We start from the raw sequence: 72,089 nt of genomic DNA, 5'->3' as shown, positions 1-72,089 counted from the left end.
GACGTGGCGGGCTGACGTGGCAAGATGACGTTGCAGCTGACGTGGCAGGATGACGTGGCAGCTGACGTGGCTAGGGTTGACGTGGCAGGATGACGTGGCTAGGGCTGACGTGGCAGGAGCAGTATGGCGCATGAGGTGCGTGGAAGCGCGTGGAGGCACTGTTCGGCGCGTGGCGGCGCGTGGGAGCGTGACCTTCAGTGCAGAAACTTTGGGCGGTGCGTGAGGGCGCGTGGAAGCTCCGATGACTGTGAGGTTTTCACGAAAAGGTAGATCGAAGCAAGACGATCTTCGTGGTACCTTCGGAAAATCTTTCGAAGCAATATTCACGGCGGTGCCGAAAAAGGCAGTGGTCTTTGCAGTGTTTGAACTCCCCAATGGCGGTTGCTACAGGTCCGAAACCTAAGGATGATGTCTGGAAGACTCGAAGGTTCAACGGCGAAAAGCTGTGGCAGTTGTTGTGACAGCGGAAGCAATATTGAGAATGGAGTTACACCAATAAAGACAAGACTGCTAAGAAAAAGTCAGAGCAGTGGCTCTGATACCATGTTAGAAATACTGAATTCAATAGTATTATATTTCTCACAGAAAGAATATACATGAGTGTCTTTATATAGGAAGCATATGAGTGCAGTACAAGTAAATATGAGTATAGTACAAGTAAGAGTGCTATACAAGTAAGAGTGCTAAACAAGTAAACTAGTTTGGGCCTAAAGCCCACAATACTATACATGTTAACAGTCCTTAAGGAAATTTTGATTGGGCATGAAACCTTTGACAGTGATCAAATGTATTGTTTTTATGGTCAGATATGGCACTCGAAATTCTGAAAAAAGATCGAACATTAGCAACTTCGAAAGATGGAAAGACTATTGCAGCTTTGCGTGAGTTAGCAAAAAACTCTTCGTAATTGGCAGCAAAAGTCGGCTATCACTCTGGGAAAGATGCTTCAACTTCTGTTAGTTTGGCTTGAACCCAAATTTCCTTCTTTTTATAGATATACCATTTCCCAAGTACGTGTTTATATTACATTAACACAACCTGATAACTTTAATCAAATCAACTAATTGGAATGAGAAGTAGCTTAATCTCAATTAGTTTTATATGACATGACTTCCTAACGATTGGAAATTTTAATGTGGTAAACCGTTTCAAAATTTTTTTTTTGATAGGAAAACTTTTTCTATTTGAATTGTCTTCTCTCTTGTACTTTTCCTTTATGGATACCTAAGAGCAATGTAGGTAAGGTTCTTTTTCCTTTTTATTTTTTAACGGGGGTGTGGAAGGTTGGATTTCTTCACGTGCATAGATCTTGGAGTCTTAGCCAAATAACCACATTATCTGTAATTATTATCTTTGTCCTTTTCTATATATATATATATATATATATATATATATATATATATATATATATATATATATAACCGAAAAATAAGATTTTACTTATTTTTATTATTTAAATTTTTTTATTGAGACGCTAATGTGAAATTTTTAGTGTCTATTTAAATTTATTATTATTATTTTATTATAAATACTATATCCACAACATCTTCACAATATTTTTACAACAAATCATAAGTGACAGAATGTTACTGGTTGTTATTGTTCGGACAAAAAAGTAATCTTAGTAGTAAGTTTAAATTTAAACCAATAACACTAACTACTTATGATTTGATGTGAAAATGTTGTAAATATATTACTTCTCTTATCTTATTGGCCAAGTAGGATTTACGTGTGCCAACAATGCACATCGTTTGCCCTATAAGCATTTTCCATTAGGGAGTTAATGATAAGGATCAAATTGATTGCAAGTCGAAAATAATTAAGACCAAATTTATTACTACTAAAATGTAAGGAAGAAGTTGACTGTAACCCATAATGTAAGGACCAAAATAGTATTCTAGCCTTCAATTTTTTCCAACTAAGATCCCTCTGTCGTGTTTTTAGCTGAGACATGGACAGATGAAGCAAGGCTAAAAGATGTGAAAAGAAAAATTCAATTCGAAAACATGTTTGTATCGTCAAGAACAAGCAGGGGAGGAGGGTTAGTTCTTTTTTGGAGATCAACAATTGATATTTTGGTGGAGGGGTTTGATAAGAAATATATTGATACAATCATAAATAAGAACAAAGACACCAAGTGGCGTTTCATAGGATTCTATGGTGAACCAGACACTTAAAAGAGGATTGAGTCTTGGAATTTGCTACGAACTCTAAAAAGGAAATTTCAATGTCCATGATTGTGTGCGGGGGATTTTAATGAGTTGGTGAGAGGTGAAGAAAAAATGAGGGGCGGTAGACGAAGTCATAATCAAATGCAATTGTTCCGTGAGGCAATTGATGCATGTGGTTTTGTGGATCTAGGGTACTCGGGTTCAAGGTTCACTTGGAGTAAACATTACACCTCGGGTCAATCAATCTGGGAAAGACTAGATATAGCCTTATGCATAACAGATTGGTTCAACCACTTTGCTGGCCCCAAGGTTGTTCACCTCACATGTACCACCTTGGATCATTCCCCTCTATGGATTGCTCCAAGTGGTATAGACCCCCCACCAAGTTCAAGGCCACTTCGCTTTGAAGAAATGTGGATGTCAAATAAGGGGTGTGGAAGGCTGATAGAAGCTATACATTTTTAGACCCCTTAAAAATACAACTAGATTAACCTAATTAAATAGGCAAGTGATTACTTAGTCAAATTAAAAAGATCTAGGCTAACACAAATATATCATATCATTGTAAAGTGCAGAAAATAAAGAACACAACGATATGATAATCCAGGAAAACCAAACCGGTAAAAAACTTGGGGAGGATTTAACCTAGCTATCTTCAAGGTAAAACGCATCCATTATGAAACAATTAAAGTTTACACAATAGCGACATAGACAACTAACATCCTATTGCTACCTCAAGTAGAAAACTTACTACCACAACCACGTGACAGTTCTGAGTCCACGGACTACTTCTTTCTTGGATTCCTAGCAAGTACAAGCAATCCTGCTTGTGTATCTTTAAGCTTTTGAATATGCAACTGAATTGGTCACCAAGCTCTTAACATCAATCTAAATCTTGATAACCCTAAGTGTATGTGAAAGCAAACACCTCTAGATCTCACAAAAGATTCACACACACAGCATAAAGAGTCTTTGTAAAACGTGGTTAGGGTTTTCCCTTTTATACTTAGGGCAAAACATAAAACCCTACATGTAAAACGGGCTTGGGCTGAGTTGAAAAATTCTTCAGAAAAACAATCTGCACGAGCTTCGATCGATCGAGTCCAATTTTCGATCGATCGAGCCAGGCAAATTTACACAGTAAATCTTGCAGTACACTCGATTCCAACTTTACAACTTAAACATACTTTGAGCAATTCTAAAACAAGACTAAACGTTTTGATCATGGTTTGCAAACATATATAAATTAAATTTCTAATACATTAGTTCCTAAAGTCTTAGAACTTAACAGAAGCAATGTGGAGAGGTTCATTCCCTTGTGAGGCCGAAAGACAAGCGAACAAAAAGATTGAAAAATGTGGGAGTGAGTTATCACAGTGGAGTCGCAAAAACTTTGGCCATGTTAGGATACAATTAGCCAAAAAAAGGAAGTGGCTAGTTCAGGCCAAACAAGAAGCAATGCAAAATGGGAGTAATATCTGAGTGAAGGGCTTGAAAAAGGAGATTAATGAATTGTTGGTGAAAGAAAATTTGATGTGGAGGCAGCGAGCAAAGGCGTTTTGGCTGGTTGAGGGTGACAAAAACTCAAGGTATTTCCATAGTAGGGCTACTCAAAGGCATCGAAGGAACAAAATTTTGGGTGTCCAGATTATTTGAGTGCATGGGTCAACCAACCCGAGGGCATTGCTAAAGCTTTCACAACATTCTATCAACAACTCTTTGAGTCTTCCAATCCGAGTTTGGGCCTGGATTCAATGGAGAAGGTGGTTACCAATGATATGAATGCACAATTATCACAAGATGGGAGGTAGAAGTTGCACTAAAACAGATGGCTCCATTAAAAGCTCTTGGCCCTGACGGTATGCCCCCTCTCTTCTACCAAAATTATTGGAATCTTGTAGGTAATGATGTCACCAAAACCTTGTTGTCATACTTAAATTCTGCCACACTACCCCATCCCCTAAACCATACTTTCATAACCTTAATCCCAAAAATAAAAAATCACATTGCTGTCACTGATTACCGCCCCATTAGCCTTTATAATGTCTTTTATAAAAAATTTCAAAGGTCCTTGCAAATAGGTTAAAAAAACCCTACCCTCAATCATAACCTAACACCAAAGTGCATTCACCAAAAACTGATTGATCTCAGATAATATTCTTATGGCTTTTGAAACATTGCATAGCATGGATAGTCACAATTCTAAAAAATCTGGCTATAGGGGAATAAAAATAGACATGAGTAAAGCGTATGATAGAGTGGAGTGGTGTTTCTTGGAGGAAGTGATGAGAAATTTGGGATTTAATGCAAGATGGACAGCCCTTATGATTGTTTGTGTTAAAACAGTTTCATACTCGGTGTTGGTGAATGGTGAGCCAAAGGGGTTGATTAGACCTACAAGGAGGATTCGCCAAGGCGATCCTTTATCTCCCTTTCTTTTTTTTTTTTTGTGTACAGAAGGCCTTAATAATTTAATCTTGAAGGTAGCAAGTGAGGGCTCCATACATGGATTTGCATTGAGTAGAAGAAGTCTGAAACTAACCCATTTGCTTTTTGCAGATGATAGCTTATTGTTTTGCAGGTCCAATAGGTATGAATGTCAAAAGGTGCTTGATCTTCTTGCCTCGTATGAAAGCATGTCAGGGCAGCAAATAAATAGGGGCAAAACATCAATCTTCTTTAGCAAATCTCCCACTCCAACAATGAGGATTGAGATCAAAGAAGCTTTGGGGGTTCCTGAAATTTTATAGTATGATAAGTATTTGGGGTTGCAATCACTTGTGGGAAAGGATAAAAATGCAAGTTTTGATTACATGAAAGACAGGTTTGGAGGAAGTTTCAAGGATGGGAAGAAAGCCTATTATCACAAGCGGGGCGAGAAGTTTTGATTAAGGCAATGGTCCAAGCTATTCTAACATATACCATGTGTTGTTTCAAGCTACCAATTGGCCTTTGTCATGAAATAGAAAAACTCATTCGTGGCTTTTGGTGGGGACAAAGAGGACACCATAGAAAAATTCATTGGGTTAAGTGGGAGGATATGTGTGAACCAAAATCCGAAGGTTGCATGGGTTTCAAGGAACTATCATTGTTCAATGATGCCCTCTTAGCCAAACAAATGTGGAGGTTGCTGCATAATACAAATTCTTTGTTTGACAAAGTGTTTGAGTCCAAGTTCTTTCCAAATTGTTCTATTATGGAAGCTAAGGAGGGTCATGGAGGGTTGTATGCTTGGAGGATTATTTTAAAGGGTAGGGAGGTCATAAGGCGTGGAACAAAATGGAGAGTGAGCAATGGAGAATCAATTAAGCTTTGGGGTAATAAATGGCTACCTTTATTGCAAAGCCCAAGCCTCCAAAGTCCCCTCATGGCTGAACTACAAAATGCCACGGTGAGTTATCTAATTAATCCCACAACTCGTCAATGGGATATACATTTGTTGCCTAACCTTTTTAATCAGACGGAAGCTAACCTGATTGCACAAATTCCACTGAGCCAAACCACATCAGAAGACTCTTTTTTGGCCATATGTTCCGTCCGATCAATACACTACCAAGTCAGGTTACTATTTTCTCAAAACTGAAGCTAAAATGGTAACCTCATAGACCTCTACCCAAGCCGAGCTAATGAAACCCCTATGGAAGAGAATTTGGAGCCTATCAATGCCGTGTAAGATCAGAAACTTTCTTTGTAGAGCTTGCAAAAATGCCATCCCAACTCTGAATAATCTGAAATGTCGCTGTGTGGTGGATGAGCCTAGCTGTTCTCTTTGTGCTCAACATGATGAAGATGTTCTCCATGCTTTATGGTCTTGCCCGACCCTTGCACAGGTGTGGAACGAAGACCGTCAATGGGGTTTCAGAGACCAAAAATCATTCCAAGATTTTCCCCAACTACTCCTCCATATCTTTGAGTCAGGGTGTAGTGCTGAGTTGTTCGCTATGCAGATTTGGACGATTTGATACCGAAGAAACAAAGTTAAAACAGCCCCCTTGGTTTCTCTCTAAGTCTCATAGTGTAGCGAGCGTTTGAGGCTTTGATGGAGTATCAGTCTGCACAGCCAAAGAAAACAGTGACAGCACCTACGATCAGACCACGTGCAAGGTGGTCACCACCATCTTTGGACTGGTATAAAGCTAATTTCGATGCGGTAATTTTCCAGGATGATGCTAGAGCAGGTCTAGGGGTGATAATCCGTGGCAGCCAAGGTCTAGCAATGGTTTCTTTAACTCAGAATGTTCAGCTTGCTAGCTCCATGGTGGAGATGGAAGCTTTGGCAGCCACATAGGCAATTGAACTTGCTGCAGAACTTGGTTTTGACAGGATTATTTTTGAAGGCGACTCCACCATAGTCATTAGAGGCCTTACAAATTCGGTGTCAAATTTTGCTTCCTTTGGCTTGCTAATAAAAGAGGCACATGATTTGGTAGAACAACTTAATCATGTAAAATTTCAGCATGTTGGTAGAGAAGGAAATAGTGTAACTCATAACCTCGCTAGGCATGCACGTCATGTCATGGGTTTTTCTATTTGGATGAAGGATGTTCCATCCCATTGTTTTGAAATTTATCAGGCAAATTTGTCTTCTTCTTAATAAAAATCACCAACTTCTTTCTCAAAAAAAAAAAAAAAAGATTTATTCATGGAGTGAAAATCCATATGGTAAAAACACTCAAGGGCAAAGCCTAACTCAATAAGTCTACTGTTGAAAATTGTTGTAGAACATATACTGTATTCACACAACTTCCCATACATGTAATAAAACTAAGTACTTGAGTTCCTCGCTCTTGGTAGCAACTACAAACTCCTGTCTTTTACCTTCTAAGTTAATCATTGTTGCATCTCACAAGTCAATCCACCAACCACAAAACCAATCTCTCGATCACTCCAAGACTTCTTGAAGATTTGTCTTGATCTTTGTAGTATCAAACATCAAGTCCAACACAAGTATGGTGACCTACATATTTCGAATACTTAAACACTCAAAGTTGTTCAATGGGAGAGGTGGAACACAGAAGAGAGATCCCTTTAGGTTTTTCTCTATCTTCTATAACATTCTTCCTTCTTAGGAGTTTAAGGATAGATTAGGGTTTAAAGGCTACCATGGTTTGGGCTAGAGGTGGCTACAAACATAGCCTTAGAATAAAATATCAAAATTCTCACAATAAGTTCTTGATTGGTCGAGAGACTACCGAGAATTTCTGCCCAGATCACCAATCTCGCACTACTGAGTTTTGAATCTCGCTCGACTGAAGTCTTTAGTCTAGCACAATGAAAAAAGCTTTTAGTCTTTGGCCCTTATTACAACAATTTCTATCAAAAAGTACAAAACCCAAAATTACAAAGAAATTTGTCATAGAATTAACCAACACAAAAAATTCTAACAAACTCCCTATTTACCAATTTCATGAAAAACACTTTAATATAGACTTAAGTAGTAAATGTAAGTTTACAAAACAATGTAAAATTTGATTACGCCAATAGTAGAGAACTGTTAGGTAGATAAACATCTTAGGGAACTTCCTTGAATAATTAATATAACATATAGAGACACACTTCAACCCAGAAGGCCTAAGCCCAATGGGTATATGGCCAATCATGTTATATTAACTACTTATTTTTCTAATCTTTATTCAATGTGAGACTTTACTCACACGTGTACACCCAACAATCTCTCCTTCACGTGTGATTCCTTTCTATGAGCCATGAACAAGTCCTACTTGCTCCCCCTTACCTAATGGGCTTTTTCCTTCACTAGTGCATCATCAATGGGCCTTCACGTGTCAACCCCCGCACGTCTTCTATCCTCCATGGGAACCTCGCAGCTCATCATTGTCTAGCACCATTGGAAATAATACTCCTTTGTTTGACATTTTCCAAGATCGTTTGTGTGGGTTTTAAAAGCATGCTTGATGTAATATACGGTCCCCGCTCCAATTACGACAGGGACTTGCCCTACTCCATTTGCGAAAGGGCTTCAAGTATACACACCCCATTCTTACTCCAATTGCGAAAGGAACCTCGATAACCTTGCCACCTTTACCCCACACCACCATGGGCTCTGATACCACTTGTACTGGAGATAAACACCTTGGGTAACTTCCTTGAATAACTAATATAACATATAGAGACACACTTTAACCTAAAAGGCCTAAGCCCACTGAGCATGTGCTCAATTATGTTATATTAACTACTCATTTTTCAAATCTTTACTCACACGTGTACACCTAAAATAGAACAAGTCAAAACTCAATACTTTACCTGTCTTTCTTGAAATCACAGACAAACTTTATTTAGTGCATCTAATATAGATGGTAAATAAAAAGATCAAGTATATAGAATTGATAATCATTCAACCTTAGATAACTTGACCATAAATTTAACAGTCAAATTTTATCTACAATGATCAATCAACTAGCGAAGTGATCATCCAAACATGCTAGCTCAATTAAGCACACCAAGCAATAAATGTGCATGCTTAACATGAAAGATGGTTACACAACTTGATAAGAGTAACTAAAATACAAAAGCAATGTGTACCACAAGAATATGATGTTGGAAACCATGGTTTTGCATCATATACATAATCAAACAGTAGAAGAATCACATGACCTACTTTATTAATGCAAGATAAACACTCAAACGTTTAAGTTCAAGAATAAAGATTAGAAGACCATACCATAATGTTGTAAAATTCTAAGAAGAAGATTGATCTTGGCAAGATCATCATTCTTCACCCCAATTCCATATATGCACAAGAGTGTGGTCTCTAAATCAGTTTATTCATACTCTCTTTTCCTTTTATTGTTATGAATATGTGCAGTATGTCCCTCATCTAAATAATTGAGAGTTTGAGGCAATTAATTAAAAATTTCATTACATGGTTTGATGTCCTTATAGAAATCTTGATTGGACATGAAGGCTTTGACAATGAAAAACTGTATTGTTTTTATGGACAAATATAACATTCAAAATTTCTGAAAAGGTGGCAACATTAGCAATTGCAAGCAATCGATCATTAGTATTGCGGGAATTGGCCAGAAAAACTTCTGGAATTGGCAGGGAAAGTCAGCCATCAGTCTGGAAAAGATGCTTAAACTCTTGTTAGTTTGACTTCAACCTAAATTCCCTTATTTGCATTAGACATATAATATTTAAGAGTCTTGTACCTCTCAACTAGCACTTTCTAATCTATATATATCTAAAAGTTGAAGCATGGTATTTATTGTTGCTACACTTCTATTAAGCTATGCCAGCAGCCACATCATGCACATAGTTTCAACACTTTCTCTCTTATTATTAATTTATCACCTTAAAATTACATTTACCTATCACTTTTACCTTTTTATCTCCTCACTACTCTATACATTAGTGTCATAATTCCTTCATCCATTCATCTTCCTTTTATTTTGACTCTTCTTCTTCCCCATTTTATTTTACTAAAAAATTTGCTATTCTCCCTTTCATTCAATTCATATTTTTCCCACACAAAAAGGTGAATACTCTCTCTCTCTCTCTCTCTCTCTCTCTCTCCCTCTTATTTAGGTTGATGAATTTTGTGTTGAACTCTACTTTTGGTTAATTTGATTTGATTGTGTATGATTGATGCAGCGTAGGGATGTAAAAATAGAATCTATAACACACAATTATAACAACTCTTCTATGAAACCTAAGTTCTACAAGAACACTAGGCTAGTAGGCAAAATAATAGAGAAAACCTCTCTAGCAAACTTTTATTAATAAACGCATAACATTAATCAACCTCACTATAAAGAGTATTTATAGCAAAATAATTTCTCCTACTCCTTTTAGGAAAAGAAATGATAAACCTACTTCTACTTGAGAAAGAAAAAACAATTTAACTAGAAAAAGAAAAACAATTAAAATCCCAATTCAACTAGGAAAATGATTTTATGTAAAAGCAAATAAATCCTAATTTCACTAGGAAAGATAAAACAACATAATATATTAAAATATTTTCTTATCCCTTATCCAATCTTCATCATTCTCATGGGCAAGGTTGTCAAAATTGGGATTCTACATAGGATCTTTGAAAGTAGGTGGGATTGTTAATCATAGGATCGAATCGCGAATTGTAAGATTCTACATATTTTCTGATTTAAAAAAAAAAACACATTGATAATAACTTTGTATATTGAATAATCACGTTAATTATAAATTCATCCATATAAAAAAAAATTAAAATTTTCATCATATAATGTAATTTGCATGTCATACATCGCTAAATCTATACTAACGAAACAAATATATTTAAGTTTTGATCTAATGTATCTAAAAAATTCAATAAATGTTTAATTAGCAATCAAATGCCAAAATATTTATCAAAACATATGGAAAATATTTTCCAAGTTCTAAGTTCCAATTTTGAAATCTAAAATAAGTTAGCAAATGGAAACTAGCCAACTACAATATGAAATCCAAAAGAAAAATGAATATTAAGGTAAAATGAACATTTAATCATTCTCATTCTAAGGTTATAATAACCACCGCCCTAAATTCCTAATTATTATTATCTATTTCATTATCTATGTAGACATTATATATTTGTATACTAAAACTGCAAAAGACATCAAGATACAATTTCACACTTAACTATTCAAGTTATACCACTCAACAACAATTAAAGAGCATACTTAAAAAAGATCAATCAATCAATATCCAAATACAAGCATAATTGATAAAATTATATATAAAAAAATATTTTGGTAATATTAAAACACAAATTAGTATATTGATCAAACAAATTTAACAACATTATAGCTTAAACGGAAGCAAAGCCAACATCAGATTCTTCATTTAGAAATGATGAAGCATTCATTTATTTTGATTACAAGTGAACTAGAAACTAGAAAAAATTTTCTTAGGTTAATATAATTTTATAAAAATAAAATAAAAAGTCATACCATCATAACATGAAAAGATAAAAACTCTTAAAGTTTCATCAAAACAAAAAATATATCCCATAAAAAAAAACCCAAAATTTTTGTTTTTGGTAGGATCAGTAGGATCCCATACGATCCTACGTACAATCCTACCATTTGTACGATCTTAGTGTGATTCTAAACGTTTTGGTGAAATGGGATCATAAAATCGTGCGATCCTACAATCTAGATCGCGATTTTGACATGATCATGGGGTTGGGGAAAACTCATCCTCGAGATTTTGTGGCAATCTTCCACAATCAACTGGAACCCCAAATAATCCTCTCCATCCTATTCTTTTATGCAAGACAAGACGAATCAATATGCTATTTATCAATATTTTCTCACTCATAATAAATCTTGATGTACGAATTGTTATTCTTGACCTCTTTTACGACAGTGGGATACATGAAGCAACTTGATAAGAGTAATGAAAATACAAAAGCATTTCTTACCACAAGAACAAGATGTTCAAAAACATGATTTTGCATTATATACAGACTCAAACAGTGGAAGAATCACAAGATCTATTCCATTAATTCAAGATGAACACTCAAACTTAAGTACAAGAATAGAGATTAGAAGAGCATACTATAATGTAATGAAATTCAAAACTAAAAAGAGGATTGATCTTGGGAAGACCATCAATCTTCACCCCAATTCCATAAATGCACAAGAGTGTGGTCTCTCTATCAATTTATATGTCCGCTCTTTTGACAAACCCAAAATTGCCACTAAGGCTGCGTTTGTTTGGACTGAAAACAGTTTCAGGAAATCATTTTCCGCATTTTCGTATGTTTGGCAGCCACAGAAAATTCGGTCAACGGAAAACCATTTACAGTTTGACCGGAAAATCAGCCCTGTCCAACGGAAAATCATTTCCACTTTGATTTTACCTTCAAACCATTTTTGAAAATCACACTGAAGAGAGAGCTCCTCACACAGTCCAAAACTCATCTCCAAGCTCACCTCAGCCAAACTCCGGCCAGCCAGCCAAGCTCCGGCCAGCCCAAACGCCGCACAATCTTGCCGTCCGAGCCGTGCCTCGCACCGCGCGATCAAGCAAAGACCGAAGCCTCCACCGCGCGATCTCGCCTTCGCCGTCCATCGCGCGATCGAACCTCCGCCACGTGTCTCGCCTTCGCCGTCGATCACGCGATCGAAGCCTCCACCGCCGTCGATCGCGCGATCGAACCTCCGCCACGTGTCTCGCCTTCGCCGTCGATCGCGCGATCGAACCTCCGCCATGTGTCTCGCCTTCGATCGCGCGATCGAAGCCTCCGCCGTCGTCGATCGGACGATCGAAGCCTCCGCCGCCGTCGATCGCGCGATCTCTCCTCTCTCTCTCTCTTCCTTCTTCTCTCCCAAAGTTGATGATTTTTTTTTTTTTGGTTCTGTTTGTTCTGTGTTTATCTCAGAAAAGATTTTTATATATTGATTGGAAGCTAAGAAAATGTGAGAAAATGTGAGCAACAAATACAAAATGCATTTTCTATAATATTTTCAAGATGACAACCAAACACCTGAAAAAAAATTTCAAAGTATTTTTTCAAATGTTACCAAACACCTAAAAATATTTTCTTTTCCCGAAAATGTTTTCAGCTGAAATCATTTTACACCCAGAAACTATTTACTGCCGAAACAAACGCAGCCTAATTTTATTTTATGCCATTGTAAAAATATAATTGTACTCTACATGCTTTATTAATAAATTATATCTCAAAATTTTATTATCTAACCAATTAATCCCTTCATAAAAACATTCATAGTAACACAAAGTCATATATATACTGTCACTTTGTAAATTACTATCTCTTTATCCTTAAGTTCTCAATTTAATCCCTTAAGTTTTTTTTTTTTTTTTTTTTTTGATTGGGCCTTAAGTTATTCATATATTTATGTAATCTAATTTCATAAGTACAATCTTTAGTAACTTTTTACTAAAGTGGTCAAGCCTAACAATCAGAATAACTAATCCCATTAAACTTATCTAAAGTTAATGTTTTTATATCTCTTGAAAGACATTATAGATTTCATCCTGAAATATGTGTTCTCTCATCACTATGTGTGATTTCCCAATGTACTAAGATTTCTATCATTGATTAGATCTTACTCCTAAAACATTAAAGAAAACAACATTTTATGTTTAAGTTCGCAATTCCCTTAGGCTTTAGAGTTAATGTCAATGAAAGCCATAAGATTTATTATCTAGTTGACAATAGTTACAGAATAACTTATCTCACAACAATCCAGTTCTATGTGTCTTACACACTTAAGACATCACAACATATCAACTAAAGGTTTCAACTTCCATGGGCAAGACAAACTATCTTAGTTGACATACTATAGTCTTCGCAGATAAAAAACCTAATTTCTCTACAGTCTACAAACTAAAATTTTGAATTTACAAAGAACTTGTAATTTATATTTTTTGTAATTAAATCACATACAATCATGGTTTTAAAAATCGAATAAGACTGGCCGATTCAATCAAAACCAAACCCTAAATTGGCTTTGTAAAAACTAAAAAAAATCGGTCAAAACCAAGAACTAGACCCAATTCCAGTTCTTTAGCTGTTTTGGTTTTTAAAACCATTCATACAATGCATCTCATGGGCCTTGTGATAATTTCAAAATTTTCATTTTACCATTATTTTAGATAGTAAAACAACTTTTATTATTTAATGTGTCTCACATAATGTCACAGATAATATCATAAAATAAGGTTTAAGGCACTAATCCTAACATATAAAATATCAACTTAATGTATTAACAGAGTACCAAAATGTTTGGAGATTAGATTTGATATATGATAATATGAAAGTAAACAATGTATTTCCAACATAACAAAAATATGTGTCTCCCGTAGGTACTCCCCCTCACAAACATAGTAAAAATAAAATAAAAGTCTATCAAACTTCCCCAAATTTTTTCTCTTTAAAAGAATTGCCATAACTACAAAATTCTTTTCCTCCTAATGTAAAAGAGTTTTCACTAGTCCCAAATCACATAAATTAATATTAGAGCTCAAGGTTGATATTAGTATGAAATTGATGTTTGTCACAAATTGGATCAAGATGCACGCACAAATTTGGCTTTGGTCTTGGAAGTGATAGTTGTCTTGGATTAAGCTGGAGTTACAAAGAATGAAGCTTTCTTTATGGAATTTGAGTCAATATGGAGTTTTTTTTTTTTTCATAGATATTGCCTCAAATTGCTGTTCTAGTTTGGCTTGATTTCCATAGAGTGGAATAACATTTTCTTGGTGTACTAGAAATTATTTTTCCTTGGTATGGAAGGAAAATTCCTTATCGAATAGGTAAGTGTGTAATCATTGTCCATTAAGGAAAAAGATTGTGGCCTAAACTTAATTTTGTTATAAGTAAGCATTGTTGCAAAGGGATTGTGGATCTAAACTTAATTTTGTTTATCTCATTGTGCTTTGAAATTTTATTTTGAAATTGGACTTGTAATATAGTTAACTCCTAGCTTTTCAAATTATAGTGTACCCCGTGTTTCCATCTTGGTAGATTAAACGCCACTATATTATTTTTTGTAATGAATTATAATTAAGGAGTTCTATGCCCGAAGTCTTTAGCTATAAACAAACATAGTTACTGTTACAAACAAAGAAACTCAGCTACATAGTTACAAATCAATCAGTCTTGAAGGACAGAGGAATATTCTAGGAACAACATAAATCTTTCGAGTACAGAATTAGTGAGCCTCCCTTTGGCTACTACTCGAGTTTTAACCTTCTATCTTATGGACTTGACAACAGTTTCTTTACACTTGATCTGTTCACCGTGTTAGACTGTAGTTACCCATGACAACTTACTGGTAATTAACAGGTTGTACCTTTTCCATTTGTTCATACCCCAATCTATCACCATTTATCTCGCCAACTGCGTGTGAAATGAGCAATTGTTTGTAGTTGTTAAGGTAACTCTAAGAGTATCCTCTTCTAATGTTTCAAGAGTACCATAGTTGGGTACATGACAATAAATTCGTGTCTTTGGGATTGTATTCTAATAATCTTAATCAAACTCCATCAATCAATCTTTTTATTTATTTATTTATTATTGTTATTGTTATTCATATTGATCAAATTTCATTTTTATTCTAAGTTTTTTTCCCTAAGCTTTCCAGTTGCAGTAAGTAAAATTAAAGGGTTTTAGGATTGTGTGAACGTGTTTCAGCAACAAATGCATCACCCAAACAGAATTTATCTGAAATCTGTCTTCGAAGACCCCTTTTTGTGTTGGTCGTTCATATACTTAATAATGTTGGTTTTCCATAGTTTTCTCAAAGTTGCATTCAGTCTTTTGTGTTATAGCAGGTGTGAAGGATAATAATGTGGTTCTAGCATAATTGAATTTTTTAAGGTTTGAACTTTGAAGATGATGAAAGCTTCTTCTTATCTGCCATGAGAGAAGGGAATTCAGCATGAGAGTAGAAGGAAAAAAACTTGTGAGTTTTGCTTTTGACAGTTGAAAAATAAGAATAAGATAGCATAGAGTAACTTAAATAACCCAAAATGTAACAGATATATGATGGATCCCGTTTTTTTGCGGCCACAAAAGGGACTCGACTCCACATGCGCCCCCTCCTCTCTTTCCCTCCCATACCCTCAATCCCTATCTCATGAAAACCAATATCAAGTAATTGAGAAATAGCAGAGGATGGCTGAATGTTTTTGGGCGTACTTTATATGTTAGAGACAGATGGCTTTGGATGAATGGGTATGTGTCAAGGTGCAAATAGGCCAAATCCAGCTTTGCCGATGGGAAAACGTGATGAACTGACCAAGTCGAACACCATTTTGGCTTTTGGCAGCAGTAGGGATCAGGGATGAAAAGCCAGCTAGAGGTTAAAGGTGGCTTAAGGCTTTGGTTTGGTGACCAGCGAATTGAATTGTGGAGTGCCAATATAATGTGGGGGTCTGGTGGTTTGTGTGAGGAGGGACCGAGGAGGAAGAGGCTGTTGGGTTTGATTAAAATAAAATGAACGATTATTTGCTTTTTACCATTATTTAAACTTCATTTTGTTTACAAATTTATCATTCATAAGGCACTATTCTGTGTTTTAGACTGATTTCAAGAACAAAAGAGTAGAGAACAATTGAATACACCTTTCAGGATTTCTCATATAACCTGTTTTTGAGTTGCATGTTTCAGAACATTGAGAATAGAAAACACCCAACCAAACATTTCTGGAGACATATCTCTGTTTTTTTTTTTTAATAACATAAAATAGCTTTTTGGAAAGAAGGACTAGCTCCAAAGTCCAATGCATCAGTGTGCAAATATTGTATTTTTGCTTAATTTGGGTTTCTGAAATTTTCAAATTGACCTTAAAATCTTCAAAATTTCCGCATACAAATCAGACTCTTCCCTCACCCACCAATTCAAAATTTCCTCTTTGACTTCAATCTAAATATTCTTGTCAATTTCACATCACGTTACTCTGAAAATAATTTTCTGTCATTACTGGTAAAGTAGGTGTTCGGACTCACTGCACTCTTCAACTCTATATTGGGCATGATGGTAGCCTTTAGTGCAACCTGCTTTTGGGTTTTCAAAAGCAAAATGACGCGGCTTCGGATTGTTATAAGTGCTTCGGCTTGTGCCGTCGTTACGTTGTTTGTTGTGCTACAACGTCAACTTTGGGCTGATACAGTCCGCTCAACAAACTAATTTAGGTTTCTATTTCAATCGAGTAAACGTACACTCTTTTAGTTGAACCAACTTGGGCAATCGTTTGTGGTTGTCAAAACAACTTAGATGCTGTTCCGCTATTAACTGTTTAAGGAGTACCGCAGTTGGGTACAAAACAATAAATTCAGGTATTGGGTTTGTGTTATGAACATATGATACTCTTGTCAAAAACCTTATACCTTAATTTACTAGCATTTCCTGATATTTTTAAATCATCCAATGTTAAAATTCCTTGTTTTGCTGTTATAACTATTGAATTTATGATAATCTTAATCAAATTTCATTAGTGTTAAAAAATATTTTGTACTAACTGTGTCGGTTACAACTTTTTTTTTTTTTTTTTTTTTTTTTTTTTTCGGATTCTTTGACTAATTCTAAAATTTCAGGTCTAATTCTAGCATTTTAATTTTTGGTTTCAAACTCTAAAATTTGGCGGGAGGCCATGAATAAATTTTTATTTAATTTATAAAATTCGTTCTATACTTAATTATTGAGAATTTAAAAAAGGTCATTGCCCTTTTCTAAAAAAAAAAAAAAAAAAGGTTATTGCCCCGTTTCAAAATAGAGAAATACTAATGGATGTCTCTAGGGCAATGGTTAACAATTCATTTAAAGAAAGATTTTTTGGGGAAAAAAAATCAATGTTTTAACAGTTTTTTTCATTTATTATAAAAGTGGTGTCAAAATTTTCTTAAAATGAATTGTTAACCATTACCCTAAAGACACCCGTTAGCATGATCTTTCAAAATAAAACATACAAAAAATAAAAAGAAGTCATGAATCACGACCCATCCTAGGCCCCCTAACTTCCCCATGCGTGTGGTCCAATCAAATGTGTCCAAGACACCAAATATCTTTCTTTTTCTTTTGAGGAAAAAGAAACCTAATAATCTAATATAATATAATTTTTTTTAAGCCAATCTAATATAATATAATTAGGCGTTCATTTGCTACTCGTTTTCTAGTCAAAAAGGAGATAATTACACCGGTACCAAGCTAAAATGGAGATCTGATGTGTGTGTGCCGTATATTTTATACATAAATGGCTTAGAGCATGCATCATATGTGCATTCCTTACATGCATCATATAGATTGTTATTTGTTTTTATTGCTCTAACCTTGTTTAATGCAGTCTGCCCTTGTGTTTCTTTCTTGTTTTGTTTTTCCTTTTTGTTTACTCTCTTAGCACAATGGTTAGGAAAACTAGGGCAAACAAGAAAACCTCCACCCCCTCCACCCCTACTTTTGATAGTGATAGGTTTCAAACTGAGAAAAATCAAGAGACCTATGAGAAAGTTAACATTTTTAGGTAAAACTGGGCTGAACGTAAGGCTATACTTGATGAATTAGATCTGGAGATACGTAGGAAATTTGAGCATAAGGGCTGGTTACCACTCTTAGAGGTAGAGCATCCTCCTCCGGCTGCTTTGATTAGAGAGTTCTATTCGAACCTCTCTGTCCACTCCGATGCTTCCAACACTCAGTATGTGAAGAGTTGGATAAGGAGTGAGGAATATGACATTACACCCCCATGTAGTGGCCTCTGCTCTTGGTGTACCTTTGGTACAGCAGCCCGTGTACCCATACACTGAGTCCCCTTCTCTTAATGACATCATGTCTTTCATTACAGGTACCTCCATTAGTTGGGGTACTGATCCTCATATCACTTCTCATGAGCTTACTAAGCTCAATTATTTGTTTTTTTTTTTTTTTTTTTTTCGGATTTCTTGTCATTCTATTTGGCTTATCTCTCATTTTGAGAGATGTGCATTTTTGTATGCCTTAGTTACTGATGCTCTTATGAGTTTTCCTACTCTTTTTATTTGACCTGTTGTTGAGGTTCATAGGAGTAGTGCAAAATCTCATGGTCTTTTCTTCCCTGTCTTTATTCATAGGATTCTCTTAGACTTAGGTTTAGAGGATTTTCTCACGTCTAAGTCTATACACATCATAGCTCCTATATGTGCCACCTTTTTTCGGCAAAGAGCAGCTCAGATGAAAGTTAACTCTAAACGCCTTAGAGTTGAGTCTTCTACAAGTGCATCTCGGCCTCCTACATTTGGCGACCCCATTGCTGAGGAGTATGTTGATCCTATCGCCGCTGTTGATCCTCCACCTTCTTCTAGTGATGATTCTATATGAAGTTTGTTGGATACTGTGATGACTGTTCTGGCAGCTCATGGACAAACTTTGGTGGATGTACTTATTGAGCTTCATGCTTTACGAGTGGATTTTGTGAGTGCTAGACATTCTTCTCCATCTCCACCTTTTGATGATGATTCTTGATTGGCCTTTGGCAATTCGTCACAAAAAGGGGGAGTACATATGCATGCATATTGATATGGGGAGCTTTGAGTTTTTGTTGATAGGGGGAGTTGTTTTTGTTTTGGAGCTAGATTTATCTAGGTGCTTCCTTGATGTATTTCTTTTTATTTGGCTCATCATGTATTTATTTTTATGCGTTGTATACGTTAAGGGGAGATAATTTGTTCTATGTTTCTATTATTGTTTCTTGTTTCACATATGATACATTGGTTATTGATTTATATTATGAGGTTATTCATGGTATATGTCTTTTATTTTATGTGTTGTGAAAACAAGAATTTTTTTTTTTTTGTTTTACTTGTATTTTCTACACGTGTTTATGTGCTTGTTGAAGTGTTTCAGGAATATACAGATTAATTCAATCGTGGCTGCTGTCTACACTAGCAACTGATAGATAGTAGTTAGGTTGAATTATGTTTAGGGCATTTTAATTTTAAATGGGCTATTTTGTAACTTTGAGAATTTCATGTTTGTGATGTGTTTTGTCACGGATTTCCAAAGGGGGAGATTGTTAGGTTCTAAGACCTTAGGGACTAATGTATTAGAACTTCAATGTGTATTGTGTTAGTAAACTATGATCAAAACATAGAGTCTAGGTTTAGGCTTGCTCAAAGTATGTTTTGTTGTAAAGTTGGAATCGAGTGATTGCATAAATTATTGGTCACATTTCGCAAAGCTCGATCGATCGAAAATTAGATTCAATCAATCGAGATTCATGCAGTTTGCTTTTTCTGCGGAATTTCCAACTCAGCCAAGCCCGTTTGACGTGTAGGGTTTTATGTTTTATGTCTCATATAAAAAGAAAAACCTTAGCTACGTTTTAGATGTTTTTGATATACAGTGTGTTTGAATCTCTTGTGAGATCTAAAGGCGTTTACCTTTATACACACTTAGGGTTATCAAGATCGTGATTGATGTCAAGAGCTTGATGATCATTTTAGTTGCTGCACAAAGAACATTCAAGAAGATCAAGATTCACAAGTAGGAGAACTTGTGGTTGCAGTGGATCAAAGAAAGAAGTAGTCCATGAACTTGAAGCTGTTACGTGGTTGTGGGAGTAAGTTTTCTACTCGAGGTAGCAATAAGATGTTAATGGTCTAAGTCTTATTGTACAAATTTCAATTCTTTCATAGTGGATCTATTTTACCTTGATGATAGCTAAGTTAAATCCTCCCCAGGTTTTTTACCGGTTTGGTTTTCTTGGGTCATCAGATCTTTGTGTGTTCTTTATATTTCCGCATTATATTTGTTTTACATATTGTGATTCAACCTAGTGTTAATTAACAAACTTGTTAATCAATTGGAGATAATATTAGGTTAATCATACTGTGTTAAGGGGTTTAAAACTGTACAACTTGGTTTGTCTATTGATTCTTGCTTGTCCTCCCTACTCCCTAGCTTGTGACATTACGACTCTGCAATGTCACAAACCAGCCACAGTGCCGCTATCTTTCATCTTCCAATCAATTTGAACCTCCAAATCGATGACAAGGACCTTGTTTTAAATCCATCAAGCCAATCATTTATCTTTGCTTATAATTTGTAATGGAGAGAGAGAGAGAAAGAGAGAAAGAGAGAGAGAGAGAGTGAGATATGAGCTTAGAAATGAGTCTTTGTTTTTTGAATCTTGAATGTAATTAATACATTAGCATGCACCAACCAATTAAGTTACAAAGCCTTTGGTAGAAATGAGTGTAAAGTAGGTTGGCTCTATGGCATAGGCGAATGAGGTTGCCGCCTAAAGCTCCCAAGTGGAAAAAGGCCTCCAAAGTTTAACCAATAGTGTTATTTCTTTCATTTTAATAGTATTAATTAAACCCAAATATTTACCAATAAAAAAATAATATTTTTTTTATCATATGAAAAATGAGAGAGAGAGAGAGAGAGAGAGAGAGAGAGAGAGAGAGAAATGCTGTGTCCATAACATTTTTCACAACAAATCCTAAATGCAAGGTGAGTTCATACTAGAACTAGTAAGTTATAACAACTTGACACCTAAGATTTATTGTGAAAAAATTGTAAATGTAACACTTCTAAGAAAAAAAGCATTACACAAAAAAATTCACAACATATTTCACAATAGTTGAGTTGGCAAACTTTTACTAGTTATACAACATCACATTTTTATTTGTCACTGTCAATTTTTCACATCAACATGCGTGAAATGTTTTGTTAATTTTTTTTGTATCGAAAGACTTTCTAAAACAAAATTACGTGGTTAATTAGTAATTTAATATCTATAACAAGAGAATATAATTAAAGTTATATTTTAATTTTTTTAAAATCAGATTTAAATATATAAAATGTTTCAATTCAGTTTTCGTCTAATACTCCCAAATGCATCAAGCAGCTCTTAACCACCTGTATACACAATTTTCATAGAGATAAATCACACGGTGACGAAATAGTGTAACAAATAATCAATTTGTATTGATTTGTATATATGTAATTACAATCCTCTGTATGAATCTTTACAATGAAAGAGTACAAGAAACTCCTCTAATTCAATCTCCAAGAAACTTTAAGATCTAAAGAGGCTATGAAACTTGATATTGAATCGTGCTTTGATGTCTCCAAGTTGAATGAATAGTTGAACGTACTTCATTTGATGTGAGAGCCGTTGGCTTGATCTCAAACTGGATTAAAGGAAAATCCCCACTTTGATTTAAAGAAGTAGGAATAAGCCTTGATGAGTAATAGAATTCTTGTGGATTTAGAGATGACACTCTATTTTGGCAGAGTGTTAGTAGGGTTTTCTTTCTAAGTGTCTGTCCCTTTTCTCATATGAGAAGCCTCTATTTATAGGCAATTCAATAGTATTTGTTAAGAATATAAAGTGAGAGAGAAAGACTGAATAGTCTGTATATTCTGTGTAAACAATAATGTACAATAGAGAGCCTTATATAGGCTAGGTATGTGTGTAGTACAAGTAATATGAGTGAACTACAAGTACAGTATACTGGGCCAAGCCCAATGGGCTAATCTAGTCTAAGCTATACACTAACATCCCCCCTCAAACTCGAGGTGGCAAGGAGGAAGCCAAATGGAGTTTGGATATAAGATCTCGAAGACGACCAGGCGGGTGAGTCTTTGTGAAGATATCAGTAGACTAGTCAACAGAGGAGATGGAGAACAACTTCAGATTGCCTTTCTTGAGATGCTAGCGAGTGATGTGATAGTCAATCTCAATGTGCTTGGTATGCTCATGGAAGACATCATTATGAGCAATGTAGATGGCACTACGATTGTCACAATAAAGAGGAGTGGTAGTGGGCTGCGGAGCATCCATGTCAGCCAAGAGCCAGTGAAGCTAGACAAGCTCGCAGGTGGTGTCGGCAAGGGCACAATACTCAGCCTCAGGACTAGAACGAGAAACCACATCCTGCTTCTTGCTACGCCATGAGACAAGGGAAGTACCCAACAGGAAACAGAAACTTGTAATAGAGCATCGATCAGTCGGATCACCTGCCCAGTTTGCATCTGAATAAGCATGAAGCTCAAGAGAAGACCGAGAGGAGTAGTAGAGACCATGATAAAGGGTGCCCTTGACATATCGGAGAATCTGAAGAACTATAGCATAGTGGACAGAACGAGAGACATCCATGAACTTACTAACCATACCCACGGCATATGAGATATCCGGACAAGTAACAGTGAGATAGATCAGACTACCAACCAACTGACGATAACGAGTAACATCAGATATAGGTTCACCATCCAAGGGTGTAAGCTTTGCATTGTATTCCAAGGGAATGGAAACAGTATTGTTGTCAGTGATACCGGCTTTGGAGAGAAGATTAGAAGCATATTTAGCTTGGGAAAGATAGTATCCATCAGAGGATGAGGTAACCTCAAGCCCAAGAAAATAACTGAGATTGCCCAGATCTTTCATCTCAAAATGCTGACTAAGGAAGTGCTGAAGAGAGCGGATACCTGCAGAATCATCTCTAGTAATAATCATATCATCAACATAAAGAAGAATAAGAGTGATATCAGCAGAGGATCTTCGGACAAAAAGAGCAGTGTCATGAGGACTCGAAGTGAAACCCTGCTGAGCAAAAACTGAGCTAAACTTCTCAAACCAAGCTCGAGAGCCTGCTAGAGGCCATAAAGAGCACAACGAAGGCGACAAACTTGACTGCCTAAGTGTGGATAGCCAGGGGGTGGTTGCATGTACACTTCTTCTTGGAGGTCTCCATTGAGGAAAGCATTCTTCAGATCCATTTGATAAAAAGGCCAATGGCGAACAACAGCCACAGCAATGAGACATCTGACAGATGTAAGGCGAGCAACAGGAGCAAATGTTTCCTTATAGTCAATCCCATACTCCTAAGTAAAGCCCTTGGCAACGAGGTGAGCCTTGTATTGTTCAACAGATCCATCAGCCTTGGTCTTGATCTTGTAAACCCACCTACAACCTACTACAGACTGACTAGAAGGCAAATTAACCATATCCCAAGTGTGATTCTTATGAAGGGCATCTAGTTCTTCGTTCATAGCTTGCTGCCAAAGAGGGTTAGTATGGGCCTCACGATAGGTGTGAGGTTCATAGAGGGTGGTAAGAGCAAAAGAGCAGTGATAATCAGTGAGATAAGGGGGAGGAATGCTTACCCAGGTGGAACGACGAAGTTCAAGACCAACAGGTAACTCAGGAGAGGATGGTGCAACAGGATCCAAGACAGGCGGGTCATATGCCGGGGACAAAACCAGAGATGAGTCGTATGAGAGGCAGCCGATGTTGAAGAATCCTCTACAAGTTCAGGATAGAGAGTGAGGAAAAGATCGATAAAAATGGGAGACTTTGAGGAAGAGGATGCAGGAAACTGCTGAAGACTCGTGAAAGAATGATGTTCCCAAAACTCAACATGACGGGAGACACGAAGCTGATGAGAAATGGTATCATAGCAATGAAACCCCTTTTGAGAGAAACCATAACCAAGGAATCAACAGAGACGAGCATGAGGCTGGAGCTTTGTTTGTTCATGAGGAGGAAGAGAGACAAAGCAAGCACAACCAAAAACCCGAAGAGAGGAGTAGTCAGGGGTTTGATTGTAGAGAAGCTCAAATGGTGATTTGTTATGTGTAGTTGGTGAAGGAATACGATTAATGGTGTACACAGTAGTGAGTGCTGCCTCACCCCAAAAGCGCTCAGGAATAGAGGCAGAAATGAGAAGGGTGTGGACAACATCAAGAATGTGACGATATTTTCGTTCTGCACGACCATTTTGTTGAGAGGTGTAAGGACAAGACCACAGAGGAAGTGTGCCATGACTTTCTAAAAAGAATAGGAAAGATTTATCATTATATTCTTGGGCATTATCTAATCGAAAGACTTTGACGGTGCGATTAAACTGTGTTTCAATCATTTTATGAAATGTTTGGTAAATAGACACAAGTTCAGACCTATGGTGAAGCAGATAAATCCAAGATTAAGAAAAAAAATCATCCACAAATATGACAAAATATCTAGGTCCCGCCTTAGTGGGAATCAATGCAGGACCCCAAATATCAAAATGTATAAGATTAAAAGGTGCAAAAGAAAAAGAGTCACTATTCTTAAAGGGCAATTTTGCTTGTTTGCCAAAATGACAAGAAGCACAATCAAATTTTTGAAACTAAACTGAACCTAAATGACCTTGAGAAGCTAACAACTGAAGACGAGATAAGGATGGATGACCAAGATGAGCATGCCATAAATCAGGTGAGGGGGTGGTAGTGGTAGCAGCTGCAGAAACAATCTGTGAAGGAATCTTCAAATCATGAACCTCAAACATGAGACCAACTTTATGCCCTGTCCCAAGCACTTGACCCGTCCGGGGATCCTGCACATCCACACCATGATTAGTAAATAAAAGATTTACGCCTAATTCATAATGTTGACCAGCAGAAAGAAAATTGAGGGATAACTTTGGAATATGAAAGGTGTCACTAAGGGATAAACTAGGAGAAGAGATTGTTCCTTTATGACTAATAGGCATAGGAGTTCCATCAGCAGTGTAAATAGTGATAGGGTGTTCTAAGGGTGCCTTATTTGAAAATTGGGATTCATCAGGAGTCATATGGTTACAACATGCAGTATCAAAAAACCAAGGTTGTTTACCTGAGTTGATAGAAAGGGTAGTGGAAGTTTGGGATAAAACCTGTTGAACTACTGCCTCAATATCAGCCGTAGTAAGTAAGGAAGGCAAAGATGGACCTGTAGGAACTGATGGATCTGAAGGACATACAGCAGCTACCCAAGGAAGAGAAGCTTTATTCTGCTCTTGCACAAATTTTTGCAGTTTGCGACAAACTGAGATGTCATGGCCTTTGGCACGACAAAACTTGCAGTGAGTACCTTTGGAAGACTAAGAGGTGGGACGCCCAGAGTTTATTCGTGGAGAAGCAGTGAAAGCAGCAATAGGAGGCTGTGGAGATGGTGTAGCCAAAACATGATCAGATGATGATGACATGTGATAAGTAGGCCGACGATTCTTTTCAGAAATGAGCTCCTTGACTACAGCATCAAGAGAAGGAGTAGGAGACCAGCTCAGCAGAGAAGCCTTAGTAGGCTCAAAATCCTCACGTAAACCCATCATGAAGTGCATAAATTTACAGCGATCCCGATCTCTTGGCGCATTTGATAAAGTTTTGATTCAATGTGGAACTCCAGGCTTGAATCATTAGTGCAATTATAATGATCGGCCAGAAATTTCCAAGCTGCCTCAGCAGTCTCAAGACGAGGAAGAAGGTTATGAATGGAGGGAATAGAGGTATTGATAAACCAAGACAAAATTTTACTCTGAATACTCTCCCATTCCTCTAGGCGTTCTTCTTAATCATCCACTGTAGCAGCGGTCTTTGAGGCATCTTCAGCAGCTGTGGCTTTGGATGTAGGTTTTGGTACTGGCTTAGGAATTGAACCAGTCACATATCTCCATAGTTTACGACTCTTGAGAAAGATAGCCATATTCTATGACCATGCATGATAACAAGTAGGACCATCCAACATAATGGTGACAGGATGTATGATATCTTGTTCGTTTTGTGGAGCCATAATGAAGAAAATGACAAAAAACTGAAATTTAGATACCTCAAAAGCAGAAACGGATCTCAAAATCAGAGTCTACACGAAAAACTGAGCAATACAGGTCCTGTTGAAAAATGTTGACTTTGGTAAAAAAAGTCAATGCAAAGTCAACGATCAATAGTGATGGTCAACGGTCAAAGTCAACGACTGGCGTGTGCTAACGTAGGTAGATGGCTCAGACGCTAACGTGTGCAAGATGACGTCAGCCTAGGGCTGACATGGACAGACGCGAATGGTCTCAGGCGCGTGGAGCGTGTGGCACAAGTGGAGGCGTGTGGAGGATCTTCTTTCGGCTCGTGCAGCACGTGAAGAACCTCTGGTGGCACGTGGCAGTGCATGTAGCGTGTGTTCGACAATCAGAATCTTCAGGCGACGTGTGTGGGCGCATGTGTGGTCGTTTCTAGCTGTTCTTAGTTGGGTTTTTCTCGGGATTGGCTGTTTTGTCACTCTATGTTTTTTCTTTGACAGTTGGATGAACAGAACGGTGAGATTCGAGAGTTGCAGGGACTGTGGGCGTGACGACGGTGACTTGCTTCTGACAGTAGCTACTGGATGAAGGCGAGGGCAGCAGAAGAACGCTAGAGATGTCCACAGAAACCAAAAAGTCAGAGGAATGACTCTGATACCATGTTAAGAATATAAAGTGAGAGAGAAAGACTGAATAATCTGTATATTCTGTGTAAACAATAATGTACAATAGAGAGCCTTATATAGGCTAGGTATGTGTGTAGTACAAGTAATATGAGTAAATTACAAGTACAGTATACTAAGCCAAGCCCAATGAGTTAATCTAGTCTAAACTATACACTAAGAGTATTTAATTTGGAATTTTCGTTCAACATTTATTGAGAGTTAATTATGAATTTAATTTGATCTTTCATTTAATAAAACATTTCATATAGGTCTTTTCTTTTGACGTTACCATATGTCTTTCTTCATTTGATGTTGTTACGTAGCTTGATTTCATTTGCTAATTGTTCACATTATCAATTAGAGATTAATTTGATCACAAATATTTTGTCATGAACTATCGGACAATTGTAAATACATCATAAAATTTTGATTTCCACACCACCTGAACTAAAGAGTAAGAGATGCGATTAAAAAAAAAAAAAAAAAATGTTGTATAACTTGTATTGGACTGGTAAGAGGTAATGATTCGCTGACAGATCTGAAAGATTCTGACGTGTTACTACAGGAACCAAAGGAAATCGATAACATTGGTTCAAAATGGATCAGAAAAGAAGGGTAGATGAGTACTTTAACTAATTAACCCTTCTTTCCTGTTTAATGTTCCCCTCATTTCGATGAAATCAACTTTTAAGTGGGCTCACCCTGACTTCCATTTACTGTAAAATTTTCATTTAAAAAAAAAAAAAAAATTCGGCCTTGTTTTTTTTCTTCATCCCGCTTTAAGTGATTCATATGTGAAAATTAGATCGTGTCATGAAATTGGCTTATTTTTTTTTTTTTTCGAAGTTATGGAAAATTAGAATGTTTAAGTATGATGCACTTGGAAAATAATTGGGTTTTTTCTCATCTTCTACTGAATTATTTACACTGCATTGGAGAGAGCATGAATTTTCTTTATATTAATGGTCAAGCTATGAGGCCAGAAAAATGGATAGCTGGGCCCTTGTGTTCGGTTAAAGAATGCACTTTCTGGTCCAGACGCAGTTGGAGATTGTCTCTAGCTCTATTATTTCTTTTTCTTTATTTGCTTTGCTTTCAAGGGGGCCATATAAATGGTATTTCATGATTACAGTGATTTTCATATAGCTGGACTCAATTTTTATGCTTTACTTTACTGTTTCCTTCATTTGATTAAAGTAGGGAAACAGTGACATTCTAGTGTGATCTAAAAAAGAAAAATGTTGCCCTCATTTCGGTGAAATTTACTTTTAGTGGGTCACCCATTTGCTCTTCTTTCTTGCCTTCTTCTTCTTCTATTTTAATTTTTTTTAATCTGGGTAATAAGTTGTTAGGGTTCTAATTTGAACCTATACCATTAAAATTATTTTTTTATCCATCAGTAATAGCTAATAACAATTTATCTACTTAGAATTTATTGTGAAAGTGTAGTAAAAATATTGTTGATATGTTATTATTTCTTAATAAAGAAAAAAATGCTAAAGAGCACTTCAAGTTTTTACTATATAAAACTTACAAATTAATGTGATGATGAATGTGATTAATAGATTTCAACCACCTTATAAATGTATATTTGAATTAGCTCGTCGCAATTCATGATACATCATTTTGTAAGTTCAATATAATAAAATTTGTAGTTCTAGTAGTACTTTTTTCTTTTTCCTTCGCCCGAAACTTTAATTTACCTCCTTTTCTTTTGATATATGCACTTACTTTTTCGGTCTAAAAAATATAAGAAATGATATGTCCACAACATTTTCACAATATTTTTATAACAAATCTTAAATAGCAGGTTGTTATTGATTGTTATTATTGGGGCAAAGAAGTAATCTTAGTGTTAGGTTAAAATTTCAACAAAAAACAACTAACCACGTATGATTTGTTGTGAAAATGTTGTAAAAATGTTATGAACGTAACACTTCTCAAAAAAATATTTAACAATCGTTAAAGTAGCAAGTTATTATTGGTAAGAGAAAAAGTAAAATCAGTGATAAATTTAATTGAGAACCATTAAAAGTTTTTCAAAATTTCATTGTTGTGAAAAATATTGTAATAATTATTGTGTCGGTAGCATTGTTCAAGATCTAGAGGCAAAGAATTTCACAAAAAAGGCTTGGGAAATCGAACGGTTCTTAAAAAATAATATCCGTCCAATTTATAAGCTCATACAGGTATATTCTTTGAAGTCCAAGCTCAGTGAGCTACTCAAAACAAATCCAACAACAACAGCAACGTCTACATTAACAGCAGCAAAGCCAGGTATCTCCAAAATCCTTCCACCTAAATTTCTATTTCCATTTCTTTCATCACTCACACACATCAACACTTATGACCAATGCCACAATCCCCCAAACACAATATATTAGCTCAGCTCATTGTCAATAATAATTAAGGTTATGGTAATATATGTTACAATAGTACTATTGATGCAAAATGAGATAAGACTACAGATCTGACCACCAAAGCACTTACCATACCAATCATATTTGACGATTAGCAAATATTCCTTCCTCCCAAAGCACCCTTAATTGCTTCTCAATCACTTATGAAACTTAATTGCCTATATACTCTTCTTTCCATTTCCAATTCCAATTCTATTCAGTTACTAGGCATGCATGTTACATGTAATGATAGGTTCTTTTTAACAACATTTAAAAAAAATTGGTTTATTCAACATCATGCATGAACAAACTGCAATGAAATATATAATACCCATAATCCCCTTCCAAGGAAAAACTATATTAATGCAATGAGATAATGATGCATGTTACAAATGAACCCATGATACCCTGGAAAAAAATATTTTGGTCCCCTCTTTCCCGTGTGCCCCAAGAATAATAAAAAAACCTTTTGAACAAAACAAAAAATACCAACAAATTCAATCTAAGCAAAACTAATAGCCCCAAGAATAACAATAAGAACCTTAGACAAACCAAAATTAACAACAAAATAAACCATAAAATCGGTCTAAAGACTTAACAAAAAATACACACAATACAATCATAAATCTCAAATCCCAATTTTTACCCATTTAACTCTGTCTTGCTCTCTTTCCCATCTTTGTTGTTCACTATAGTTTAAAGCTTGCTTCCATTTTCTCTACTCTGTCAAACCAGCAATGCTTCACTAGAAGTACTTTTTCCATTACATTCGATCCTCCCCTACAAATCTTCATAAATTTGCTTCAATGCTCCATTGCAACTCCTAAGGAGTTCAGAATTTCTTTCTGATTGCAAACTAATATGCAGCTTTGATCTAATCCGTTCGGTTGGCGTCCGCTTCTTTTCCTCTCTGGTCTAGTCTTATCAACTCTCCGCACTCAAATTGACTGAGGTATGGTTTTAGGTCTCTCTTCTCTGATATCTCTCTCTCTCTCTCTCTCTCTGTGACTCTCTCTATGATATTCAGATTCTCTCTCTCTTCTCTGATAAATCTACTTCTCTCTCTACGACTCCACCTTTGATTGTTTGAGTGAAATGATAAATATCTACTACTCTTACCTTTCTCTTTTCATTTTATTAATTTTTGGTACAATAGAACTATAAAATATGAAAGTAATAAAATATCTTATTATCTTTGGCACAATAAAATTTTAAGAATTTTTTGTTGTTGTTGTTATTTATGCTTTGGCCTCCCTAATTTAGGATCCTAGTTCTGTCTATGCTCTTATGATCTCTGCAAGACTGCATCTTAGACGTTATAAACGATCTCAAATGGTGCAGCTTGTACCAAACGTTGGTTGTCACGTTAAATTGTTGAGCTCCTTTATTTATTTATTTTATTCAAGATAAAAATTTTACTTCAACTTAATCTAAGTGTATATGTTTATTAAGTTCTCTCTCTCAGATACTTGAATTCCGATCCTTACCCTCTACACACCACAAGCATTTAATATTTGTGGAGTGACCATCGTGCAAATGGTATGCGATGGTGTTGAGCTCCTTATTATGTTTATCTTACACAAAAGTATTCAATAATAATGTTACTGTGGGGGGTGAAAACTCCTAAATAAACATTTGGGTTTTGGGCCTGATTGGGTGGTACCAGTTTGTTTTTGATCAGGAGCTCCAGGCCCACAAATCAATCTGCATTGTAAAGGTCCGATGAGTTGTCCGAGGAGGAATGTCTCCTCGGACAAGCCCGGGAACGACCCCGGGACTTGCTAAACGGGTTAAAGGCAGAATTCTGAAAAAACTGATGGGTAAGAGGGTGATCCAAGCACCCTCTAGAAGCGAGGATGTGAGAGAAATATCTAAGGAAAAGGCTACTACCACCACATTAAAGACCCTACATCTACCTCCTTGGCCGTATTAATGGGAAAATGACCTCTGAATAGTAGGATTCAGCCTCCCTGTTATTATTTGAAGACTTCAAGAAGGTGGTGGATGTGACAAGTATCCAGGGGGGGAGATTTGTATGACACGTGTATGAACCAATGAAGAAGAAATATATAAGGAAACGAAAGAAGAAAGAAAGGGAGATCTCTCTGCACTTTCCGCTAAGAGAAAACAGGAACTAGGAATTGTAAACTTTGACATAGAAAGAGAACATATAAACACATATCGTCCTCGGCTTACGTCCGAGGAGGTCTCTTTGTCATATTTGTCTACCATTTGTTTAGATTGTGGCACTTTAGTCTGTTAATCGAACTTCCAACATCCTGAACCTAGATTTTAAACCCATTCTCTATAAATTTTACTGTATAAGACTCATTGGGCCTGAGCCCAACATTTGTTCTTGGGTTCGGGTTCAATTGTGCACTTACAATTGGCGCCGTCTGTGGAAATCTAGCGTGGAAGGAATTGGAACATTATGGCAGGTTTAGGTTCACACTATGCAGAATCTCAAGGATCACAGCCCGAAGATCTTTTTGAGCGTCTTGAGCACCGGAGGGATCGAGAGGGAAGTGTTCATACAATATATCCTAGCACGAGTCATACGCGCAGCGGAGGCAATGCCACCCATGAGGATGATGCCAAGGCCATGCAGAGGGAGATTAACCACCTAAAGAAGAAGCTACGCCGTGTCAGACGAAGGGCGGGCTTCACCCCCATCCAATCCTTCTTCGGGGGAATCATGGGGAAGCAGTTACAGTTCAAGGTCCTGGACGCCCCCCAGCAAAACCTCCTCTTGCGAAGAGGATGACCTACTGGGTCGCAAGCATAGGAAGCTCCCCTCTAGGGGCTTGGGGAACGACGCTATGAGCCGAGCGTTACACCAACTCTCCAAATTGCCATTCTCACGCAGGATTGAGAATGGAAGGCTCCCTAGGTGGTTCACCCAGCCCACCTTCACCATTTATAACGGTCGGACAGACCCAGTGGAACATGTGAGCCACTTTAATCAGAGGATGGCGGTGCATTCTCACAATGAAACCTTGATGTGCAAAGTCTTTCCTTCTAGCTTGGGACCTGTTGCTATGAGGTGGTTCAATGGACTCAAGTCGGGGTTAGTCGGTTCCTTCAGGGAACTTACTAGGGCATTCACGTCTCGGTTCATTACATGCAGCAGAGTTCCTCGACCGTTGGACTCGTTATTATCTATGGCCATGAGGGAGGGTGAGACGTTGAAAGCATACTCCAACAGGTATTGGGAGATGTTCAACGAGATAGATGGAGATTTTGATGAGGTGGCGATTAATACTTTTAAAGTGGGCCTTCCCATTAATCATGACTTGAGGAAATCCTTGACCAAAGAGCCCGTATAGAGTGCACGTCGCCTCATGGATCGTATTGACGAGTACAAAAGGGTTGAAGAAGATCAACAGCAGGGTAAGGGTAAGGCGAAGGTTATTCCGCAGGAGAAAAGGGATTTCAGGTCGGACAGGTATCGCAACAATAAGCTGAGGAGAGATTACTCTGGGCAGTCTGGCTCAGCCACTCCTCAAGCAGTTAATACTGTGTTCTGGGAACCAGTGCACCAACTACTAGAGAAAGTTCGTAAGGAACCCTATTTCAGATGGCCCAGTAAGATGGCGGGGGACCCTACGAAGCAGAATCAGAATCTTTTTTGTCAGTACCATTAGGATGTGGGTCATACTACCGAGAATTGTCGGACCCTCTAGAACCATCTGGAACAGCTTGTTAGCGAAGGGAAATTGAAGCAGCACCTGTACCAACCTAACGGGCAAGGCAGTCAGTCAAGCTCGAATAATCAAAAGAACAACTCATCTCGACCGCCCTTGGGAACGATTAACGTCATCTTTGCTGCACTTGGCAGGACCGGTTTCTGTCCTACCAAGGTGATGGCAGTGTCACACTCCCAGGCCAAGGAGTCAGGCTCGAAGCTGAAGAGGATTAAAGGGAATGTGCCCGCCTTGGGATTCTCGGAGGAGGATAAGGTTGGGACTATCCAACCCCATGATGACGCCCTGGTGGTCATTTTGAGAATAGGAAATTACGACGTCAAAAGGGTGATGATCGATCAAGGCAGCGATGCAGATATTATGTATCCCGACTTATTCAAGGGGCTAAGGTTAAAACTAGAGGATTTCACTCCTTATGACTCCCCACTGATAAGCTTCGAAGGGAAGGCTGTCATACCAAAGGGACAGATTCAATTGCCTGTACAGTCGGGCTCGGAAACGGTCGATGTGGATTTTATTGTGGTTGACGCATATTCCCCATACACGGCTATCCTTGCTAGGCCTTGGTTGCACGCTTTGGGTGCTGTCTCCTCAACTTTGCATGTTAAAGTAAAATTCCTCTCGGGGGAATTCATCGAAGAAATTCTTAGCAACCAAGCAGTGGCAAGGCAATGCATATCGGTTGCAGTACTACATCAAGCCAAATCAGAGTCCTCGGCCTCGATTATGAAGGACTTATAGCAATTAACGACTCTGGATGCGCCCGATGTGGTGACAGCAGAGGAAGCCATGTGTGAAGATTTGGAAAGGTTTCTAATAGCTGATGATCCCGAGAAGTTCTTTCAAGTGGGGATACGATTACCACGCTAGGAGAAAACGGAATTAGTCACGTTTTTGAAAGACAATATCGATGTCTTTGCTTGGGATCCCTACGAGGCTCCGGGGGTTGATCCAAGCTTCATTTGCTATCATTTGAATGTCAACCCCGCCGTCGTTCCTAGGAGGCAGCCACCTCGGCATTCCTCCAAAGGGTATTTCGAGGCTGTTAAAGAAGAGGTGCTTAAGCTCAAATGGGCTAGGGCTATTAAAGAAGTTTTCTACCAGGAGTGGTTGGCGCACACAGTTGTGGTAAAAAAGAAGAATGGGAGTTGGAGAGTATGCATGGACTTTACAGACTTAAACAAAGCTTGCCCAAAGGACTCGTTCCCGATGCCACACATCGATCAGCTTGTGGATGCTACGGTTGGGCATCCTCGGATGAGCTTTTTAGATGCCTTCCAGGGTTATCACCAAATTTGGTGGCGGATGATCAGGAGAAGATGGCTTTCATTACTCCAATAGGGAACTATCACTATAAAGTGATGCCGTTCGGATTGAAGAATGTCAGGGCTACTTACCAAAGGATGATGACCAGAGTGTTTGAGTCGCAACTTGGAAAGACCATTGAAGTATATGTGGATGATATGGTAGTGAAGAGTAAGACAATACTTACGCACATGAAAGATTTGGACGACACCTTTCAAATACTTAGAAAGTACAAGCTGCGCCTTAACGCCTCAAAGTGTTCTTTTGAGGTGGGTTCCGGAAAGTTCCTAGGCTATATGGTGACTCATAGAGGAATAGATGTGAATCTGGCACAGGTCAGAGCCATTCAGAGCTTGCAACCGCCTCGGAATCCAAAGGAAGTTCAGAAGTTGACCGAGATGATCGCTGCTCTCAGTAGATTTATCTCTCGGTCAGCTGACAGGTGCAGGCCTTTTTTCCAACTGTTAAATAAATGGAAAGGATTCCAATGGTTCGAGGAGTGTGCTTTAGCTTTCCAGCGACTTAAGGAATATCTTTCCCGGCCACTCATTATGTCTTGGCCGGAGGTTGATGAAATCCTGTTCGCGTACCTAGCTGTAGCCGTCCACGCAGTCAGCCTGGTCCTTATAAGGGACGACAACGGGGTGCAAAGACCGGTCTATTACGTCAGCAAATCCTTGAATGAAGTTGAGGTGCGTTACCTGCCTTTAGAGAAGGCACTCCTGGCCGTAGTCCATGCCACGCGGAAGCTTCCTCACTATTTCCAGTCCCACACCGTAGTGGTTTTGACCCAACTGCCTCTCAAGTTAGTGTTACGTAGTGCTGACTACTCGGGAAGGGTAGCTAAGTGGGGAATTATTTTGGGAGCTTTTGATATCAAATACATGTCATGCACCTCGATGAAGGGCCAGGTTCTCGCAGATTTGGTGGCAGAATTCGCTGAGCCATTGTTGGAAGAAACTACGAAGGAATCACGCATGGATGAAAAATCGGTTGGCGTGATTATGGACAAAGGACCTCCGATGTGGAAAGTGTCCGTTGATGGGGCAGCCAACTAGAGGGGGTCTGGTGTTGGACTTGTTTTGGTATCCCCTGAGGGAATTGTCTTCGAAAAATCATTGAGATTAGCGTTCTCGACAACTAATAATGAGGCCGAGTACGAAGCGGTCTTGGTCGGCATGAACATGGTACGTAGAATGGGGGGAAAGGAAGTTCATATGTTCTCGGATTCTCAGTTAGTGGTTGGCCAAGTGATGGGGACCATGGAGGCTAGGGATCCAAGAATGCAAGAGTACCTAACCAGGGTCGAATGTTTACAATCCGAATTCAATTCCTTTATCCTTTCTCATGTTTCTAGCAGTGGAAACACACATGCGGACTCGTTGGCCACTTTGGCGACATCTTCGGCTCAGTTTTTGCCTAGGATTATTCTCATTGAAGACTTGCTAGAACCAACTCTGACCACTGCAAGTACCATCCATATCCATCTGATAAGGCCCAGACCTAGTTGGATTGACCCTATGGTATCTTTTTTAAAAAGCGACATTCTTCCCGAGGACAAGTCTGAAGCAGATAAGATTCGTCGAAAGACGCCTCGTTTCTGGCTATCTGAGGATTAGAAATTGTACAAAAAATCCTTCTCTGGACCATACTTGTTGTGTGTACACCCTGAGTCAACGGAGGCACTTTTGGAAGAATTGCATGAGGGAATTTGTGGAAGCCACACTGAGGGAAGGTCCTTAGCCCATAGGGCTTTGACTTAGGGATATTGGTGGCCCAATATGCAGAGGGAAGCTCAAGACTACGCGAGAAAGTGTGACCAATGCCAAAGGTTTGCTCCTAACATTCATCAGCCTAAGGGAGTCCTTAATCCTTTGTCTAGTCCTTGGCTTTTCGCTCAATGGGGATTGGATACAGTAAGGCCTTTTCCGAGGGCTGTGGGAAACAAAAGATGGCTACTCATGGGAACCGACTACTTCACCAAGTGGGTCGAAGCTGAAGCCTTAGTAAATATTAGGGATATCGACTCCAAGAAGTTTATCTGGAAGAATATTATCACTAGATTTGAGGTACCACACACACTTATCTCAGATAATGGCGTTCAATTCGATAGTACAGCTTTCAGGAAGTATTGTAGTGACATGGGCATCACAAACAGATACTCCACCTCAGCTTATCCTCAGGAAAATGGGAAAGCCGAGGCCGTTAATAAAGTCATAGTCAGTGGACTCAAGAAGAGGTTGGATGACGCGAAAGGTAGATGGGTAGATGAACTACCACATGTTTTATGGACATATCGGACTACGCCGCGCAAATTCACTGGAGAAACACCATTCTCTATGACTTATGGGGCCGAGGCGGTTATACCTTTAGAATAAGGTTTCCCCACATACAGAAGCAAGAGTCATTTATGAATATGAACAGTTTTTGTCCTGCACCCTTATACATGACTAGTCCCATCAAGCTTTGGATTAAAAAGATAATGTTACAACAAAAACTCAAATTAAGAAGAATACCCCTTTTCTTGTTGAGAACTAATCATCTTAAAACAGAGAGTGAATTAGATAGAACTACAGTGATTCACTGCTCTTGTAGCAAAGGAGTTACTCATGAAAGTTCTCAAGTCCCTAAAGTTAAAAGCACGTAGCCAATGAGTTCTAACCCAATGGTGCATGTGTAAATTTACCCATCAAGAGAGAGAGAATAAATGAAAAACATCATTACTCATTGTCATAAAACCATTGCTTTCCAATAGTCAAACACTCTGAAAGCTCTCGACTCTTGCATATTCCATATTCAACCAAAAAAAAAACCCATGTAGTTATGTGAAAAGCACAGCCAATGACCTCAGGATTTGACACTTAGAATGTGTGTACATTGATTAGTCTCAAAGTCAATCAATGTTTGTCACTAAAACAAAACAAAGAGAGAGAGAGAGAGAGAGAGAGAGAGAGAGAGAGAGAGAGAGAGAGAGAGAGAGAGAGAGAGAGAGAGAGAGAGAGAGAGAGAGAGAAGAAATCATTAAAAAATAAAAATAGTTACTTCCAGAGGAGAGAGATTTACCTTATGTAAAATGACCTCTTTTGTTGACCACAGGATTGGCTGTGTGCACAGAGATACCAACAAGATCGCAAATTGAGAGATTTATTACCTTCTGGGTTTGTGTTTTTCTCTGTTTTCTCGCTAACCAAACAGATAGGCGATGATGACTGATGATAGTTTTTTATTTATTTATTTTATGTTTTTTAATTGGGCTGAATTTTTAGTTAGGCTGGGCTATGGAGTGAGGATATAATGTTCCAGGTTGAGCCCAATTATGTCCAGACCTTAAATGGATAGTATTGGCCCACACTTTTCTTTAATATTTTTCTATGATTGAAAGATTTACCCTCTCTTTTCTTTTTTTTTTTCTTTTTTTTTTCTTTTTTAATAAGGAAAACTCAAATTTTTAGTAAGAAAGATTGGATGGTCTGAACTACAGCTATAAAAGCTATGGATAGACATTTTCCATCCGCATTAATAAATCTGTGACATAAATTGTATTCTAAGCAAGATTATAAGTTATAGAATTGCCTGAGTGACACTACAAAAAATAAGCTTATTTGCGATGGTCAAAGTTTGTCTCAAAAACACAAAAAGCTGTTGCAAATTCGTATTACCGACGGCAAAAAGCCGTCGATGTCGGTCGGCAAAAGCCTCGTCGGTAATACTATATTGCCGACAAGGCCATCACTAACACTTATTTTCGACAGCAAAACTCCGTCGTAAGTACTTAATAATTGCCGTCGCAAATTCAACTTCATACGAGGAAGTTGGACGACCAAATAGAGTTTGCGACGAACTAAGGCTGTCGTTAATGTATTTTTTTCGACAACTAAAAGTTATCATAAATACTTGCCTTGTCGTCTAAAATAGAAATTCAAACGAGGAAGTTGGTCGACCAAAGACCTTTTGCGATGAACAATGACCATCATTAATGTATTTTTTCAACGACTAAAAGCCATTGTAAATATCTAATTTTTCATCGAAAATATAACATCAATGCAACCAATTACTTTTTTTTGACAAACTTTAGCCGTTATTAAAAACCATTTTTCTCGTCACTCATACATTATTTGCAAAAAAAAAATAGCTTCGTCCAAAAAAAAATTATGATATTTTTATTTTATTTGATAATATCAAATATTTTTGTATATGGAATAATTAATATATAAATTACAAACACAAATCCATAATTGTTCATAAAAGTTTCTCCACTCAAATAACAAACACAAATCCATAATTGTTCAAGACTAATAAGTGCATTAAAAATGCAAATATTAAAAGGTCTACAAAATAGCATGTTGTTCAATAATACACGAAGGCTATATTATATCCTTTACAAAACTTGAAAGCATAAATATTGGAAGATCAATTATCATCCGAGTCAATGTCATCCTCCATCTAAGAGTCATCTTCCTCCTCATAGTCATCTTGTGTCATTATTTACATTGTGATCTCCTCCTCTAGCATTGGTCTGCAATATTTTAAATTAAACTGAATAAATATATAAGAACATTGTAGTACTCCAGTCAATGAGAACTTAAAAGAATACATCTGCCTCAAATAATCATATTAATAGTACATCTCCATCACCCTTAACAATATATCTATCACCACAACAAGTCACACAAAATCACATATGTACCAACAATAGCAATTAATTGAAAATTATAATGAGCAAATTTATCACTTATTTCGACAACCTAAATAAAATAGCAAAAAAAATTTAATGTTGATTACACTGAGAAAATATATATGTGTAGTAGTTGCTTGCGTATAATTAAAGCCCATCGATTTCAAAACATTTTTTATAATAAAAGCTATCACCTCTTTCAATTGACTGATTGTTCCCTCCAATAACTAGTTATCATATCATAAGTTTATCGAAAATATTGGAAAAAAATGTTTAGAACTTTAGTATTTTTCATTTTTAATATGAATATAAATAAAATAATATAACTTTAGAGATTGTTAAAGTTAATAAGCCTTCTATATATATATATATATATATATATATATATATATATATATATATATATATATATATATATTTCTGAACTACATGTATTCATTAGTCTAATATGATCTATCAATATATATTGCATATAAATAATAAGAGAATAATATAATCACCAATCCTATTATATAACTATAAGCTACTTTTGTCTTTACTTGGAACTTTACTAACAAAGAAGAGGCAAACTCAAACAGGACAAACTCTAAAAGGCTAAAACACAAATTGAACAAAGCACTATAATCAAGTGAAAAACGCTTTCCATGAATCAACAGATTGGTTGAGGCCACCAATACACACAAACATTACACTATGGGCTAGTACCAAACTATCAAGAACTTTGCCTACAGTACTAGATGATATATTATGAAAGAGGTATATCTAAACCAAACCCTAAATTTAGATAAATGAAATAAACAAGCAAATACATTTACTAAACCACAATACATTAACAAAAAAAAAAAAAAAAATCAAAAGATTAGGATCTAAGAAGACCAACCTTTTGGGTTTGATTATGATTGGGAGAAAGAGAAAGAATGAACAATGGATGGAGATAAGGGCCTTTTTTTTTTTTTTTTTTTTTTTTTTTTGTTGAGAAATAGGAGTGTTAATTTAGTGAGGGGCAAGGGAGGGCGGGGGATTGAAAAAAGAAAGAAAGGTGGGGGCGCTTGTTTTTAGTGAAAGGGAAAGGGAGAGTGCTAGGGAGCTAGGGTTTTGTCTTTTCCTTTTTTTATTTTATTTTATTTTTTATTTTACTAAAAGATAAAAATGATATTGTGGGGTTTTCTTTTTTATATATAAAAAAATAATAATAAGGCATGGCTGGGTTTGTTTTAAATCAATGTAACTTTATTTATTTATTTATTTTTATAACAAAACTATGTATTTCATTTATGACAGCCACACCACTTTTTTTTTTTTTTGTCACTTTAAATATCACTTTTTATTAATTATTATTATTAATAAAAGATAGAAACACTATGAAATCTCACTTCTTGCAATTTTTTTTTTTTTTACATCAAGTTTTCTTTTTTGATAAAAAAAGATAGATTGTTTAGTTATTCAATATCTCAATTTAAAATAGAAAAGAGAGATAAGAGACATTCTTCACATCGGCCAAAGCTTGAATGTGAATGTGACTTGTGAATGATTTAAGAAATGAAGATGTGGATGTAGTGAAGGGATTACTTACTATGTACCCACAATTTTTTAGTTTTCCAATGGGTCATAGACCCAACTTCAATGTTGACCATATTTGACCAAATATTGACAAATTTTGACCAAGTTTTGTAAACTTTGACTTCTAATTTTTCACAATCTGACCGTCTGATTTTTGTCATACTTTACAGACACCAATATATCCCCACATTCTTCCAATCCAACAGTTAGATTTTGGATTTAAGTCTATAACATTATGGACATGTGTTTGTACCAACACATCAAGAAATTTTGATTGGTCATGTTCTTACAATCCAACCGTATGATTGAGCTCAAAGTTCATCAAAACAAATATTTTATCACCCTCTTTCAATCCAATGGTCAAATTTTAAATCAGATATGGCATAAGATGGAAGCGTCTTGTTGTATCCACCTATCATGAAACTTCAATCACTAAAAATATTCAATACTCTTTCAAGAGAGTTATATACTATATAAACATTACTAATAATTGAGAAAATGATCTAAAAAACACAACGCAAAATCTACAAAATGACCATAAAGGATTTGTATGTGACTTTTGACTACCTTGTTTTGCTATTTTAAAAATTGATACTGATAAAAACATGAAAATCAAGAAATCCTTAAAACACTAACTAATACCCAAAACCCACTTAAAACCTCCCTGATCAACCTAATTTGACAAAATCTAGTGGTCTTGGAACCAACTTTGAAGTTTGACCAAAGATTGAACAAGTTTAATAGACTTTGACGAATTTTTGCAAGATTTGACTACTCTGTTCTCACAATCTAACCGTTTAATTGTCACTGTAATTTACAAACACAAATATTTCACCACATTCTTCCAATCCAACGGTCAGATTTTGGATCCTTATCTAGTTGCATGATGGACACATATTGTTGTACCCACCTGACCATCCAAAATGGCTGACATACGCCCTCAAAGCTAGGAGATGACCAAAATACTCATAAAATTCTGAAATAAACAAAACACAACCCAAAACCTACAAAATGACCAAATTGCCCCTCAAAGCATTGAGATAATCAAAATACCTTTTACCTCTAAAATGACCAAAATAGCCCTTAAGTACTTGGAGGGTCTTGAAAGATGTTTTTGTGCAGCTTTTAAAATTAAGATTGAGGAAAATTCACCATTCAAAGAAAAAAACCATTTTTTATGGCCATATGTATGTTGGAAATCACCTTTATTGTCACTAATACTTTCTTTTCTTAAGAAAATTTTAACTATTAACAACAACCAACATGTTTGTCGCAAATAACAAATGCAATATATAGTGATGGAAAAAAAAAAAGTTAAACACATGAAAAATAAGGGCATGAATTCCCCCTTGAAAAAAATTACCATTGTCGACGGCTAAGGTCCATCGCAAATCTTATTTATTGTGATGGATCCAAGTCCATCACTGATACATTCTTTCTTTTAAAACAGATTAACTATTTATGACGGTCAACATGTTTGTCGCAAATACAAACTCAATTAGAAAAATAAAAAATAATAATTGTGATGGATAAATGTCATCACAAATGTGAAAACTAAGGGGGGAATTTCCTCTCCAAAATATTTTACCATTTTCGATGGCTTTATGTCTATCACTAATATTATCTTTTATATTTACGATGGAAGAATGTTTGTCACAAATACTAACACCATTAAAAAAATATTTTTGGTATTTTCGACGCATGAAAGCCGTCACAAGTGTTAATAGTTCCGATAGTTTTTCTTCGGTCTTTGTAAATAATACTTTATTAGTGACGAATATTTTTATTCCGTCTCAAAAAGTAAGGCGGGAACACTTCCCTCCAAAAAAAATCATATTTTTGATAAAAATAATAGGCATTTTCGACAGACTTATTTTTTCGTCACAAATGTTTTAATATTTGACGAGTAATTATCAACGAAAGAGACTTGCCGTCGAAAAAGCTAGTTTTTTCGACGGCTTTTTGTAGTCGTCGAAAAAGTTTCGTCGCAAATAGCAATCTTTTTTGTAGTGTGATCACAAACATGTAAAATTACTCTTCTAAACAATTTTGCATATTGTATTAGATGATCAAGGTGCCAGACCCATATAATGTAGAAGATTGTTTGTGATTTCTCTCTTCCTCTTCCTCCTCTCTCTCTCTTTTTTTTTTTTTTTTTTGAGAGAAAAGATAAGTAGTGTTCCATGTTGAATTGCAATTATGTATTTACAAGAAACTAGCTCTAATTCATAATAGTGAGAATAGTATACTTAACTGTAAAAATTGCTCTCCACATTTGATATGTCAATAACAAGTTGACAATAAACAATAAAGTAGAGTATAAAATATTAGCTAAGACTATACTAAACAATTGTGGGTGAATCCCATAAGAAACAATAACCTGAGGCTCATACGTGCTTATCTTATTGTAATTAACTATCTAACTAACTTCATCTCAACATGTGTAACTAAACAATTAGTAACATGTGTAAATAACTAATTAACTTCTAATTGAAGCAATGAAACTATAAAAATTATTATTAGGATATTAAAATATTACATGGCATATGAGATTCCTAACAGGATATAGACAAACATTTCCATGAGAGCGAATCTTTTATAGAATAAAGACCTTATTACTTTCTTGCTAGTGATCGAATTCAATTCTTTCTACTCTCCATTCGAATTCGAATTCAATTCTTTTCCAATTATTCGTAGTATTATTGACTCTTAACTACCATTCCTGCATTGCATAATTTACAAGATAGGTTCCTCTATGGAATAAAGAACCAGAGACACTTTAAAAAAGAATGATGGACAGACGTTAATTAAGAAAAACATCAAGGTTACACTTAGCATCTTATTTGGTTGGGACATGGGAAATTATTTCTTTACAGCTATGGTTTAATTAAATTTGGAACAATTCATACAAAAAATTTCGAGGTCCCCACTTCCATTCAATTATTAGCGTTGTGTGATTCTTTCTTCTTTTAATAAAACCATTCATTCAATCCCTGGTAACCATATCTATGATCATAAGTAAAAAACAAGTATAGGCAAACACTACCAAAACAAAAACCAAAAAACAGGGACTTCTTGTAGCATTTATGTAAATTGGTGTTTTACGTGAGACTGCTACTATATATCATAAGCTTTTTCCTCGCACAGGTTCGGTCCGCTTATTGTTTCTAAAATATCTGTCATTTCGTAGGACATTGATAGGGTTTACGTTCTCTTTTAGTTTTAGTTTTATGTTATTTTCAATGTTGAAAGGTTTTTTTTTTTTTTTTTTTCTTAAGTTGGAGATATATGCTTGTTATTTATATCTATATCAATCCATACTATGCATCCTTATTACTAAAAGAGTTTTATGGTTTAGTGATACTACCTAATTCTTCCCATCAAAAATTTACATTTGAATATTCTCTATCTTACTTGTTTGTTGTATGCAAAAAATTTTCATACTAAGAGTTATAATTGCAAATTTTTCATACCCTAAAAACCTACTATTTAAATAAACATATCAATATTAACTTATTTTATCTATACTACTGTTTAAGGAGCTTTCTCTGTTTGGATTCCTCATTTTTTAGTTCAGAAATGCCCCTACAGTCCTATGTTTAAGTAGAGACAAAACTAAAGGACAATCCAATAAAAATGTAACTGTAACTCCCACTAAAACATTGCCTAAAAAATAGTACCACTCTCCTCCTAATTTTTAAATTGATTTATTCACTTATAAATTAGATTTTTAAAATAAAAATTATATATATAAAATAATTAAATACAGTTTTCTTCCTGCGAAGCGCATGTGATGAGGCTAGTTCTACCTAATGTGGTTCTTTGCCTTAATTTTGTTATAAATTATACTATGAGTTTTTTTTTTTTTTTTTTTTTTTTTTTTTTTTTTTTGTGATTGTCTTGTTAAACACTTGGATATATTATTCAATTTTTTCTAAAAATTGATTTGATTTTAAAGGATAAATTTAGTTATAATTTCTAGTATATTTTTATTAATGAAATAGGTTTCATTAAAAAAAATTGTACTAATTGTAGGGAAAATTAACAAAAAGTAGATTTTACGGGGTGGGACGGGGCTTCGTGGGGCCTCAAGGGACGCAGATGGGGTGAGAAAGTTTTCCCTGTCTTGTGGGAATGGGGTAAGACAAAACCATGTAGGGCGGGAACAAAAACCCCATCCTTTGGGCCCGCCTTGCCCCATTGCCATCCCTAAATGGCACAATCTGTCTCTTATCTTTTTTTTCTCTTTCTCCTTTCATCATCTTTAGCCAAAGAAGTGATTTCTTGTAAAGCAAAATTCATCTATAGGACTCTGTTTCTAAGCTTTGAGCATACAAAAAAAACTTCATTAAGTGAAAATTGTAATGTAAGATGTCATGCTCTTTTGCAAGAATAGCTTAGACATGTATTTCTACTTTATGTGGGGAATAACTATCATACATTTATGGTCAGGTTGAAGTTGCTGCTTTGTCTAATTAAGAAGAAAAAGAGGAGCAATTTAAATAAGTAGAAGTGCAATTTAAAGAGCAGGTACTCATGTTTCTGATGCCTTTTATTAGAACTACTTGAAATGAGTTTAGTCTGTTTTATCTATTCTTTAGCATGGGAATCGAGCCCATTTTTTTACTAATTTTCTTGAATTGTTAATAAATAACTTAAGCTAGAATTGCAAAATTTCTTATAATAATCTGATTTAAAAATTAACAAAAACACCATGACAATGGATTTTTCTTCTTTTACATCTTTTGGCTTCTTTAATCATCTTATGATAGCATCACGTGTAATAAGAAAGACTAGATACTGAATTCACATAATTCTAAGATCCAAAAATAAGACCAATCACACAATTACCCAATACATAAGATCACCATCAATAACCCATTTTAAAAAAAATAAACAAAAAATTCAGAGTCATACAGCTTTACTTTTTTATTACAAAACATTCTGATACATTACCAAACAAACAACAAAACATAAACAATAAAAAAATATGAAAATATTCTAGCACAGAGAACAAAACCTCAAATTTAAAATGTCCTTGTCATACTGTATTTGTTCGCTGAGAAAATATTGGGAAAAAAGATAGAAATATATGTAGAACTTCAACTAGTCCAAGGGCTGTAATCAAATCAAGCCGAGTAGTGAATTTCCAAGCTTAGCTTGACAATAACAATAACATGTTCAAACCCCACTCCAGCTCAATAAAAGCCTACAAACAATTTTGAACTTGAGCTATTTCAATTGTTAAGGGGCATTACCTTCATGCAAAAGGTCAAAGTATCACTTATGCATGTTAGAAAATGCCTAATCATGAGATAAAGGTAACTATTTTCACATTCTAACAAATGTAAAATTTGTAGATTTTACATTGAACACATAATTGATACTAGTCGAGAAAATCAACCTCAGTATGAGAAACAAAAGGCATAGATGATAGGTAATTGGAGATATGAAAGAAAACTTCCCAAAGCAGAATGACATATATCAGAGGCAGACTGCATTTGGCTAGAATGCAAGATATGTCTTCTTTTATTAATAGTAATCAACTGGCCACCAAGCCCTAGCGGTTCAGCTTCAGCAATCTTAAGTGACCTTGTTTTTCCATTGAAGTGCCGAATGGCTTGAAAACTTTCACTAGATCAGATCCAGTATGCATATTATTCCTCATGCATTGACCCTCTACTTCCACTGCATATACATATGTAACAGTTATGTAGCATTATTAAAATCAAGACCTAAATGCTTTCTTTAAAATACCCAACAAAATAGGACTCCAAAGAATGAGCTTGTACATATAGTACAACATGAAGGAAGTTCTTTCTTCAAAAAAAAATTGAAACAGTAAAAACCCAATCAAATAATGACACCAAAAGGTAATCTGCCTCTCTGTATCTCTCACACTCTAATCTTCATCTTCATAATTATAACAAATAATGTGGGGGGCTAAAAGCATGAATTCCTTAAAAAGTGATAATCAAGTAAACCACTACCTTTTATGGTTTTGTTGAGATTCAACTTGATTTGGTCCAAATGAGAACTTGGATGGAACTAATCTAGGAGGTTATACCTGCCATATCTAAGAAAAAGGTGACTAATATTTCCTAGTCATTTGTTATATCATCCTAGGTTTTAGGGGGAAAAAAAAAACCTTCTGTTTTGCACCTTTAGCAACTAAAGAACACAAACTATATCATTGTACTTAACTGTGGAACAACGACCTGTTAAAATAGCAGTATGCTAGAGCAGAATTCACGTTAACGATAGGAAAAGAAACATAAAATACATTATGATAAATGTGCCCTTATACAGTACTAATCCCATCAAGTTTTGGATTAATCCCTAAAGGTGTATTTCAAAGATAATGTTACAATAAAAATTCAAATTAAGAAGAATACATCTTTTCTTGTTGAGAACTAATCATCTTGGAACTACAGTGTTTCACTGCTCTTGTAGCAAAAGAGTTGTTGATGGAAGTTCTCAAGTCCCTAAAGTTAAAAGCACCTAGCCAAGGGTCATCTTTCCTACTCGAAAGAAGAAAAACACTGACAATGAGTTCTAACCCAATGGTGCGTCGTAAATTTACCAATTAAAATGAGAGAAGAAATGGAAAACATCATTACTCAATTGTCATAAAACCATTGCCTTCCAATAGTCAAACACTCTAAAAATCCTCAACTTTTGCATATTCCATATTCAACCAAAAAAATAATATAGTTGTGTGAAAAGCACAGCAAGCACAATATAAATCAATTCCTGAGGTGTTGTGAGACCTCTAAATCACACAGTTCAACTAAACAAAACCACATCCTAGCAAAATTAGCCCAATTTTTTTAATCTAAGTTTGTATGAATTCTCTTATGTTTGAACTGCTAAGTGCCAATGTACCTAACGTAACACTCAAATCTCTGTGTTTCCAAATGATCACTCAGAACATATCAATGGAAAAGGTTGTCTTTTTATTTCAATGCTATAATATGAGAAAGCACTTGCAGTTTTTTGAGATAATTATTGAATAAAAAACAATCTCTCAGTCCCAAAAATAAAAACCAATCACACAATTAACCCGATACATAAGCTCAAAATCAATAACCCATTTCCAGATAATTAAACAACAAATTCAGAGTCATACATACAACTTTACATTTTGATTACTAAACACCCTGATACATTACTTACAAGACAAATAACAAAACATAAACAATGAATAAAGATGATAATCTTCAAGCACAAAGAACAAAACTTTTAAATCCAAAACTTATTGATAATGCCGTTTGAAGACTACACATAGAACCAAACCCAATGAATGGAAATTAAAACTAGGCTCAAGTTTTAGAGGTCTCGAACGAGACCACAAATTGGAAGGTCTGTTTTGTTCTAGAGGTCTCAAATGATAAGAGATCTAAAGACACGAAGTTAACGTTGCAAATTTTGTGACACTCAGAATGTGACACTTAGAATGTGTGTATTCACTGGTCTCACTAAAACAAAACACATAAAAAGAGAAGAAATCATTAAAAAATAAAAATAGAGACTTTAAGAGGAGAGAGAGAGATTTAACTTGTGTAAAATTGTCTCTTTTGTTGGCCTCAGGATTGGCTGTGTGCATAGAGATACTAACAAGACCACAAATTGAGGGATTTTTACCTTTTGGGTTCGTGTTTTTCTCTTTGTTTTCTCACTAACCAAACAGGGAATGAGAGTATTTACAATTTTAAGGGCGGTGAATGTGATGACCGATTTTCTATTTTTCTTTCTTTTCTTATGTTTTGTTTAATTGGGCTGAATTTAAAGTTGGGTTGGGCTATGATTAATGACCCGGGTTTAGCCCAATTATGTCCAGACCTTAAATGAATAATATTGGCCCACACTATTCCCTAATACTAGCTTGTAAGTCATGCTTGCATATGCATACATGAGATCTATTTACAAATAAGCATAATTAAATGTATATTAAAATTTTACAAATTTATATATAATATTTGTATATTTGAATATATAAAATACAATATTTACTAATAAAATAAATATAGATTTATTTGAAACAGATAAAAAAATATATTTAAATTTTTAATCGTGAAATTCTCAATTTTAGTTTGTCAAACTAGTATTTGTATAATAATAATAATAATAATAATAATAATTCTCAAAGATGTCAAGGTATCAAATTCAAATTTTGAAAGGTTTGGCATCTATTTCAAATATTTAATTACATAAGTAATTAAACAAACAAACAATTCTATTATACAAAATTGTAACGAAAGAATACTGTACATACATAATATACGAAGGTGATTGATACGTGTAACATACTAACCATCTTTAACAAAATATAAATAGAACATGAATCCTATAAAATTTTAATTGGTTAAAATAATCACTAAAAATATAAGTATAAAACTTGATAATAAAGAATTAGGATAATCACTAATTTTTAGGGAGAAGAACTTACGGTAAGTTGAGAAGACAACACAAATAACCTTTGATGTTTGAAAAATAATAGAAGTACAACTTCCTTTTGAAATTGGGTAGAGACTCATACTGATAACGTGTTGTGAAATAAGAGAAATAAATAAAACTCTTATATTCAAGTGGTCATCAACAATCCTAAGTTGATTTCTCTTAAATCAGTACATTTATAGGAAAGTAATCCCACCCACCCACACACACACACACACACACACACACATATATAACCTTAGTATACTTGTAGAGTAGGTTGTAATAATGAGCACAATTATGGATATACATCTTCCCTATAAATTTTACATTTCTATGCTTTACACATCCCAAGTAACCCTTTCATTGCCTAGACTTTTCACATTCCAATTTTTTTTTAACAAGTGATTTTTTTTAGGTTTATTAATTTTAATTCTATAGTTTTCTCACTTAATAACTCATTGAGCATAAAAAACTAAAGAAAAATAAATTGGACTCCTTGATGTTTGAATTAAAAGTTTTCTTTTAATATCTTTAGCACGTGTTGTCCTCTATTTTGTTCAACAATTTGGTATCAAAGCTTCCGCTAGTTTAACAGGATATCCAAATTCTTCTAGCAAAAGGGCAGACAAAGAATAGGTGGTCTTTGTTCTCAATACAGCCCCTACAGAATACACACAAAGTATCATCAGTATATCCCTATTTAGCTAGCCTGTCTCTAGTTGGTAATTTGCTTTTAATTGCCAACCATCCTATGAAACTATGTCTAGGAATAGCTAGCTGAAACCAAAGATTCTTCCACCACTCCACCTCCAACTCTTTTTACTCTAATTTCATTATAGGTGGCAGTACAAGAGTAGCAACCAGAGTTTGTTGTCAAAAGGGTAACCAAGTCATCTGACTTGGCAGGCTTCCAAATCCAAACTTTGTCCCTCATACTTTTGCTTCAGGCTTGTTGGTTGCACCATAAATCACCCTATATCCAAATTCTAATGGGATGCCAATTTTCATGCCATAAGAATATGGTCTTCTCATCCCATACTTCAAATTTAATGATGCTCATAGCTAGATCCCTTAATTTTCGGATGGCTCTCCAACCCGAGTGCACACTTATGGGACTTTTAACAGTCCATAGACACCTAATTATCACTGCAATATTTATTAGTTTCGACTTTTGACCCTTAAGTGAGCCACCCAACAAAAAGGTAGGAACCTATCACACACAGATATTAATAGAAGAAAATATTTATATAAAAAAAGAACAAAGTTTCTCTCCAAACTAGTTTGGAGAGAAATCCTTCAAACTTATCATATATCTTTTTTTTAGGTGTGAATTTTGAAAATCTAACCGTTGAATTTCATGCTCCTTATGTTCTTAATATGCATATCAAATTTCGTTCAAATCGGATTTTATTTACTATTTGATCAATGAACTTATTTTTTATACACAATTTTAGATTACCAAAACTTGAAATTTTAACATTTGTTTGATGATATAGCAATTGATTTTTGATTTTCTTGAAATATTGTAAGCATGAATAATATAATAAAAACATGCAATCCAACGGTTAGATTTTCAAATTTCACACTCAATATAAAAATATTTGATAAGTTGGAAGGGTTTCTCTCCAAACTAGTTTGGAGAGAAACTTTTTCCAGATAAAAAAAACCCTTCATGGAATTAACATAATAAGCACATAAAGAATTAACAGAATAGAGAAATAGATAGGGATTTACCTTCTTTAAAAGTGTCGCTTTTGTTAGCCTCAATCATGGCTTTGTGCCTAGAGAGCCTTAAGAACCAAGAATTGGTTGGAACTTAAAACTTAACTCAACCAAGAAAAATGATTTTGTATAAATTTATTCATATGCCCTTATTAATAAATGATGCCCAATTAAAAAAAAAGCACACAACAAACTGGGAAAAAAAGTCATCCAAGTTTATTAAAATACAAAAATATGCCCAGGAAAAAAAATCACATCTAGTTAAACTCAAGGAAAAAGAAGAAGAAAAAGAAGAGCAAAATGCCCTATTGTATTAACCAAACCAAACAAAAAAAAAAAAAAAAAAGAAAGAAAGAAAGAAAGAAAGAAAGAAAAAAAAGTGAGAGAGTTCAAAGTTATATTACACCAGGAGAAAGAAAAACAACAAAGAAACAATTGGCAGATGAGAAGGAGCGATAGTTTTGTCATTTGACTACAATTACATTTCTCCCCCCACTCCTCTATTTTCTTCCCAAATTGGGGAGATAGCATTTTAGTGGGTTCGAGGAGAAAACACTCAAGCTCTAACAATTTACGCTTGTCTCTTCTCACTAATCAAATACCCACAAAAAAAATTTTCTCTTCACTTTTCTCTCTCCCATTTTTCATCATCCTTAAAATCTCCTCAACTACATAGACCCTTAGTGTCTTTAAGATGATGGTGAATTGACAAAGTAGGTGAAGAAACCCTAAATGCATGAGGGAGATTTTTGTTTTCAATAAACTATAATGATCCCTTACATACTTTTGTAAGTAGGGTTTGAATTTCAAGTTTTGAGTCAACTTAACGGGCTTGATTAAATATTTAGACTCGTGAAACTTAAACAATCGAGACTCTATTGAAAATTTGTCAAGACACAACTCGATCAATCAAAGGTGAGTTAAGCTATGTATCGACAAGATTGTGACTCCCCTTTTCTTGAGCTAATTTTGAGACTTTGCAGTGATCTTGAAATACTACTATTTGATACACTACTACATAGATGCTTGTGCAACGTGCGCCAATTTATCAAAATGATGAATTTAAAATTTTCCTTTGAGAATCCTCAATCCTAAAGAACTGTCTTTTGTCTTGTACCGTATTTTAAGAGCACTACCTCAAGTGCTTGTTCTTCTTCTTCACGCATAAAGAGACAATAAAATACTAACTTTTTTATGTAATAAAATAATTTTTTTTTTGAGCAAAGGCAATAAAATTCTAATTAATACACATTAATCAAGATGATAACCTAAAAATATAATTCCAATTAAATAACTAATGAGACGCATTGCGTTTGTCATAACAATGTATAACATGTACCCACTCTTGCAAGTTCACAAGAGATTTGGATCCGGTGCAACCAGGTGCAATTACATCACACCCACTCCTATTAATTTTTACCACTTTCATTTTTTAACTTTAACGTTTTAACTTTTTCAACTTCTTTTAAACTTTTTTTTATTCAATAGTTGAGATTGAAATTTCTTTTTTGAACTTTCAATCTCAACCGTATATTACTATTGCATCAGGTGCAATACCTACCTGATCTCAATCCGTTGGCAAGTGGGGATGTTGCATGCTCTCCTTTCAAGGTGCCAATAATTTGAATGTGTCCCGCTGTAATTTTTTTTTTTTTTAGCACACATTGTTCAAAAAATATGATTTCAATTCAAGCCGTAATAAACAAAGGGAATTTTTTTTATTTTTTTTTATTTTTTATAAATGACTTAATAAGGGTATTGGTTTAGAACTTTAAAAAAAAATTATCAGATAAAAAAGGTAATTATTTTTTTAACAACTTTTTTTATATATATTTTTTTATAAAATTAGTATCAAAATTTTTCTAAAATAGCATATTAACTAATATCTTAAAGGCACCCATAAACCAAACCAATAAACAAATGAAAAAAGTTAATAGATATAGTTTGTTTACTAAGTAATTAAAAAATCAATGGCCTGGCCAAAGGTAGAAAGCTCCTAGGATTTACCTCCGACCAATAATTTAATTACATAACCAAGTGCAATTCAAATTTGATTGGACTCTTCTATTATAAATTCCGCTAACATAAACTTTCTACTAGCAACTTTAAGAACAACTTCTAAAATTTCATAGTTGTGTTGATATTATGGCTTTAACTTGATTACCAATCTTAGCAATACCAGTTTTATATTTAGCACCAATTGCTATTCCTTTACCCTAAAGTAATGGCACAATCTGGCCTTTATATTTTTTTCCTTTTCTCCTTCAAACATCCTTAGCCATAGATGTGATCTATTGCAAAGCAAAACAAATCTTTGGGACTCTATTTCTAAGCTCTGAGCATACAAGAAAACTCCAATTTAAGTGAATTTTTTAATGTAAGATGTCATGCTCTTTTGCAAGATTAGCTTTAGACATGCATGTATATTATGTGGGGAATAACTATCATTCATTTATGATCAGGTTGAAATTGCTGCTTTGTCTACTTAAGGAGAAACTGAAGTGTCATTTAAAGAGCAAAACTGCAATTTAAAGAATAGGTACTTACATATATATTTCTGATGCTATTTATTGGGACTACTTTGAAATATTTATTCTGTTTTATTTGTTCTTAGCATGGTAATGGGCTCTTAGCATAGTCATCGAGCCCATTTCATTACTAATTTTCTTGAATTGTTAGTAAAGAACTTGAGCCGAAATTGCAAAATTTCTTATAATAATTTGATTTAAAAATGATCAAAAACACCGTGACAATGGATATTTCTTATTTTGCATCTTTTGGCTTATTGCATCATTAATTGTTACATATGAAATTCTTCCTTACGCAATTTAGTGAGCACCTTAGGATAGAATCATTGTAATGGTCAAGGTTAGATAGTTCAAATAATTATAATTCTAACTTTCTTCCACTGCTTCTATTTTAAATTTTTTTTTTCAAATTATTGACTGACCCGAACATGGGTTTTTTGGGTTGAGGTGAAATGGGTCGAGGTGAAGTTGGGTCAAGGTGAAACAGGATTTCTGGGTTGAGGCAAAGCCAGTTTTCTGGGTTTCCTTTGAATTTGGTCTATGTTTTTGTTTATTTTGGGTTGATTTTTTTTGTTGATTTTAGTTTAATTTTTTGTTGATTTTTGGGTCAATTTTGTGTTAAATTATAAGGTGTTGTGTTTGGTTGTGGTGGTGGGTGGTGCTATTGCGGTGGTGGTTGGACAATGGTCGGTGGTTGATCAGTTTTGTCCAGTTCAGAGAAGAGGGAGAGGGAGAGAAAGAGAGAGAGAGAGAGGGAGAGAGAGCAGTTAGATGGAGAAAGAAGAGAGGTGAGAGAAAAAATATAAAAATAATGATATGCATAGCCGTAGTAACCGTGCATATATGCACGGTTACTGTAGCAATTGTGCATAAATGCACAATTTTACACCCACTGATGTGAGTATTTTTTTTGCTTAAAATGTGTAAAATGAGCAACTTTTTCTATTTTGCAAGGCTTCACACATACTAATGCTAATACTCTTAGAGACCAAAAAAATAGTTACATATTTAATAGTTACAATAGATAAGAGAAATTACAATCCTTAATATTTTCAACAACACTATTAACTACCTATACTCTTTTTTAGCCAAATTTGTGTTATTATTCAAAGGCTGCAAAAGCCAAATTTTTTTCTTTTGTTTTCTCTTGAACAACTTAAGTTTTCTTCTTAACCATATTTTTCAATGATATTGCTACCATATACCAAATACAAGAAAGATCGAAAAACATTCTTAAAATTAAAAAAAATCATCCAAACAAACCTAGCAGGAAATTAGAAACTCCTCCAAATTTCTATGGAATGATTCTGCCCCAACAAACATCTTTGGTGAGCAAATGAGAGAGAAATTCCATGTCTCAGTTTGCCTTGAGTAGCATTACATAGCTCTTCTTTATCCCAAAATAAATAGACATCCATTAATTGAATCACCTACAGCCATATCTATGATCACGTATAAAGTAAAAGTATGACTAAACACTTATAAAAGAAAAGGAAAAAGGAAAACAAAAATGATTTCTTCCAATATATATATATGAAATTTTGGATTTGTGTTAAAAACACAAGAGCTGTTTGACCCCAAATTAAAAAATTACGGCTCGGTTGATTTTACTCTAACTTAAACTAAGTGTGGAATAGAGTAAATGTGAGCGAACAAACAATACAACTACTCTAAGCCATGTTCATTAAAACACAGCAGTAAAATAAAAACTAAAAGAGTAGGGAAGAGAGCTACAAATACAAGATAACACTCTAATGTGTAATCAAAGAGAAAACAAAAGAACTCAGCGAAAAACCTCTCCGCCGCCTTCCAAGCAATAAATCAATCCATTAGACAATAAGTTTGGATACACGAATAGCGAAAGACCCTCCAAGCCTAGTCTACCCAATGCACCTAAGCCTTCCAAGCTCCAACTCCAACAAGGCTTCTTGAAACCATGTCTTGTCTAGCTTTCCGAATCCCGCAATGCGCCCGATTGCATCCACCAAAACTTGGCTTCTCCTAATGCTTCCCAGCAGCACCAAAAACTCACTGAACACTCAATTTGAGTGTGGTAAGTGTTTGGGATATCAACCTCTTAAGGATTTGAAAATAGAGAGGTAGGATTAGAGGAAAACCACAATGGATGGTGTAGAGAATTGTGGGTATGACAATCTCACACTCTCAAGGGTTTGAGGTTAGGGTTTTCTCTTCTGAAAAGCTCTCTACTCAATATGTGGGAAATGATGGTATATATAGTGTGTATGAGGATGTAGTGGAGAAGATATGACAAAATAGCAGAATAGATTGTTTCGGGGGGGTATCTCACGGGAAGGCCTTACTCACGAGACACTCGCGAAAACCAGTTGTCACCATTTGTCATGACTCTTCTTATTCCAGTTGAGAAAAGTTGTGGGTACTGCCAAAAACCCAGCATGGGGAAAGCTAGGACCAAATTGGAAAGGACCCTATCGGATCATCTCTGTAGCAGGCATAGGATCATATCGACTAGCTGATCTAGATGAAAATATTGTACAACGTCCTTGGAATGTAAACAACCTACGAAGGTATTATTATTAATAAAAAGCACTTCTATCGTTCGTGGTTTAAATTATCAATATGTACTTGGGCTTATCAGATACTATTTCTAAGTGTCAAATAGAAACTTGGTCATGGATGATCCTCGGACCACATACCTTGTGGAAATTGATATCTTACCAAGTGTCAAACAGAAACTTGGTCATGGATGGTCCTCGGACCACATACCTTGTGGAAATTGATATCTTATCATTTGTTAAACAGAACCTTAGTTATGACGGGTCCACAAACCTTTTACTTTGGGAAAATTAACATTTCAAGTTACTATTTCTAAGTGTCAAACAGAAACTTGGTCATGGATGGTCCTCGGACCACATACCTTGTGAAAATTGATATCTTACCAAGTGTCAAACAGAAACTTGGTCATGGATGGTCCTCGGACCACATACCTTGTGGAAATTGATATCTTATCATTTGTTAAACAGAACCTTAGTTATGGCGGGTCCACAAAACTTCTACTTTGGGGAAATTAACATTTCAAGTTACTATTTCTAAGTGTCAAACAGAAACTTGGTCATGGATGGTCCTCGGACTACATACCTTGTGGAAATTGATATCTTATCATTTGTTAAATAGAACCTTAGTTATGACGAGTCCACAGACCTTCTACTTTGGAGAAATTAACATTCCAAGTTACTATTTCTAAGTGTCAAACAGAAACTTGGTCATGGATGGTCCTCGGACCACATACTTTGTGGAAATTGATATCTTATCATTTGTTAAACAGAACCTTAGTTATGACAGGTCCACAGACCTTTTACTTTGGGGAAATTAACATTTCAAGTTACAATTTCTAAGTGTCAAATAGAAACTTGGTCATGGATGGTCCTCGGACCATATACTTTGTGAAAATTGATATCTTATCATTTGTTAAACACAACCTTAGTTATAACGGGTCCACAGACCTTCTACTTTGGGAAAATTAACATTTCAAGTTACTATTTCTAAGTGTCAAACAGATACTTGGTCATGGATGGTCCTTGGACCACATATCGTGTGGAAATTGATATCTTATCATTTGTTAAACAGAACCGTAGTTATGTCGGGTCCACAGCCCTTCTACTTTGGGGAAATTAACATTTCAAGTTACTGCTTCTAAGTATTAACTAAAAACTTAGACATGCATGGCTCTCGGACCACATGCCTTGCAAAAACTTGACACCCTACTTGTTGTTGATGGGAAGTTTGATTATGCTGGGTCCTTGAACCCTCTATCTTGAGAAGATTGGCAAAAACTATATCGCATTAGTATTGAAGTGTTGATGAAACACCTGGATTGCTTTATGCCCCAAGTTAAATTCTAAGTTAAGTTTTAGATTGTATATTGCTGTTTCACACATGTTTTGTTCGCGGGTCATGATTTGCAAGGTATAAGCTAAGTATGTGTGTTTCTATTTGAAGTCATGACAAATTGAAATATTGCAAGTGGTGTTAATTGTTCCATTCATTCATTTTTGTGCTGATGAGCATTATTATACTAAAAATTGCAAGGTAAATGAAAATCAAACCAAAGAGTTTGTCATTAATTTCTGTCAATATACATACGAAGCAAAAATTCAAAAATTTGTTACACGATAAAAATAGAAGTCCTAAATAACCTAAACACTAAGCCTTAGAAGGAGGGTTCTGCTCGGAAGTGCTAGCAACTTCTGTGCTTTTTAGCTCCATTTCAAAAGAGGACTGGACTTGTTTTCCTTTGTCTGTTGCCACTGGTGGAGGGGCATTAGGCTCGGCACTTTGGCTAGTAGCCTCCTCGGCACCGTCACCCTGTTCCTTCTCTTTATTGGAACTCGTTAGTTTTGTAGGAGTAGGAATGGGCTCTGGGATTTTAGGAGGGAGCATGGAAGGTGTTGTCTCATGGGCATGGGCGACAAGAGGAAGTTCTTCTATCTCCTAGATGTCTAGGGGAAGCCAAATGTTTTCGGGCTTCCTCAACTCGGAAGTTAAGGGAATCCCTTCCATGTTTAAGGCTTCCTCCCAAACTTGCTGGCAGTACTCTCGGCACAGCCCAACAAACTCCTTAGTTAGCTGGTTTTCTGTCGCCACTACCCCTTCCTTGTAAGCGGCCTTCTTCGCGGCCTCCATAGAATCCTTGAAGGTACGAACCTCGTCCTTCATCCTGGCAAGCTTATTCTTCAAGTCGGAGTGTTCCTGTTGAGTTTTGGATAACTCCTCATCCCTTTGACGAAGAAGCTTGCGTTGCCCCTCCACCTGGGTACTCATTGTCTTCAGGCTAGCTTCGGCACCATCTTTTTCTCTTTTTAGCTCCGCCAACTGCGTGGTTAGCTTCTCATTCTGCGCAAGGGCCTGGCCTAAGGACTTCTCAGTCTTCAGCCTAAGCTCTAGTTCAAGTCCAGCCTTCTTTCGAGAATCCTCTACCCACTTCTCGGCAGCGAAGACTTCCTGGATGGCCTGTGGTGAAATATCAAAATAAATGCACTATTAGTAACACAGGTCTCATAAATACAGGACGAGGATAAAACTTAAATACTTACCAAGGCCAAGTCCCTTTTTAGCGAAAGGAATAGATGGAGCTGGTTCATCTTGTCTAGGGCCTCCATGTCCTTGGGCAAGAGAAGGGGACGTTCCAAGGCATTGACCAGGTGGAGAGTATGGCCTTGTTAGAACGCCCTAATGTTAGACTGGGAAGGGATTGGTGCCCCGTCCAGCATAAGCTTGGGAGACCAGTTAGCCGGTGCACGGCGCACCTTGGCAAGGTCCTTGTTCTCCCCGTTTTCTACTGAGGAGGCACGTCCCTTGCCCTTGTTAAGTTTTTGCTGCTGGGGTTGTTGTTGTTGTTGTTTCTACTTCTTCTACCTTTCCCCATCTGCCTCATCGGCCTCACCTTTCCTTTTCTTCTTAGGCTCCACAACGGGAGGCTTAGGATCGGAGGGAGGAGGGGGTGGGGGCAAGGATGGAGGGACTTGCGACCCACCTGTTCCCTTTTGACAGACTCTCGCGCCCCTTTTCTGCATTAATTGCTTTAACACGTCCATTTCTTCTTCTTCTTTTTCGGAACTGGAGTCAGGTTGAGCAATCACCAGACCTTGTATCCTCGAAGTCTCGGCGAGCGTGAGCTCGTCATTTGAGAGAATAACAAATGGATTCCCTCAAGGCCTTTTGACGTCCTCGAGTTGAAAATTGTCTATCTTTTCGTCCAATAAGTGGTGTGAGGATGCTTGCTCTTCTAGGATGGCGGTTGTCTGGGATTGCACCGAGAGGGAAATTGCTGTGATAGGGCGCGTGTATAGAATAGTGGTGGGATCGTCGGGAATTACTCTGTCAGAAAGGAAGCCTGGTCTGGCTACGTCTATCCTTCTGCGTCGCTTATCTCCCGCGATGATGGCGTTTTCAATTTCTTGAAAGTCCACTGATATGGGCTCGTATCCCAGTATCAGGTGGGAAGCTCTTAACTGTAGGTCCTCACTAATGAATACTTCAGAGCGAATGACACGGTTCAGGTCGGCAATGTTGCAGAGGTTGAGGCGTGCATGTACGTGTTGTTTATCTGTGAGGAGAAACATCCGAGAAGAAGAATATGGTCAGACAAATGATAAACATCAAGACAAAAAGGAACAATATGAAATAAAAATTAAAAATGGTAAAGGTAACGGGGTTGAATCATAGGTTAGTAAATCTAACTCCTAAGGATTCACACCTGGTTCTCCCCATACGACTGGGCAGTGAGGACCGTCATACTAGTTTCCTGAGGCGATGAGGTAGTTGTCCTTCATGCCTTTGTTGGATTTAGGAAGACAGGAGATTAGTCTAAATATGCTGGATCTGGATTTGATGTAGTATCCTACTTTTTTGAGTTTGTGGCACTCGTACATGAAGGCAATGTCGTGCCATGTGAGGTTTAAGCCCATTTGCTCGTTTAGAGTATCGACACTGCCTAGGACCCTAAACACGTTTAGTGCACACTGGTCTGGGCATAACCTATGGTTGCGAAGGTATTCACTAGTCACATTTCTCATGGGGAGAGTCATCCCACCTTCTATGAAGGCAATCATGGGAATAATGACTTCTCCGTCTCTCCTAGCGCTACCTACGGCTTCTACTGGACAGTATCTCAAGCCTATGTCATTGGGAATATGATACTTGGCCCTAAAACCCTCCATACCGATGTCAGTATCAACTAGACACTTAAATCTACCCATTTGGGAGAAGCGAAAATAAGAGTTTGAAGAAGAAAAGAGGTTTAGATGGGAGCCGAGGACAGAAGCCGAGAAGGAATGAATAAAGAAAAGAGAAAACTTACTGGAGTTGGTTATGCGATTCTTCACGAGCTTCTGGAGAGAAAAGGTGATGAATGACACTTTGATATGATTGATTTCTGAAGAAATGAATGAAGGCACGGGTTTCCAGGCGTTTTGACATGTGGGAGGCAGCCTCGAAATTAAATTTGTCCCGCTCAAATTTTTAGAGGCCAACTTGGACCGTTGGATGTTCATCTTACCGTTAAACGTGGGGAACAGGATGTAACTTGCGGTCATAAATGCGCGCGTTCCGGGTTTCGAAGTGTCAGAAGCGTTTTCAGGGAACGAAAGGACCCATACACGTGTGGCGGTTTACAAAACGTGTGGGAGGTACTCTGGTCGGATCAAAACTATATTTCTCTCCTCGGATGGGTGGGAAAAATAGAGTTTTGAAGGGCTATTGTGGGGGGTGAAAACTCCTGAATAAACATTTGGGCTTTGGGCCTAATTGGGTGGTACTAGTTTGTTTTTGATCAGGGCCTCCAAGCCCACAAATCAATCTGCATTGTAAAGGTCTGAGGAGTTGTCCGAGGAGGAATGTCTCCTCGGACAGGCCCAGCAAAGACCTCGGGACTTGCTAAATGGGTTAAAGGCAGAATTCTGGAAAAATTGATGGGTAAGAGGGTGATCCAAGCACCCTCTAGAAGCGAGGATGTGAGAGAAATATCTAAGGAAAAGGCTGCTACCACCACATTAAAGACCCTGCATCTACCTCCCTGGCCGCATGAATGGGAAAATAACCTCTGAACAGTAGGATTCAACTTCCCTCCTATTATTTGAAGACTTTAAGAAGGTGGTGGATGTGACAAGTATCCAGGGGGGGGGGGAGATTTGTATGACACGTGTATGAACCAGTGAAGAAGAAATATATAAGGAAACGAAAGAGGAAAGAAAGGGGGATCTCTCTGCACTTTCCGCTGAGAGAAAACAGGAACTAGGAATTGTAAACTTTGACATAGAAAGAGAACATATAAACACATATCGTCCTCGGCTTACGTCCGAGGAGGTCTCTTGTCATATTTGTCTACCATTTGTTTAGATTGTGGCACTTTAGTCTGTTAATCGAACTTCCAACATCCTGAACCTAGATTTCAAACCCATTCTCTATAAGTTTTATTGTATAAGGCTCATTGGGCCTGAGCCCAACATTTGTTTTTGGGTCCGGGTGCAATTGTGCACTTACAGTTACACTAGTCATTAACCCGTGCGATGCACGAAAAAATTAAAAAAAAAAAGATCATCAAGCACTGTCATTTCCACCTTCATGTATGTATACTAAATTGATATCAGTTGCATTGAAAACTACAAATAAAATATAAAATAAAATATTGATTGTTCAAATAAAAACCCATAAACCTTTTTCTCTTCTTTCTAAAATAAAAATAGTACCAACCCAAAATAAGTGAATCATTGATTCCATAACATCCAAATTGTGAGCAACACAAAAACGTTGAATCAAAGAATACTAAGAAAAGTGTCAAGTGGACTCAGAATTAAAATCACAATTACTTGTAATTAATTGAATAAACAATTACTTTGAATCATTATCCGAAAGAGGAGAGACATAAAAACTTGATAAGTCTCAAAAGATGAAGTTCCTCGGATATATTTCAGCATCAATTCCCAAGTTCAGCCCTATGTATAGCAAGCATTAGCAAAGTATCCACGACCTTCCTCCTTAGGAATTCACAAAGCTACACCATAGAAAAATTGTTAAACAATGGTATTCCACCCTATACATGTATTTACTTTCTTTGAAAATAAAATAAAAAATAAAAGAAGGAGAAGAAGCATAAGACAACAAAAAAGAAATAAAATCTAACTTATTAATTGAATAGTTAAGTCAATAAATTTGTTTGAATCATTAAAATTCACCTTCATTTTTACCCTAGAAGACCACATGCAAATGATCTAACAATATCAAAGATATTTTATTCACCAAAATGAACAATATCTCAAGGAAATATAGATTGGAGAGGGGAAAAAGTAGGAGACTATTATGCTGCAATGAATATGAACAAAAATCATGTACCAAAAACATTCAATTATATAAAACACAACCTCCAACACATGCTTAAATATTGCAAGAGGCACATAACCCCATTTTCGTATCCTATCATCTCATGAGAAAAAGATTAACGAATGTAAATGTAACCAAGCCTAGACCAACTAATTCTAGCTCAATATTAATGATAGGCTATGAATTGAAAAAAGCAATATGAAGATAGGGTGTTTTACATTTTCAAACAGGAGAACATGTATCAACAAAATTCAATGATGCTATTAGTTAAGAATTATGACAATTCAAATTAAAAATGAAAAAAAATACAATTAACCAAAGTAACAGCCTAGATTTCCCAAAAGGTGCTCATTAAAATTGTAGAAACCATTGGCAACTTAGGGCCCTACATCATTCAAATTAAAAAACTCAAAATCGTCCCCACATAAAAAGACTAAACATGGTCACAAAATACAAACTTATAAACAATTTCATCTAGAATAAGGAAAATTCTTTTTTTCAAATTTAACTGACAAATTAAACAGCAAAACTATATTAGAGGAAGGAAAAGAATTTAAACAAAAACATGCAAAGAGACTACCTAGATGTTCATGGCCTTATTGTTGGATTCATGTTGGCTTCTTGCACAGAAAAGTTTCTAAAATTTTCACACTATTATTCCATTACCATAAATTTGCCAAATTCAACACACTATTCTAACTTCAAAATTGATGTATTAAACCCCCCAATAACTTGCTCACAATATATCAAAATTCTTTCATTAAACCAAATTATACCTTTTGATAAAGTACACACATCGCAGTACATTCTTTTGGTGCTAATTACAAAAAACATATAAAATAGAATATGATAAAAACAAAGGAAAAAAAAACTCAAATACAGCAATTAAATTAAGCTTATTACAAAAAAAAAATCAATAAAGCAAAAATAGTATGTAACCCCATCTTCATCATGTACAACCACAAACATGAAAAAATAAATACAGCAAGTACATGCAATGAAAAGATAGATGGCCTCTATATTTTATTTTTTGTCTAATACATTTATTGCTTTTATGGTAATTCAATTTTTATATAAAATAAAATGACATTCAGGATGATTAATGTTAGATTGCTAAAACATAAACACAATTTAACATCTACCTCTCAAAACTGAATAGCATTGAAAATTGGAATGCTTAACACATCCAAACACACATATACACATAACCAAAAAAAAAAAAAAACCAATAGATCCTTTACTCAAGAACCTCAAAAATGTACAATTTTCCAAAATCAAAAGCACATAGACATGCATAAGTACATGTCTACATAAATATCACAATCAACATGTATATATCTCGTAAAGAACAAAGAGCATATTTTTTAATGTTCTAATTGTCAAGCCGTCCGAACAGTCCCAAGTTTACTACCAAAATACGTGTCATAGGAATAGGAAGAGATTGACATTTTAGAACAAATTCATTGAAATTGTAGCCTCTCTCACTTGCAAGCAATTGGCTACCTACATCTAATAAATTATTTTGTAAAATTTTTGGATGCCTTTGCCAAATTGTAACTTCAATATATATATATATATATATATATGCCTTCATCTTAAAAAAAAAAAATTCCCAAAAATAGAAGAAAGGAAGCAACTTGTTTATCTTAGATTACCTGTATTCAACTTTGCAGTGGCTTTGGTGAGAGATGATGATGAGTTCACCTTGGGCCTAGGATTAAATGGCAAATCACAAAATGCATTGAACACGACCCAATAAGTAGCAACAATATATAATTTTAATAAACACAAAGTTGTATTCTTTAATAAATAAACAAAAAGATTATTTTCAAATCTCATCAACAATAACAAAATACATAGATGAAACACACATTAATAAGAAACCCCAAAAATGATGAAGAGAGATTGCTATGGAGAGGCAGAAGCTGCATCCGAACTCACCAAAAGAGAAAGATTCTTTTTAGTGTCTGAACTCATCCAAATAAAAAAGACACTAATAGTTTAGAGAAGATTAAATTTGAATAGCGAAAAGTTATTCAAAAAATATATTAAAGAAATATGTAAATTTCTAGCATATGAAAATAAAAATTGATTGAAATAAGAGAGGGGCTAACCGTATGGGTTTTTTGGCATGGGCTGAGGGAGACCAATTAAAATAGTCTACGTTTCATTCTTTGGTGTTTCAGAGCCCTCCAATGGTGCCCTTCTCTTTCTCTTCTCTCTAACTCTCCCAAACCAATTCTAAATTTTAAACCTTAATCAAAACCAAATCTAGGCCTGCTACGTAAATCAAAACTAAGTAGTCCATAACAATCAAACCTAAATCATAATTATTTCCAAAATTTGTGTATATAAGAAAATACCTTTATCGATGTGGTGTCGGTGGTGTTACGGTGGTGGGATGCCGTTGAAGGTGGGTGCTATCTTGATAATGTTCTAGCTTTTGGGGCTTTGCTTGCAAATAACTTGTATGGAAAAATTGTCTCAAAGTTGTTGTAGTAAATAGAGTAAAGAGAGCAGAGGAGAGAGGGAGAATAACATATAGAGAGAAGAAAGAAGTGGTTTACCAGAACATGGGGAAGGGGAAGGGGAAGGAATCTAAAACCGTGCAGTAAATGTGAAGCCTTAGAATAGAAACGTGGGGAGGAAAAAAACATGGAGAAAGAAAACGTGGGGAAGGGGAAGAAAAGGGTTTTGCGTGAAAAGTTTTGTAACCGTGTTTCAGAAAGGTTTCACAAAGGGTCTAAGTTGAAAAGGCTTTGGGTTTGGACTTTATGGTGGAATTAAATGCATAAGAAGTGGGCTTTATAGTGGAAATGGGGCTTTTATGGTGGAGATTATTGGTATTTTAAAATGTATCAAAACTATTTTAAATTTATGGAAGAGATTATTAGTATTTTAAAAGGTGTAAAAACTTTTTTAATTTGTAGGAAAAATACAAAAAAATGATAGGAATGACACGGCTGCCGACGTGGCTCAACGTGAGCATAACAACATTAAATGCTACGCTTCAGCTTTTAGTAATATATAGATTAAGTATGTCATTATATGCTTTTATTACAAAAAAAGTATATATGTTTTATATATATATATATATATATATATATATATATATCTATCTTTTAATAACATATTTTAAATATGTGAATTACATGGGGAGATTAATATGTGGAATTTCACATAACATGGAAAACCCCTAACATGTGCAAGTCATTAATATGTGAATTATAGTTTTAGGGGTTTTCAAAATATGGGCAAGTCGCTCCACTAAGAGCCACATACTTCACTGAAATTACAATTTTACCCCAAAATTGTAGGAAAGTTGTAGAAAACCCCTAAAACCTTGAAAATTTGTGGAAACACATTCCTTATAGGTAATGAGGTGTCTAACACCTTCCTCATGTGTACTCATGTTTCAAACTCATGTTTTTGACCCATAATTAGGACATGAGATTTCTTAACTTTTCCTTGATCTATGTCTTGTGGTTAAACTCAATTAGTTATAACTTATTGGTGACCAATCACACTTAAAAATCTCGTCTATATCATGAAATTCCTTGTTTTCTCTAATTAATTGATCCTCCACAAGAGCATGTAGTGCCTATAATATGGCATATATGTGTTTGAGTGAAAAACTATTTAGTGCAATGGCATCTTTTATGGTGTCTCATGCCTATAGTTCAAACTCCATCTCTCATTCCCACTGTCTACCTATCTAAAAAAAAAACCATTTGTATAAGTTAACAATATCCAAATGTACCAAACATCATTACAAAGCTATTGATTTATGGATTACAGATATGATGAAAACAGATATAGCAGTGGATCTATGTGTGCATATTGAAGAAGACAATCAAAATCAACAGACATATGAGAGTAAGACTTACAACTCTTAAGTGCGTTATCTTTATCTCTTGTATGCATGTAGTTAGAGCATCTCGAACATATGCAGAAAATGCAAAATTATCTCTAGTTTAGAAAGTAAAACCAACCCAATCCCCATTCTTTTAAGATAATTAAATCCTATTAGGAGTTAGGTTTTTTCTCACCAAGGGTGAGCTCTTCTTCTCACCAAGGGTGAGCTCTTCTTCACTAATTAGTGTGTGTTCCCTTTGATCTCTTAAGTAAAGTGAGGAAGTTCGTTCAAGACCAAAATAGTTCGTGTTGCAGCATGGATGGTGATTTCATTGAAAGGCTACAAAGAATCAACTTGACCGAGGAGGAGGGGGAAGTGTGTCAAGTCAGGGCAACCTGGAGAAAGGAAATACTAGAAGAATGCTTGTTAAGTCTCTTGGGACGATTCCTTACAACCCAACCATATAACCAAAGGCAGGGGCGGAGCTGCACTTACCAGTGGGGGGGCCATGGCACCCCCAAAATTTTTTAAAAACTTCATAATGTATATGTGTTTTGCAATTTTTTTAAAAATATTAGACCTTAAACTTAATAGATAACCCCTCCAAAAAATAAAAGTTGGCCCCTACAAAAAGTAATTGAACAACTAATTGTGGGTTCGAAAAATTATTGGTTAATAACAACAAACTATCCATCTTGTAAGCAAAAAAAAGTACTTCTTTTTAGTTTTTTCTTCTCTTAATTGGTAAGTTTTAGTTGTTGAGTTCAAATAGTAAGTTTTTTATAAAAGAAAATTCTACTTAGAGTTATTTTGTTTTATTTGGATTAAGTCTTTCAATGTTGTTGTTAAGTTTCGGGTTGTTGTTCAATACTTGATTTAGTCATAAAATGTTGAATGAAAATAACTACACCGAAAATATGTAATATTTGAGGGTGACAATACTTAAAAAACAGTTTTCTTGGACATACACACACATGCCTGTATGTGTGTGTGTGAACATATCAATATGTAGTTGTGTGAATGAATGTATATATAAATATGTAATTCGGCCCCTCCCAAACCAAAATTTCTGGCTCCGCCCCTGACCAAAGGGCAGTGAAATCACTACTTAAGGCGGTTTGGAAGCTGGGGTCTGATCTCAAGATTATTGATGTTGGGGAGGGTTTGTTTCAATTCAAATTCACTTAGGAGAGTCAGTTGAAATGTGCCATTAACAATGGTCCATGGAGTTTCAAAGATCATCCTTTGGTACTTCAAAGATGGGAATGAGGTATGACAGCAGCATCAGTGACCTTCCAAACAATTCCAATGTGGATTCAGATTTGGGGCTTACCTTTTGACTTACTTACGGAGGAGACTAGCAGAGACATTGGCATGGGGCTGGGGGAAGTAGTGGAGATCGATTCCACTGCGTTCACATCGGAACAAGCTCGGTTTATTCGTATTAGAATTGAGCTTCCATTGGATAAACCTATCTGTAGGGGGGGGGGATCGTATCTAGCCCTAAGGGAGATAAAATACGAGTTGGCTTCAAATATGAATGGTTGGCTGGTCTGTGTTTCCGGTGTGGACGTTGCAGACATGAAGCAAAATTTTGCTCCAAAACCACGGATCAAGGTTTGGCTGACCTGCCCTACGGTGACTAGCTGAAAGCAGGCTACCGTTGAAAGGAGGAAAGCAATACCAAGATCAGACATAATCAGAGGAGGCTAGCAAGGGCGGACGGTGTGCCAGGGTCAGCCAGTGGAGCGACGGAGACGATTCACGTACCTCAACCAAAACTGCCAATGATAAACGCATTCAATGGCAATAGTGCTACCGTTGAAGATAGCTGTCAAACGCATTCCTGTGCATTAATGGAAAACGAATCATTAAAGGGTGATTTATTGACAACAAAAATCTCGGGCTTGAATGCTTCCCAAACCGATACAACAATTAAGGAAGGGGTGAATTGCATGGCTGAAGTAACGGACTCAAACCAGCCCACTAACCTAATTAGTATTCCAATTGAATACGTGTCTGATAGCACCCCACCTACATCATCTAAAAAACCACGTGAGGCAGCATGTGACTTGGGAAAAAAAAAACAGAAAATTGGGACATCAACAAGATTAGCCCCATGAGGAAAAAAATTGCGAGATAGCTAGGGTCTTCAACAATAAACCCTAGCCGTGCATTCACAATAGGATCCAAGATAAGGTTATCTGAAGATGAAGTAGCAAATGTCAAGGACTCTGGTTCGTGTGGCAAACGGACCAAAATACAAGATGCCACCCACATCAAGCTATTGTCAATGACGGAGGTTGTGGATTAGCCCTGCCGACACCAACGAATCTATTAAGCTGGTACTGCTGGGGACTTGGGAACCAACGTGCAGTCGATGTCGCCTCTCACCTTGTAAGGGAAAAATCTCCCAAGGTTTTGATTTTGATGGAAACCAAACAATCAGTCGAGGAGATGCGGCGGATCTAGGCTAATTTACCCTACCGCTGCATGCTAGTTGTACCAAGTGAATAGGGAATAGGTGACTTGGCATTACTGTGGAAGAAGGAGGTGGATTTACACATACAAACCTACTCACCCAACCACATTGATGCACTCATATTGAATGGACCAGACCTACCATGGAGGTTAACAGGTTTTTACGGATGGCCGGAGGAGCAAAGGAAGAGGGAATCTTGGCAACTCTTAAAACACTTGCACACAAGATTTGCGGTCCCATGGTTATGTTGTGGTGACTTCAATGAGATTTTACAATCTTTAGAGAAGCAGGGATGCCAACCCAAACAACAACAACCAATGATGGAATTTTGGGCAGCACTCCTTCATTGTGGCTTGGTGGACTTGGGTTTTCAAGGAAATATTTTCACAGGGAATAATGGACGCCCTAGGGATGCTTTTGTTCAGGATTAGTTGGATAGAGCATGTGCAAATTCATAATGAAGATCTCTTTTTCCCCATGCAAAGGTCTTTCACATCCAATCTTCCTATTCTAATCACAGTCCGATTATTATCAATATATCTATGCCTAACCAAACATGTAGGAAGAAAAAAATACCAAGGTTTAAGGAAAAGTGATGAAGGATGTGAGGCGGTGGTCCAGGCTACTTGGGAGGCCGAGAGTGGGGCTAGCAGCCCTATGTTTAGGCTGTTTGAGAAGATTAGAAGATGTAGGCAAGCCCTAATTGAGTGGAGTCGCATCACAGTGGGGAAATTTAAAACAAAAATCCAAGAGAGGCAGTCGGCCTTGGAGGAATTAGCTTTACAAAATAATCTAGCAAACAAGCCAACAATCAAAGCCTTGAAAAAAAAAAAAAAAAAAGATTAATGCACTCCTCCATCAAGATGAAGTTTATTGGTGGCAGAGGTCAAGATCCATTTGGTTATCGGCGGACAATAAAAACACGAAGTTCTTCTACCAAAGAGCCAGCTAACAACATAGGAAAAACCAATTTCCTGAATCACATCTTAAACTGGGGTATGGTGCCATTCTGATGATCAGATTGCCGAGATAGCCATCAACTACTTCAAGGATTTATTCACCTCCCCCAACCTGATAGATTTTAGTGGGTATTACAAGCAGTGGATCAAGTAGTCACCCTAGATATGAACATAGCCTTACTCCAAAGGTACAGTTTTGACGAAGTAAAGCAAGCATTGTTTCGAATGCACCCCTCAAAATCTCCCGGACCGGATGTTACGCCCTTTTTCTTTTGGCGAAAATGCACTTTTGGTCCCTACATTTTGGGTCAATTCCCATTTTGGTCCCAAAATTGATTTCTTTGCTAATGTCATCCCTAAAAAAAGAAAATCGTTTTTAAAATGGTCCTTTCCGTCAGGCTAGAAACGGAGAAATCCTACGTGGCTAACGGAATGTCCTGTTTGCTGACGTGGTGCTGACGTGGCTATTTAAATATTATTAAAAAAGATTATTTGGCATATTTAAATGCCATGTCAGCATTTTAATTTTTTTAAATAAAGCCACGTCAGAAAATTTATATAAAACAGAAATTAAATTTAAAAAAAAACCTTAAATCTAATTTAATTAAAAAAACTTGTTTCTAAAAAAAAGAAAAAGAAAAAGGTGTTCTTCGTGTTCTTCCCCATCAAACCCAGGAAGAACTCAAACCCACATTCCCAGAAAACAAAATCATTAGTATTTAATAATGCTTAATGGAAAAAAAAAAAAGGGAGATCTAATTTAATTCCTAGTAGAACTCTTTCAACAAAATCAGACACATACACTCTCTCTCTCTCTCTCTCTCTCTCTCTCTCTCTCTCTCTCTCTCTCTCTCAAACTCAATCAACCATGGAAGATTCATCATCAAAAGACGACAGCCCACGAGTTCTCAGAGTGCTAGAAGCTCTAAAACAAGCCTCGCACGAGTTACAAGCCCACCCGAGCCCCAACTCGGACGAGCTTAACTCGTCCTCCGCCATTAACGCTCTCCCGGAGCTTGAAACCGAGTCCGACGCGCTTCTCTCCGTAGACCCAAATCTCTCTACCCTCTCTCAACACCTTTCCAACCTCAAAGCCCTCCTCGAGACCCTCAAGAATTCACGCCGCCACCACAAAGCATCCAATCGTTCTTGACTCGCCGAGTCTCGACTCACTCCATCTCCCGAGTCGCGGCTTCCATTGAGTCCGAAATTCAAGCCTCGGATCGACCGCGAGAGCATCGAGACCTTGACGCGTGGACTACGCGAGCAACCAAAATTCAACAACGAGGACGAGTTGATAAGGTTTAACAAAGATGTGTTCGTGGGTTTGAGAGAGAGAGAGAGAGTGTATGTGTCTCGATTTTGTTTCGGGTATGTGTTTGTTGTTTGGTTGCCGGGTTTGTTTTCCGGGAATGTGGGTTTGAGTTCTTCCTGGGTTTGATGGGGAAGAACACGAAGAACACCTTTTTTTTTTTTTTTTTTTTTTTATAAACAAGTTTTTTTAATTAAATTAGATTTAAGGTTTTTTTTTAAATTTAATTTCTGTTTTATATAAATTTTCTGACGTGGCTTTATTTAAAAAAATTAAAATGCTGACATGGCATTTAAATATGCCAAATAATCTTTTTTAATAATATTTAAATAGCCACGTCAGCACCACGTCAAGAACAGACATTCCGTTAGCCACGTAGGATTTCTCCGTTTCTAGCCTGACGGAAAGGACCATTTTAAAAACGATTTTCTTTTTTTAGGGATGACATTAGCAAAGAAATCAATTTTGGGACCAAAATGGGAATTGACCCAAAATGTAGGGACCAAAAGTGCATTTTCGCCTTTTCTTTTTTCAAAAGTATTGGCATATAGTTGGTCAAGATGTTACAATAGCAATTCTTTCAGTTTTAAATTCTGGCCATATGTTGCAAAAAATGAACTTTACACATATTGTATTAATTCCAAAGAATAATGAATTGAGAAACATGTCTGATTATAGGCCAATAAGTTTGGGCAATGTAATATCTAGAATTGTGTCCAAAATTGTAGCTAGCTGCTTGAAACTTGCCCTCCCTATGGTGATTTTTGATGCATAGAGTGCTTTTGTACCCAGGCCTATGACCAAGTGGAGTGGGGCTTTCTACGTTAGATAATGCTAAAGCTGGGTTTTGATCCCAAATGGTCCAATTGGCCATGGAGACAATTTCAACAGCCTCATATTCAGTCCTAATCAATGGAGAGCCACATGGATTCATTAAACCAACAAGAGGACTGAAGCAGGGGGACCCACTGTCCCTATACTTGTTCTTGCTTTGTGCTAAAAGCTTGTCTGCCATGCTAAGAAAAGCTGAAGAGAGCCATACTTTGAGGGGCATAAAATCCAGCCAACATGGGGTGTGTATCTCTCACCTTTTGTTTGCCCATGATAGCCTCTTATTTTGCCGAGCCACTGTGGAGGAGTGTCAAAGGTTACTGGATCTATTGGGGACTTATGAAGCTGCATCTGGTCAATCTGTCAACAGACAAAAAACATCTTTATTCTTCAACACTAACACCAAACCAGAGATGAGAAGGGCTATACAACAAATGATGGGGGCAAAGGCGATGGCGAATTGTGAAAAATATTTGGGACTACCTATGGTGTGTGGAAAATCTAAGGTTAATACCTTTCAGGAGCTTCAAGAAAACATCACTAAAAGGGCGATGGGGTGGAAGGAAAAGATTATATCTAGGGCAGGTAGGCAGATTCTGATTAA

The 72,089-nt window shown here is 36.2% G+C and overlaps 1 long non-coding RNA gene across 1 annotated transcript; it reads left to right on the top strand.

The window, feature by feature from the left end:
• The first annotated feature begins 30,060 nt into the window (after positions 1–30,060).
• LOC142642878 (uncharacterized) lies at positions 30,061–66,365 on the top strand. Its single transcript, XR_012845756.1, has 5 exons — positions 30,061–30,208; positions 44,953–45,030; positions 53,124–53,200; positions 65,844–65,921; positions 66,171–66,365. It is a non-coding gene; the product is annotated as an uncharacterized LOC142642878 (long non-coding RNA).
• Positions 66,366–72,089: the final 5,724 nt, after the last annotated feature.

The sequence above is a fragment of the Castanea sativa genome, chromosome 7, assembly GCF_040712315.1.
Source record: "Castanea sativa cultivar Marrone di Chiusa Pesio chromosome 7, ASM4071231v1".
In the NCBI taxonomy this organism is placed as follows: Eukaryota; Viridiplantae; Streptophyta; class Magnoliopsida; order Fagales; family Fagaceae; genus Castanea; species Castanea sativa.
The sequence above is the reverse complement of the archived record's forward strand: the minus strand, read 5'-3'. Positions and strand labels throughout refer to the sequence as shown.